The 70,460-nt window shown below is 46.8% G+C and overlaps 6 protein-coding genes across 12 annotated transcripts in view; all 6 read right to left on the bottom strand.

Moving 5' to 3' along the window:
- Window positions 1-4,029, bottom strand: part of LOC125303107 — a 4,907-nt gene extending 878 nt beyond the window's left edge. Inside the window, exons 1-4 of the mRNA XM_048256637.1 lie at window positions 3,408-4,029; window positions 2,745-2,886; window positions 579-745; window positions 1-374 (exon numbers count right to left, since the gene is read on the bottom strand). The exon at window positions 1-374 is cut by the window's left edge and continues 878 nt beyond it. Of these exons, the coding sequence (XP_048112594.1) occupies window positions 237-374; window positions 579-745; window positions 2,745-2,886; window positions 3,408-3,908 (948 nt within the window). The 5' untranslated portion in view covers window positions 3,909-4,029 and the 3' untranslated portion in view covers window positions 1-236. The remainder of the gene's footprint in view (window positions 375-578; window positions 746-2,744; window positions 2,887-3,407) is intronic.
- Window positions 3,980-7,827, bottom strand: syt18b (synaptotagmin XVIIIb). 3 transcript variants are annotated; one of them, XM_048256642.1, is made up of 3 exons: window positions 7,547-7,827; window positions 6,724-7,152; window positions 3,980-4,644 (listed from the first exon to the last, which is right to left on the bottom strand). In XM_048256642.1, exons 2-3 carry the CDS (start codon window positions 6,875-6,877, stop codon window positions 3,980-3,982), a joined length of 819 nt encoding a protein of 272 aa, XP_048112599.1. In that variant the 5' UTR covers window positions 6,878-7,152; window positions 7,547-7,827. The 3 variants fall into 3 exon arrangements, with proteins under 3 accessions (XP_048112599.1, XP_048112598.1, XP_048112600.1); XM_048256641.1 differs by having other exon boundaries at window positions 6,724-7,149; XM_048256643.1 differs by lacking the exon at window positions 6,724-7,152.
- Window positions 7,828-11,772: 3,945 nt separating this feature from the next.
- On the bottom strand, window positions 11,773-40,921 carry arid3b (AT rich interactive domain 3B (BRIGHT-like)). Of its 2 annotated transcripts, none has more exons than XM_048256586.1 (9): window positions 40,665-40,921; window positions 38,732-39,448; window positions 26,277-26,354; window positions 25,415-25,487; window positions 16,090-16,273; window positions 15,357-15,604; window positions 13,906-14,187; window positions 12,651-12,758; window positions 11,773-12,523 (listed from the first exon to the last, which is right to left on the bottom strand). In XM_048256586.1, the coding sequence occupies exons 1-9, from the start codon at window positions 40,698-40,700 to the stop codon at window positions 12,381-12,383; spliced, it is 1,869 nt and encodes a 622-aa protein (XP_048112543.1). In that variant the 5' UTR covers window positions 40,701-40,921; the 3' UTR covers window positions 11,773-12,380. The 2 variants fall into 2 exon arrangements, with proteins under 2 accessions (XP_048112543.1, XP_048112544.1); XM_048256587.1 differs by having other exon boundaries at window positions 12,651-12,755.
- Window positions 40,922-41,506: 585 nt separating this feature from the next.
- LOC125303115 (cytochrome c oxidase subunit 5A, mitochondrial) lies at window positions 41,507-47,968 on the bottom strand. The gene is made up of 5 exons (XM_048256650.1): window positions 47,815-47,968; window positions 46,083-46,199; window positions 43,419-43,540; window positions 42,923-43,052; window positions 41,507-41,665 (listed from the first exon to the last, which is right to left on the bottom strand). Exons 1-4 carry the CDS (start codon window positions 47,885-47,887, stop codon window positions 42,939-42,941), a joined length of 426 nt encoding a protein of 141 aa, XP_048112607.1. The 5' UTR covers window positions 47,888-47,968; the 3' UTR covers window positions 41,507-41,665; window positions 42,923-42,938.
- Window positions 47,969-49,350: 1,382 nt separating this feature from the next.
- On the bottom strand, window positions 49,351-52,154 carry LOC125303095. Its single transcript, XM_048256614.1, has one exon. The coding sequence runs from the start codon at window positions 51,501-51,503 to the stop codon at window positions 50,142-50,144; it is 1,362 nt and encodes a 453-aa protein (XP_048112571.1). The 5' UTR covers window positions 51,504-52,154; the 3' UTR covers window positions 49,351-50,141.
- A 5,300-nt stretch (window positions 52,155-57,454) lies between these two features.
- LOC125303075 (protein mono-ADP-ribosyltransferase PARP6-like) overlaps window positions 57,455-70,460 on the bottom strand; it is a 16,561-nt gene continuing 3,555 nt past the window's right edge. For 2 of the 4 annotated variants that reach the window (XM_048256580.1, XM_048256579.1), the window contains exons 3-23: window positions 70,444-70,460; window positions 69,825-69,919; window positions 69,586-69,646; window positions 69,209-69,299; window positions 68,282-68,348; window positions 67,636-67,785; window positions 66,367-66,517; window positions 65,654-65,785; window positions 65,326-65,421; window positions 65,098-65,190; window positions 64,622-64,747; window positions 64,027-64,092; window positions 63,874-63,959; window positions 63,215-63,263; window positions 62,851-62,963; window positions 62,618-62,690; window positions 61,589-61,658; window positions 59,867-59,946; window positions 59,623-59,686; window positions 59,396-59,480; window positions 57,455-58,460 (exon numbers count right to left, since the gene is read on the bottom strand). The exon at window positions 70,444-70,460 is cut by the window's right edge and continues 61 nt beyond it. In XM_048256580.1, the coding sequence (XP_048112537.1) occupies window positions 58,343-58,460; window positions 59,396-59,480; window positions 59,623-59,686; window positions 59,867-59,946; window positions 61,589-61,658; window positions 62,618-62,690; window positions 62,851-62,963; window positions 63,215-63,263; window positions 63,874-63,959; window positions 64,027-64,092; window positions 64,622-64,747; window positions 65,098-65,190; window positions 65,326-65,421; window positions 65,654-65,785; window positions 66,367-66,517; window positions 67,636-67,785; window positions 68,282-68,348; window positions 69,209-69,299; window positions 69,586-69,646; window positions 69,825-69,919; window positions 70,444-70,460 (1,883 nt within the window). In that variant the 3' untranslated portion in view covers window positions 57,455-58,342. The remainder of the gene's footprint in view (window positions 58,461-59,395; window positions 59,481-59,622; window positions 59,687-59,866; window positions 59,947-61,588; window positions 61,659-62,617; window positions 62,691-62,850; window positions 62,964-63,214; window positions 63,264-63,873; window positions 63,960-64,026; window positions 64,093-64,621; window positions 64,748-65,097; window positions 65,191-65,325; window positions 65,422-65,653; window positions 65,786-66,366; window positions 66,518-67,635; window positions 67,786-68,281; window positions 68,349-69,208; window positions 69,300-69,585; window positions 69,647-69,824; window positions 69,920-70,443) is intronic. The other 2 variants (XM_048256582.1, XM_048256581.1) reach the window with 2 other exon arrangements.

Below are 70,460 nucleotides of genomic sequence, written 5' to 3'. Positions count from 1 at the left end.
AAAATACTCCAGGTTCCACTGAACACAATTTTAGTTCTCTTCAGAAGGTGCTCCAGGTTCCACTGAACACAATTTTAGTTCTCTTCAGAAGGTGCGCCAGGTTCCACTGAACACAATTTTAGTTCTCTTTAGAAGATGCTCCAGGTTCCACTGAACACTCTCCATTATGGACTGCTACTTACAGTTTCATTCAGTTTCTTATTGGATGATTGATGAGATGCATCCTATAGCGCTTCTTATTGGATGACATGCCATCGGGCAACTTCCACTTGGCTCATGTTGCACATGTCTCTCCAGTGTGCTTGCCCCGCCTCCTCAGCCTCCTGGCCAATCACAATGCGTCCCACGATATTGCTCGTTGAATATAGGCAACCCTGCCCAGAAAAATAAAACAATTCAGTCGTTACATCTTTACTACAACTTCACAAATGGTTGTCTAAGATCAGCTTATCACCTTTATCTGACTGATTTTGAATGTGTTTACTCTGACTGTTTGACACTGACACCTTAAGCACTACAGGTGCTGAGACTGCGGTATATGAGAAATGTTGCCATAGAGACCGTAGTGAGATTCCGACCTTGATGAGAATGAACTCCAGGACCAGTGGCAGCTGCGCGACATCTCCGGGCGGCAGGTCGAACAGGAAGGTAGAGTTCCAGACAGTAGTCTGCCCAGCGGCCCCCTGGGTAGCTTGAGAAGACATCACCACTCCTGCGTGTCGCAGATTCACCACCACATGGTGGTCTGGACAGATGCAGAGGAGACACAGTCAGAGAGAGAGAGAGAGAGAGAGGTAGGGGAAGAGAGAGGGAGAGAGAGATAGGGGTAAAGAGAGAGAGAGAGAGGAAAAAGAGAGAGTGAGAGAGAAAGAGATAGATATGGTCAAAGGGAGAGACCAGTGAGAGACAGAGAAGGGTAAAGAGAGATGGAGAGAACAAAAAAAGAAAAGAGAGACAGAGAGGGATGGAGGACCAGAGGGAGAGAGGGATAGAATGCGAGATGAAGAGAGAGAGCAGGAGTGAAGTGAAACAGGCAGAGATGGAGATTAGACTCTTATCCTCATGAGCTAAAATCCTGTCTGGCTGTAGACATAACCTGCTGACCAAAGCCACAACCAAAATCACACAGCTGCCCTCAAGTAATCCGGCCGTTGATCTTTCCCGTTCTGCACACTGATCAAAGCCACAGACTTCATGGCTACAGGTCATTCATTCGGCGTGTGGTCTTAATTTATTAATTACATACATACATTTATTAATTTAGTTTTTTCCAAAGCGACTTACACATGTCAATTGTATTAGAGACATTGTTACATTGTCCCCAGAGCAACTCGGGGGTTAAGTGCCTTGCTCAAGGGCACATCAGTGGAAGCCGGGAATTGAACCCACAACTTTTCAGGTTACTGCATGCTAGCCCAGCTCCTTAACCACTACACTACCGCTGCCCCATTCACCAGTAGTGTGGATTGCCCTGGCAGAACCAGACCCGCAGGCTAGGGGTACCGGGGGCTCCGACTGCAGTGTAGTAAGACCAGCGCTCAGGCGCCGGGTGCGTCTGAAGGATTGCGAGGAGAGAAGAGAGAGATTAAACTACAATGTCATTAAAAACGGGATGATCTGCTGCGGACCTTGCGCATCCTGTAAGACAATCGTTTAATCCCCCACATTAAAAGCAAACATGAGGGCTTACTCCATCCAGCCCCTACCCGCCCCCACTGTCCCTGGGCAACAAATCACGGATCAGTCCAACCCCACTGGGGGCTTTTCACTCAAGAGTTCCTGGGCTCACAAGCTCACGTGGGTGTGTGTGTGTGCCCTGAATGTGTGTATATGTACAGTGCAACCGGAACATTTTGAGACCCTTTCAAGTTTTCCACATTTTGTTATGTTTCAGACTCATCTTAAAAAAAATTAATTCATTTTTTTTGTCTCATCAGTCTATACACAATACTCCACAAAAAGCAGGTGTTTTGTAAATGTATAATTCTGTAACTCTCCTTTATAGTGACCATTGGGGACCATTTGGACTCGTTTTAGTATCGGTCATTCCAAATAAATGGTTTCAGTATAGTATCCAAATAAATGGTTTTAGTATAGTATCAGTATCGGTCATTCCAAATAAAAAGACCTCTGAAGTTCGCCTACAAAAAAGCTTCCATCTTTAAGATCCGGTATCTTGCGGTTTTTCCTATGGGAAAAAAACATGGGGGTTTCGAATTATCACACCTGTTAAACTCTCGCCTGAAATGCAGACGTTTTGCTCAACACACTCTTGTCCTCTGCCTTCCAGTTGCTCCAGTGATCTTAGGTACGTTAAGACGGCAAACTTAGATTTTTGCTACCCCAGAGCTAACTTGCAATGCAACTTGCCATGGGTAGTTAGCTTCAATTAACACCCGGATCTACTTATATGGGCAAAGATGGGAGCTTTGGGATTTTTTTGTAGGTGAACTTCAGAGGTCTATTGTTTCAGTATAGTATCAGTATCGGTCATTCCAAATAAGATAATCTGTGTGTGCTGCATGACATGCCAAGGCTGAGGGATGCCGCCTCACATCCCAGAGGTGGATGATGGGGGACAGAGGCCTTTCGTACACCCAGAGGGAGAGAGGATGATGGGGGATAGAGCCGTTTCGTACACCCAGAGGGAGAGAGGATGACCGGTATGACGGGAGAGAGAATGAGAAAGGAAGAAGAAAAGAAGAGAGAAGGAAATGGACAGGCTTAGAACACCTTCCCTCTACCTTGTGTTCCTGTGCCGGTGGAGAGGTTCTCTGCCTTTAGAACCATGACTTTGAGGCAGTGAGGCAGAGACTGGTACTGCATGAGGATGAAGAGCTGAGGCAGGGTCTGCCCTCCCCCAACGGCATCATGGGAAAACCATCTCTGCAAGAGATGGAAAGAGGTCAAGGGTCAGGCTCAGGTTCAACTTTTCCATGGAGACGGGAAGTCAGGGATTACTGAATCAACCACAAAACAGCAGCAGATTCACACACACTCACACACTCACTGCTGTAATAGTCGTGTGTTGTTGTGATACCTGTGTGTTGCTATTACACCAGTGTGTTGTGGTGCACTACCTGTGTGTTGGTGTTACACCTTTGTGTTGTTACCTGTGTATACCTGTGTGTTGCTGTAATACTTTGTGTGTTGCTGTTATACCAGTATGTTGTTACCTGTGTACACCTGTGTGTTGCTGTAATACTTGTGTTGCTGTAATACTGGTGTGTTGCTTAGGTACCTATGTGTTGCTGTGGTACAGTACCTGTGTGTTGCTGTGTGTCGCTGAAGTACCTGTGTGTTGTTGCCTGAGTGTACCTGTGTACCTGTGTGTTGCTGTAATACCTGGGTGTTGCTGAGGTACCTGTGTATTGTTACCTGTGTGTACCTGTGTGTTGCTGTAATACCTGTGTGTTGCCTCTGAGGGGCCTAAGTTGTCTCGTGCAGGTAAGGGCCATCTCTGGCTCCCAGGCCAGTTCGCTGCAGGCCAGCTCCAGCTGCCCCAGCGGGGCGAGTGTGTGCGTGTGTGTGCGTGTCTGTGTGTGTGTATGTCCAGGCAGGTCCTGGGAGAAGACGTCCAGCCTGAGCACACTCGTGCGGAGCTCCTCCAGCGAGGAGACGGCCAGCTCCAGGTCGGGCCCGTGCAGCTCGGGGCTCAGGCTGCGGTGGCGCGCGCTCACCTCTGCCGGGAGTGGCCGCGCCGGGGGCAGCCGGGCCAGCACAGTCACCGTGCCCAGCCGGCAGGCGGCGCCACTGAGGCCCAGCAACGTGAGCGTGACGGTCCGCTGCGCCGCCGAGAAGCAGAGCGAGAACTGCAGTGACGGGGAGCACGGAGCGGAGGAGGGGCCTGTGGAGTGGGCGGGACTACAGACAGCTCCGGAGGCTCCACCCCTAGCCCCGCCCATCATACCACCGTCTCCACTGGGTCTAGGGACGGGATCTATGGAGGATGTGGATCTATATACATTATGGGTGGAGCTTATGGAAGAGGTGGGTCTGTGGGCGGGGGCTGCAGAGGAGGCGGTGCCATAATTGGGGAGGGACGACTGAGTCTGGAAGTGGCTGAGAGTAGGGGCGGAGCCTGGGAGGTAGGGGGCGGTGGAGGGGCAGGGCCGGTGAGGCGGCTGTGCTCGGTGTAGGGGTAGGCGTCGGCCGCCACGGTGCAGCGGCGCTCCAGAGCCCTCCGCGTGCGGGACAGGAAGCTGAGGCGGGGCAGGTGGGGCAGGCAGGGCAACGAGCCGCGAGGGCGGTCCATGGGCCGGTACAGAGGGGCCGACAGGGTCGGGGAGCTGAGGCGGCGCAGGGGGAAGTACGACTTGGGGGCGTCTGTTCGGGACCGCGTCGCTAACGGCAACATGTAGAAGTCATCATCAGAAGGGGTGGAGCTTCCAAATGCAGAGGGGTAATCAAGCCCCGCCTCCTCCTCCTCCTCCTCCGGCTCCTCATTCAGAACCCTCATGGGTGGAGAGTGGGAAGAGGAAGTGACATCAGCGGAGGGTGTGGTTGAGCAATCGGTGACGAGAGCTGGAGATTCTTTGTTCTCGGCAGGAAGTGACCTCATCTGCCATAAGCACAGGAAACAGCCCAGCAGCAGGGAGAGGCAGAACACAGCAAGCCCCGCCCCCAGGAGAACCTGCAGGTGAACTAGAGAGAGAAGAGAGAGAGAGAAATGGAGAGAGGGAGAGAGCAGAAAGAGATAGATGGAGAGCAGAGAGAGAGAGCAAAGAAAGAGATGGAGGGAGAGGGAGAGAGAAAAAGAGAGAGGGAGATGGGGAGAGGGACGGAGAGAGAGAAAGAGAGAGGGGGATGGAGAGAGAAAGAGAGAGGGAGATGGAGAGAGGGTGGACAGAAGGCTTAATCCACAGACCTGACCTGAGCCAAGGGTTCACAACCCGACAGCAGCAGCACCTGTTCAACTGTAATCTCTAAGAAACTAACACAATCCAGCACAGACACACTGGGTCTCATCTACAAGCACTGTTACATCAACCTCTAGCTCAGCTCTCCTACAGCACAATCCACTTCAGGTCAGTACCCAACATCCTACAGCACAATCCACTTCGGATCAGCACCCAACATCCAATTCCAGTTGCCTTAAAGTAAAACATGTACGTTTGACCATGGTTATCTGTCGGGTATTTATGGAAATAAACTCCATATATAACCATTAATTTGTAATGTTATGCTTCCTCCATGTTGTTTCCTATGGAGTTGATCGAGCTGATGTCTGAGTCTGTTGAGGCTGGACTGTCATTGGCTCATCTGCGTTCTAAGGGTGGCGCTTAGCGACAGGTCAGTTCCAGTTACCTTAAAAAACAACATGCACACTACTCTATCATGGCCTCTTCCCGATCTCTCTGCTCTGAGCGTTGGTTCGAATGGTCAGTAATGTGGAGGAAACATTTGGACATAAAGCCCACTCCATGGTAAACTGTTCCACCACTGAGTGACAATGGTGGTGTGCAGTTTTTAATTTTTTTAATTTTTAAAATTAAAAAACTGCACACCACCAAAATTTTATTTTTTTCTCTGCAGTTTTGCTATGGCGATAGTAGCAGCAGCACAGTAGTAGAGAGCAGGAGGGAGCACTAGATGAGCACTAGAGGAGTCAGATCTGGGAAGGAGGATTAGTGTAGAAGTGCAGGACAACTCAAGATGACCGAGATGACCAGGAGTGTGAGAACTTACTCTGTCAGGATGGGCCATGGCTCTACAAACCACCAATTTCTTAATATAGTTATATATATATATATATATATATATATATATATATATATATATATATATATATATATAGATAGATAGATAGATAGATATAGTTTTTTTCTATAGTTTTTTTTATATTACCTTGCCTACTCGCTGATATGTCCATATTTATTTTATGCTGGTCTCTAGACTTTATTCTTGCACTGTTGGACTTACTCATTTGCACCATCACCATGACACTCACTCACACAGAGCACCTTACCTTACCTTACTATGCACAGAGAATCACAGGCTCAGTCCCTGCCTCAGTCATTGCAAGTGCCTCTTGATTAATCACCCTCTATGTGGATACTGTTTTTTAGAATTTATTTAGATTAAGTGTTATTTAGTATAATTTCTATTTTAGCATATTTAGTATATTCTTTATCTTCTACTGTCCTTATTGCTTAGATGTGTTTTTTATATTATATACTTTTAATTACTTTTTTCTGCTGTTAGTGAATGTGTGTGTGATGTCTGTATGCTACTGAGACCTTGAATTTCCCCTGGGGATCAATAAAGTATCTATCTATCTATCTATCTATCTATCTATCTATCTATCTATCACAGCATGGGCGTCGGAGCCATTATATGGGTTCAGACATGCAGTATGAGCATGAGGACCACAGGGTTCAGATATGAGCACGAGGTGAAAGACAAACCCTTCAACGTACCAACCAGCAGTGAGAGGCATGGACATTGCACAGTCAAACACAACCACACCAGGGATCAGGATAACTCGCTCTTTCACACACTATACACACTCGCATACACACACGCACACACACACACACAAACCAGGATGCATGCAAGCGTTGCAGCAGAGATGGTAGTGCACAGTGAAGTATGACAGGGATCTGGCTCAATAGGACACCCAACTGCACCCGGACCGAGACTTACAGTAAGCAACTGCATCCAGACTTATAATAAGCAACAGGAACAGTGGACATAGGATAACCAAGCACAAACCACACTCACCTTCCAGCTCTTTGGTAAAGAGCACCTGTACAAGGAGCCAGAGGAAGAGCACCACGATGATGCCCTCGATTATGCCCTTGCAGCAGAACAGTGCCACCGACTGCCACATTGGCTGCTCGTCCTCCTCTTCCTCAGCAGGCATGACAGCGGACATCCACTCACCCGCAACCTGGATGCCAACCCTTCAGCTGGATGGCAACCCCTCGGCCTGGATGCCAATCCGTCCACTTGGGTACGTCAGACACCCCTGCCTTACGCCTTAATCCATCCTGCGACTGACGTGTGCATGTGGCCTATCATGGAGTTGAGTTGCTACCGCGTGAACGTGGTCTATCGTGGAGTTGAGTTGCCGCCGTTGACCGCATGCTGCTTCTGTCAGACGAGAAGGCTCCCACGCTGGTGGAGAAGAGTCCTCACTCCATATCTCTACTCCACACACACACACACACACACACACACACACACACACACACACACACACACACACACACACACACACACACACACACACACTCAGCTTCAAGCCTGCTAAGGTGGAGAGGGATGAGTGCAGGAGAAACTGTGTGAGCTGGGATCAGTGTGATCTCTGATCAGTGTGTGTGTGTCCTGTCATGTGTGTGGTGGGATTTGTATGTGCCGTGATGTGTGTGTGCTCTGATGTGTGTTTGGTGTAAGGATCTCATGCTGTTCGTAATTCTAACCTTCACAAATATCAAGGATCAACATGGCGAGGCTAAAACGCTTAATGTATGCGCACGATGGGACAATATTTACAGGAGGAAAATTAATCAACAGCTACATATTAATATGAATAAATACTTACTGCCATCCCGCTTATGATTATGATGATGTAAGATAAACATCCGTCTCTCGGAGCGTTGGCCCTTCCGTCCTGATAGTCCATCTGGTGGTCCGGACCGCAGTCTGCGGGTCAGAACTAGAACTGGGCAAGCAGTGTGTGTCTGTATGTGTGTGTGTGTGTGTCTGTGTGTGAGAGAGAGAGCGTGAGTGTGTGTGTGTGTGTGTAGTTCCTAGAGAGTAATCTCGAGTGTTGGCAGAGGGACAGCGTACAATGAAAGTGGCAGGGGAGGAGAAAGAAGACTGGATATGAGGCGTGTGTTTGTGTGTGTGTGTGTGTGTGTGGGCGGGGGGCTCGAGATAAGGGAGGGATCCAGAAGATCACATGGTCACTTCCTGCCCAGATGTTGGATGACATCTGCACCATCCCTCTACACACGCACACACACACACACAGCCATTACAATTCAACCCCAGATATAAGACTGCTCAGATAAGAACTGCCCCACAGACAGCTTATCTAGACACACACACACACAAACACACTAACAAACAGACACACATGCACAAACATATACACATGCATCTACACACACACTCACACACACACACAAACAAACGTATACACTGTATGCATGCATGTACACGCACACACACACACACAAACAAACGTATACACTGTATGCATGCATGTACACGCACACACACACACACACACACAAACGTATACACTGTATGCATGCATGTACACACACACACACACACACACACACACACAAACAAACGTATACACTGTATGCATGCATGTACACACACACACACACACACATACAAACGTATACACTGTATGCATGCATGTACACACACACACACACAAACAAACGTATACACTGTATGCATGCATGTACACGCACACACACACACACACACACAAACAAACGTATACACTGTATGCATGCATGTACACGCACACACACACACACACATTCTTATTATTACCGTATTATATACCGTATATTCAGTACACTGGACAACAGCAAAAAGATAAAAGGTGTGTTTTTGTTAGATTATTGGTGGTTATTCTTGACATACTCCTGCCATTTCTCCCAGTGCTGGAAATTAATCCTGTTTGGTAACAGACCAGGACCTTTCAGCAGACGTTCTGAGGACTACTAGAGTTCAGGGTAATACTGCCCCCTACAGCTGGGTTCCCCTTAGTGCAGTACATGAGAGCACAACAACAGAGTGAGCACTGATCCAGCATTGCAATCACACATAGGTTGAACTACTCATCAATAATGGCATAATATTAAGTATTGAATATGTAAATGTATGTAAATCAATTTCAACCTGATACATTGAAATTTACCAACTTTATGCTTGTGATGGGGTCACGGGATAGATAGTCTCAAACTACATTCACAAAAACCTCTGCAAAACTGGACAATGGCCTCAAAACAGTTGTACCTGTGCTCAAAACTAAACACTGTCTTCACAAAGCAGTCAAAATGAACACATTGCTGAGCAGTCATAAAAAAATGGAAAACGCAGTGTTCAGGGCAGCTCATAGTTCCAGGAGACATTATTGTTTAGAATACAGTAATTGCGTTATGCATCTAAAAAGAAAAACAAAGCAAAAAGATTCCATAACTCAGTGGATTCGATATTTAGCCTACTGTAAATCCAGTAAAAATTAAGCATTGAGAATAGGGGTTTGTGTTTACAGTTTTAAGAAAAGGATGGAAGGTTAGCAATTGTGAAAAACTGTATACTGGAGAAGACATTTCAGTACTGTAAATGAGAAGTACATTGCAGTCTACAATGTACTCTGAATGCCTCACTTATAGTTTGTCCATTTTGAATATGAACCTGCACTGTTCAGCAACCTGCTCACACTCTGAACTAGCTTATGTTGTATATTATGTCATCATTCGAAACAAGTGTGATCAGTTTTGAGTCGCTGTGTTTAACATGGCATCATTTGTGTTTTTACGTTTTGCTCAGTGGTGGTTACCATTATGCATCACAAGTGAATTTCAGTGCAAAATGTTGAGCTGTCCACTGTTCTCCTGTTCCTCCCTCCCTCCCGTTCTATTATCTTATGCTGCTCTCCTGCTGTGCCTGGCCAGATTAGCCTGCAGACACACTCCCGGCCACAGGGACCAAAGGCGCAGACTCTCATTAAGCTCACTGGACTCTACCATGAGACACATGGGCACAGTGGCATAACCAACTGCAAATCCAAAAAGTAGTAGAAACATTTTGTCCTTTTGTCGAGTTTTTTCCTGATATTAGCCGACTGCTGAATAATAGGCACAGCAGGAGAGCATCTTGAATCTCCTTGTGGCTGTTGTAGTGTAGAAGTTATTAACTGCATGTTACACAGTAGTAGACCACTATGGTGGCACTCATATTAGTGCAGATATAGTCTAGATCTGATTGGTCCTTCGTCTCATGACCAGATCATTTACATTCAAGACTTAACCAACATCAGCATACTAATGCAACTTTACTCTCTCACCTTGACCTTAAGAGAAAAGGAAAGCACAATATTGGAACTTTACTCTCGTTTTGCTCCAGTGTTGTCTTTTCTCTTCAGTTGTTTTTGTGAAATAGCTGCACCTGCAGTAGAATCTATCAAGGTGTGCAGGTTGCTCTCCCATTCTATCAAGGTGTGCAGGTTGCCTTCCATTGTCTTTCACCTGATAGAAGTGCTCTCTACAACGTGTGTGTGTCATAAGCAGAGTGTGAAAATAAAGATGACTCACAGACACATTGTTTAATAACACGTCAGACTTTAATTCCACTGGTAAAGTTCCACTTTGTAAATACAGTGTGCTAAACACCAGAGAGGGACCAGCGGTCCTGAGCCAGTCTTTGGTTTGCAGCTGTGCCGTCATTTCTGACGCCCACCCCACGCCTCCTACGCAGATCCCAGAGAATGTCGCACAAGGTTCCTCTGGGGCTGAAGTCTGAGGTTTTTCCGGAAGGTTTCTCGTTTCCTTTCGTTTCATGTCTTCGTGTCCGCTAGGAGCCCCTAGTCCTTCTCGATCGGAGCTCCAGCTGAGGTGTGAGATACACACAGTACTATGGCTAAGTCTCGCCAACGCCTCCTAGTCATGTCTGAGGTATTTCTGGTACAAACTCACAATACTGACTTAAGAAAGACGACCTGTTCGGTTTGAGGCCAACGGTTTTTATGATGAGGTAGCATTGTCAAGTTTGAGGTTTGTTCCATTTCCACATGAGGTTTCAAGGTTTTTTTTTTGCAATACATCTGTAAAATATCCATTTGAACTTCCTGAGACAAACTTTCCAATATGGAAAGGAAAATGAGGTCTGAAATTTAACAACACAGTTTTACAAAAAAGAAGGAAAACATAACGTGGTACTTTATGTTCGGTATTAAAATAATAATAATAATATTTATATTGCTGTTGAAAGTGTGACTCCATTTAAAGGGCCACTCAGTCTTCACACAGAGTACAACTTTAATGATGTCCACAGCCTATGAATGATAGTCTCACGCCTTCTCTATGATTAACAGATGAAGAACCCGATGAAAAGCAACGTTCACTTGAACAGGCATGTCTCAAGCGTAATAGCTACACAAATATCTTCAGGTCAACTAAAGAGACAACCAATCAGATCCCATCAACAATCATATGGACCAATCAATTGCCTTGAGAAAAAAAGGCCTAAATACTGGTAAAATAAAATACAAAACTGCTTATACCGAACTCAAAATTATAGTTCTGGATTTTATCAAGCTAGAAAGATCAAGCAAAATTAAAAGAAAACAAAAACATAAGGATAAAAGGGAGATGCCACGCACGACTTCACGGCTTACACACACACACACACACGCCACATTCCCGGGGTCAAAGTTCATTGATTGTAACATGCAGCTGCAGTGGGTTGTGGGAGAGAAGAGTGAGGACCTCTCCGCTCACAGAGCACAGCGCCCTCTGGTGGGCAGCTGAGATAAGCGCAGTGCAACATAACCCAACGCAACACAACACAGCGTGAGGTGAGGTCAGGTGAGCTGAGTCATGTGCTGAGATTTCTCCCAGAGTTCGTCTGCAGTTCCTGAGGACAACCTGAGAAGTGGATACAGACTCTATGAGCTGAGGTAAGGTGTGTGTGTGTGTGTGTGTGTGTGTGTGTGCAGACTATGAGGTGAGGTGAGGTGTGTGTGTGCAGACTCTATGAGGTAAGGTGTGTGTGTGTATGTGCATGGAGGATCCATGAGGTAAGGTGTGCGTGCATGCGCGCAGACTCCTTGAGGTAGATGTGTGTGCATCTGTAGACTCCTCCATATAAAGTGGGTATGTGTATGTGTGTGTGTGTGTGTGGACTCCTCCAGGTGAGGTATGTTTGAGGTGTGTGACACACTTAAACTTCAACACACACTACAGTAGTTTGGCAGAGCAATCTACTCTACTACTATAATTGCATTGCTTGTGTATGTAAATGTGTGAATGTGTGAGTGTGTGTGTGTGTGTATATTTATTCATGTGTGACTGCTTATGTGTATTACGACATCCACACGTTAGTAAAGTAACACATTCTTCTCCTTGAACAGTATGAGGGCTAAAAATATGAGGTAATCGTGTTGCAGTTTGTTTTCCATTTTTAAAAAGTTCAGTACATTCACTTTGAGACTCCTTCCTGAGGCGACGTGTGTGTGTGTGTGTGTTTGTCATAGGCGTCTGGATTTGGTTGGGTAGGGGTCATAGGGTGCTGCTGAGAGCCTGTTGGGTGGGGTGGGGGTGTCATCTCACCCCTCCAGAGACTGGAGATGCAAAATGTGTGTGTGTGTGTGTGTGTGTGTGTGTGGGGGTTGGGGTATGGGGAGGTTATGGGGAGGTGCAGCTGGGGGGGTCAGCTGAGCTGGGGCCTTTGGATGAGGAGGACACATTAGGACTTCCACTCTGGCCAGCAGGGGTCGCTGTGGAGCAGGTGGGCACCCCGCCAGAGACCTTCTGGGCATACAGCGTCCCTGCAGAGGGGAAGAGAGGGAGAGGACAGGTTACATCACACACACACACACACACACACACACAGGGTAATAAACTCCAACACGCCATGGTTTGCAGCATTTTTTTTTTTTTCACACACACACACACCTGTGTAGACAGTTCCGTTGACTTCCACAGACACAGTGATGCTGGTGGATCCATTGGAGGAGATGCTGAGAGACATGTCCTGCTTCTGTTTGTCTTGCTTGTCCTCTGCTGGGAGGCAAAAAGATCCTTTTAGTTTAGCGTGACCAAACATCACCCCAACTCCACATCACCATAATATTCTCATTTAGCAACATTAGCTTCTTTAAGCCAGATCAAACTCCACCCAAACTCAACCATATCACCAAAGTATCCGCATTTAGTTTGGCCCTTTGGCTACATTAGCATCCTTTAGAAACATTAACACCCTTACTGTACATACACACCACCGCCGACTTGAGCTTGCAAAGATTCAGGAAGTCATTTTCAATGGAAGCCGGCTTCTCTCAGCTGCCAGAAGCGGCAAATCCGCTGGCGTTGCATTTTGGGCGTCTTGAGCGACTTGAGCATCAAGCAGAAAGTCAACTTTATGGTAATGAGCTATGACGCGGTTCAGCGACCAACAACCAACCGAATAGAATAAAGTACTAAGATAGAACATGATTGAACGTAAAATGAGTCCTTGACAGGGGCGGCGGTGTGTGTACAGTTAGGCTACATTAGCCTCCTTTAGAAACATTATGCTGCATTCCATTTGTCCTCCCAAGTCGGTTACTGAGTTTTATTCTCAAGCTACTTACTCACAGGAATTGGCAGGAAGTTATATCCCGACTAGTTCAGCTTGTTCGAACCCAGAGTACCCGGAGTTTGAAATACCAAGATGGCTGCACCCATCGGATGTGACATCATTCCCAAACATGAGTCGTTTTACGAGAAAACTGGAACGTGGCATTAATATGCAACTTCTAAAACGGATAGTTCCGGTCCTTGATTATGATTGGCTGAATCGCATTTGATGCCGCTGTACCGCATTTCGTTTTATATCACTGTACTGCCACATCTCGATACAAAAATTAGAGTAGCTGTGTCTCGAAGTTGCTTGGCAACTATTCTGATAGAGAAAATATATTTCTTGGTGGAAGAATGATTATCTATGAATACATTGTTACATTTCTCGTTGCTGTGCCTTTATTTTATGAAATCTTGCCAGATATATGTAGTAACCGTTTTAGAAAAGCAATACGCCACTTGAGTCCGTAGGTTACACTGATTTTAGAACAGCTAAGGGGGGTTTTAGGCACTCCGCTTGTGCGTCATGCTTAACAACACCATGTGTGTGTATGTGAATGTGTATGTATGTGCGTGCGTCTCTCGGTACCTTTTGGTGCTCCAAGGTGCAGCCCGGCAGGGTTGACCTGCGAGGCCATGGCCAGCAGGTTGTGCTGGAAGGCTTGCTGCAGGAGTCGGTGCTGCTCCTCGGCCAGCCGTGCCATGCTGCGGTCCTGTCCATCCAGCGCGCCCGCCCCCATGCCCATGCCTGTCTCAAGACGCTCACGCAGCTGCTCCAGGGTCGCCGCACGCGCCAGCTGCTGCTGGTGACCAAGCGCCAACGCCAGGGGCAGTCGCCCCGGCAACATGGACGCAGGACCCTCCTCCGGCACTGAGAAAGAGAAAGACAGAGAGAGAGAGGGGGAGAGAGAGAGAGAGAATGAGAAAGCGAGGTTAGAGAAAGATAATTTGAACACAAGATAGACACCAGAGAGTTTCCAGTATCAAAAAGGAACAAAGAATCCTATAGATAACTCTACTCTATGCGGCATACCAAGCTCTGGTCAACACGGTCACAAGCTGATCTCGTTTAAAACCCCTGAACATGACAATCATCCAGGACATAATCTGACAGGAGGGGGCACCAGAGAGCACAACTGTACATACTGTACCATTTCCACATACTCTACACCAGTGGTCCCCAAACTTTTTCTTCCGAGGGCCACTTCACTATGCCTGGCTCTAAGAGAGGGCCAGAGACTCAGAGAGTAGATCAGTCCATAAATAGCTTAGTGCTGTGAACAACAGTCTACCTTAGTTGAATATTCCATTACATTTAATCATTGGCTACTGCATTGCAGTAGCCAATGATTAAATGTAATGGACTGTTGTAATACCATTGTTAGCTGTGTTTATATTGCCATCATGCCATGTAAAATGTAGCTCAAATGATAATAATACTAGTCCCAATAGTCCCAAAGAGAGTCCCAAAAGTATATTTTATTTACAATGTGTGAACTCTGAACTCTGTCTTTGCATACACAGCTCAAGTTGTGAACAAGCAATATCCTACAAATAATTTAAAGTTCTCAAACTAGGAGAGTTTTATGAAGTGAACTTCATAAACAAAAACATCTGAAATGACCACCATTCTAACTTTCACTCACTTGATGAGAACTTTGTGAATTTGTATGAACATTTGATTAAATAAAAAAATAGAAATAATCCCAGAATTATATAGTGTAAAATACCGAACTTGTCCTTTAAAACATTTTTAAGCCCCTCCCACCCACCATCAAAATCCACCATCCAAACATGACACTGTATGACATACACCATCAAATCCACCATCCAAATATGACGCCGTATGATCTAGTATTTGTTTCCTATTCATCCCTACCTTTTGTCTCAGGTGTGTTCTACCTGTTCCCATCATCACGAACCCTGCACTAGCAATAATGCCTGTACCCGTCGTATCTGTGCCAGTCATCCCTGCCCTCTGTCTCAGGTGTGTCATACCTGTGCCCATCACCCCTACCATCTGTCTCAGGTGTGTCGTACCTGTGCCCTTCTTGAGGGCAGGGCTGCCGCTCTCCTGCAGGCCGTTGTGGGCGGAGGAGGGCAGGTGGACCTTGGGCGGGGTGAGGATGTGGGAGGTTCCGCTGGGGGACGGCGAGAAGCGGTACAGGCTGTTGCTGTAACTGGGACGGCGGCCCTCACGCCGGTTACTGTCGATGGCCGCCTGGAGCTCACCTGGAGAACTCAGACCCTTCTTCTCACACTCGTAAGGGTACAGGTACTTCATATACCTGAGAGACAGTGAGAGAAAGAAAGAAAGAAAGAAAGAAAGAAAGAAAGAAAGAAAGAAAGAAAGAAAGAAAGGTTTAACACTCGCAAGGTACCGTACAGCACTTCATATACCTGAAAGAGAGCACGAGCGACAGAGAAGTTTAACACTTGTTTATTAAAGTATTTACAGTAATTTCCTGTGTATAAGCCGCAGGACAGTGTTTTAAAGTTAAAAGAAACAAAACCACATTAATACCATATTAACTGCCCCTGTGTGTATTAACATCCTAGCTGAAGAAATTGTGCAAAATCAATGTATAAGCCGCGGCTAATAGTTGGGAAATTACAGTAGATAAACAATATCCACAAGTACTTCAGCCTCAACGTGAAAACATGCATACAGATGCATACCACTATGTCATATTTAGAGAACTACTAACCAATCCTCCCCACTCTCAAAGACTGTGTGTGTGTGTGTGTGTGTGTGTGTGTGTGTGTCTCTTACTGTGTGCGGAGCGTAAAGGCAGCACTGGTGATGGAGGTAGGTAGGTTGAGGCCTTTGGTGATCTCTCTCCAGATCTTCTTATTGATGACCTCAACCAGGCCTCCCTTCTCAGTGACCAACTTGAAGAGCTTGTAGAGGTCCAGCACTTGCTTTGCCATGATAGGGATGCGGTTCACTGGGGTCCCTGAGGAGGACACACAAACATGTTTTATATTTTCATCATTTTTACAAATCAAGTTTCATTAGGAATCTAATTTTCTGATATCCAAAGCAGTTCAACAGGCTATTATGAGTTTTACAGTTCCAAGGATACATGAAACACTCACATTCACGCACGCACACACACACACCATTGGGTATATTTTTTCTTACCGGTTTCACACCTTTAATGACACTGGTTTAAAAAAAAAAAAAAAAAAAAAAAAAAAAAAAAAAAAAGGTCACGTCCACACAAAGAGGTGAAACCAACAGAAAGCGCTGTAGTGCATATGCCAGGCCAGTTGATGGCGCCGTGACTGTGCAGAGGCTTCACAATAATTTGCGACAAAGAGACAAACATTCCAAAAGCTGTCGCATGAGATAAGCAGACTACGGGAAATGTTTTTACGTTTTGCATTAGGTCTGGTATAGGGCAAGTTACAATGGAGAAATTAACATGTGTTAGTCAGAGTATGTAGTAAGCTGATGGTGTGCTTCTAACTTAGCCACAAAAGGCTGATACCGCGTGCACAGAAATCATGATGGGGGGAAAAGTATTACTTTTTAATATGCCAAACAAATGGCTTGATTTATTCTGACAAGCAGAGTGTCAAGTCGAGTGTGGTGGCTGGGTGCAGGCGTGGGGCTGTGTTGAGATTAAAAAAAAACAAAACAAACACACCACTTTGGAACCCTGTTTAAAAGATCGGGTACAGCCTCCTAAAATGCCAGGGTCGTGTGGACATAAGGCCTAACCGCTAAAAAAAAAAAAAAAAAAAAAAAAAGAGGTTTAAAAAAAACCAGCGTCGTTTGGACAGGCCCTAAAGGGTTTCTGTGTCTCGGTAGTGGCCCCATCTGCCCTTCCCAGTCCCAACACAGGATACCCTGCCCCCCACAGGATACCCTGCCCCCCACAGGACTCCATGTCCCCCACAGGATACCCTGCCCCCCACAGGACTCCATGTCCCCCACAGGATACCCTGCCCCCCACAGGATACCCTGCCCCCCACAGGACTCCATGTCCCCCACAGGATACCCTGCCCCCCACAGGACTCCATGTCCCCACAGGACTCCATGTCCCCCACAGGACTCCATGTCCCCCACAGGATACCCTGCCCCCCACAGGACTCCATGTCCCCATGTAGTGGCCAGTGGGGGGATTATTAATGACCACGTGTGGGCTCATTAATAAGGGCAACGAGCTGTGGCCCTCTGCTACCCCTCCCCCACCCCGCTACTGCCCCGGGGGCAGTGCATGACTCTTAATCTGGGACGGCCCTCAGCAGGGGGCGCGTGGATACACAGCCACACACCCCAACCTAATGAAGCTCATTTGGAGGGATTGGGTCCACTTAATACAAACACACACACACACGTTAACTACTCCGCTGAAGGAGTAAAGACACATTGTAACATACACTCACACACATATCACAACAACACATATCACAACAACACATATCACAACAACAACACACTCTCTCACACACACAGACCTGACTCTACTCATGAAGGGAGGGGGAAGGGAGGGACCCTTTGAGCAAACATAATGCCTGCTCAATCCCTACACTCACACATTGAATTAGTCTTAGAATAAAACCAATTAATCACTGTGTGTGTGTGTGTGTGTGTGTGTGTGTGTGTGTGTGTGTGTGTGTGGTTAGGGGGGATTGGCTCAGAGTTGAGATTATGTCTTAAATTAGCCAGTGCGCATACTGCACTTCCCAACGCCCACCTGCATCACACATATGGACACGTAAACATATTGCACCTCACATATGTGTGCTGCAGGTGTTGGTGGTCCTCTCCCCACCAAACACACACATCATAATGAGACAAGATGTGGGATACGACTGTGGTGGTCTTATGGAGAGTTCATTGCATGGCCAAAACTGTTTCAAACTAAAAATACACTCAAACACACATACACTTGCAATGTTTCTATAGTTTCCACAGGACGTGTTGCCACATATAAAATGCAGAAGGTGGCTATGTCTGGGTCAGAAACACATTTTTAGCACCAGGACACAGACACACACACACACACACACACCTGTGACCCATAGGTGTGTGTTTGAGTCATGGACCCTGCAGCATGACTGTCAGGCGTGGCCACTCTCCTGAGGTCATGCAGATCAGCACAGGCTCCAACCACAGAGCAGCGCAAACGCTAAAGGAGTCACATTGCTAAAGTAGTCATAAAGCTTCAATGGGCGATTCTGTAGGCTTCAGGTGGTCTAGAACGTAGCCACACAGGACTCTTCCACTGACTTGAATTGTGTTTAATAACAGCGGCCCCACGTAGTACAACATGGTATTACTAGAGGCTGCTCAGCGCCAGCTGGTTAGCATGCTAACTTGGTGGATATCTGGACAACACAAGAGCACAAGAGGTGCTCTGGACATCCAAACAGTTATTCCTTCACATTCTGTTGCTATTTCTAAATCATTGTAAGCTAAAAACCTCCCCATACCATCAGTGGCGCAAAAAGGGAGGGACAGCACAGCAAAGGGGCACTACGCCATGGGGGGGTGCCAAAGCGATGGGGCGTTCAGGTAACGTTCAAGTTTATCTAGCTCTAACGCTATCTTAGCAGCCCCGGATCTCACACTCAACGCAAACAACTCAGAATATATTTTTCACAAACTATAGTTTTTATTCTGATTGAGCATTAAAACCTTTGAAAATGAGCTATTGATCAAACATGCAAGGATGATACTTTTTGGGTCTTCTCAATTTCCATGCAGCTCTACCTTGAACGTTACTACACACTATAACGCATCTTGAGTATGCAAAAGTAGATAAGAGGCACTAGCTGGCTTGTCATTGTTGCCATCTCCTATTAAATAAGACACTTTTAAAAGGAAATTATGAATTCAACAAAGGGAGGCCAGAAGAAGTGTCAATTTCTTCAGTTTTCAATTTCCCAGTGCCTCATCATAAGCTCAGGTTGGTGAGAGAGCTCTTTAACATTGGCTGTAGCTTACTCACTGACTTGTAACATGTATATAAAGATGACTTCTTTGCCTCTGAAGAATTGAGTTGGTGAGTCTTCAATAATGTTTTCATTCAGCTAAGCATTTCCATGAAGCACATGATATGCCGATTGAAACATAACATATTCCATTCAGATAGCTAGGTGGCTATCAGGCTCATGATGCACTTTTCCAAACGGAAATGTCAATATTGTTGTTGCACACCCCTTTGAGCAGCCGTGGCCCACTGGTTAGCACTCTGGACTTGTAACCTGAGGGTTGCCGGATCGAGCCCCGACCAGTGGGCTGCGGCTGAAGTGCCCTTAAGCAAGGCACCTAACCCCTCACTGCTCCCCGAGCGCCGCTGTTGTAGCAGGCAGCTCACTGCGCCGGGATTAGTGTGTGCTTCACCTCACTGTGTGTACACTGTGTGCTGTTTGTGTTTCACTAATTCACCGATTGGGTTAAATGCAGAGACCAAATTTCCCTCATGGGATCAAAAAAGTATATATACTTATACAAAAAATGGGTAGTTGTTCCCCTACATACCATCTTTAAGTAGTCATGTAAGTAAAGTGATCATATCAGTCACACAGCCAAAGTCATAAAGCTAAAGCAGTCACATGGCTAAAGTGACCACACAGCTTATCCATCTATAACTGATATCCCATAGCAGTACAGTCTGTTGGTCAGCTGTCAGTGGGGGGCGGAGGCAATCTGTGTTAATGGCATTAATGACCTTTACTAACACAGGAGGTCAGCCCCCCCCGCCACAAAAAAAATAGATCTATATTTACATCGACTACATCAGGCTTGGAATAAATGTAAAAAAGAAAACAAACATTGGCCTTCCCAGAGCGCTCACGTAAGTGTACTGTTTACTGTAACACACACACACACCGCTCGAGTGAGTGTTCAGCGCCATACTGTTTGCGAAATCAAACACAGCAGAAACAAGCCCGCAGAGGCATCGAGGGTAAATGACTTCAGAGAACTTTTCAAAAGATCAGACACACTCCACATAGCACATAGCCTACATCCCTAAATGAGACATCAGATGCATCAGAGAAATGACAGATGATACGACTGCCTGTTCCTCGTGTCCATTTCATGCGCCACAGCTAACATGCGATTAACAGCGTAATGACGGTCATTTATTTTTAATAAGTGGCTTCACTCAACCCCTCTCCAGTCAAAAGGAGGTCGCTGGATGTGGCCCCTGGACTATATATAGACACACACACACACACACACACACCCCAACACGCTGGATGTGGCCCCTGGACTATATATAGACACACACACACACACACACACACACACACACACACACACACACACACACACGCTAACACTAGCCATAGCGCTTCTGGCAGTCCCCACTCAACAGCACGTTCAGTCCCTATTCTTCCATCATCTGCTGGAGTGTGCAGAACAGACCAGAGGGGGCAGACCAAAACAGACCAGAGGGGCCAGACCAGAGGGGGCAGACCAGAGGGGGCAGACCAGAACGACAGATCAGAGGGGGCAGATCAGAAGGGACAGATCAGAACGACAGACCAGAGGGGCAGATCTACCAGGACGGGGTACTCAGGAACAATGGCTATTGTTGGCCAGTAGCAGTTAAAGGAATGCTGCGCTACGCTATAAACACACACCCCAGCAGGGCGGTTGAGCTTAACCTTAGTCTTCTGTGAGCTCTTCTCTCTCTGTGTGTGTCTCTTGTACACACACAGCGTTGAGTTCCTTTCAGCCCTGAGCACAAAAATAGTTTTATAAGTGCATAGCAGAGTGGGGAGAGCTCACAGAAGACGAAGGTTAAGCTGAGAGAGAGAGAGAGAGAGAGAGAGAGAGAGAGAGAGAGAGAGAGAGAGAGAGAGAGAGAGAGAGAGAGAGAGAGAGAGAGAGAGAGAGAGAGAGAGAGAGAGAGAGAGAGAGAGAGAGAGAGAGAGAGAGAGAGACAGACAGACAGAGACAGAGACAGAGAGACAGACACACACAACAGAGTGAGAGACCTAGGGAGCGCTACGTACATACACACACACACACACACACACAGGGAGCGCCACGTACACACACACATCGCCACAGACACCACATACACAGGGGGCACACGACTCAGACACCACATCTCAGCATTAAATAGGCCAGCCGATGCCCTGGCGCACGCACACACACACACACACACACACACACACAGTGGAATTCCACCCTCCTTGCAACAACCTCACAACTTCCTGTTTCCGTGAGCCTGCCTGGACGAGGGACGTCTCATTTCTGAAAGTGTAACAGCAGAATCCAAACAAGCCGTCCACATCACACACACCTCTGAGCAACATGGAAACACACAGTCCAGAGTAACATTGGGGCCGCCATTCTAACTGCACACACACACACACACTTCTAACTGCGCTTTTTCTCCCACGCTTCAGCCTGTCCAGTGTGCGACCACAGACACTGCAATCTTGGCCTGGGGTGGGGGTAGGTGTTCTACTAGTAGACACAGCTCTGTGTGTGTGTGTGTGTGTGTGTGTGTGTGTGTGTGTGTGTGTGTGTGTCTCTGAGTGTGTGTGTCTGTCTGTCTCTACTACTTGAGGCAGCTGCTTGAGTAAGCCTCGTCAGCCAACACTACACCTCAGAAACTCATTTTTATTGCCTGCAGCACTGAAACTGCTGGCGCACACACACGCACATGCTTCAAACACAAACACACATCCACAATGCCTAGCCTGTATTTACACACACACACTAACCAGATGCATCACACTACAGACTACAACTACAGACTCTTGAGCCCCAGCACCTCACACACACACACACACACACACTTCCACATTCCACTCTTGAACTGGGTCACCCAAAATCAATCATAACGGAGAAAAACAATACAAGTACTGTTAGAGGCTTGAGAATTCTCGCTCCTCCCTACTCTCTCTCTCTCTCTCGCTCACACACACACACCAGGGTAGGCGCCCAAAGACACCCACAACCATGGAAGCCCACACCAGCACCTAATCTTAAATCTGAAGACCACCTCCACACACACACACACACACACACACCTCCAAATGCAAGAGGAGTGGGCAGTCTTTAGAAGCGCGCGCGCACACACACACACAAATGCAAGAGGAGTGGGTAGTGTTTAGAAGCATGTGACCCAGTTTCAACTCAACTCTGATTAAAAGTACTAAAGTCTGATCAGCTGATTAAAGTACTAAAGTCTGATCAGCTGGTCTGGAACAAACAAAAACATCAAGCATGAAACTAACATGTCAACGGACAGGGGCACCAGAGAAACCTTATCTAGCTCATTCAAACATAATGACCAGAATGCAGCACACGCACACACACACACACACACACACACACACACACACACACACAAAACTGCGCAGATCGCTAGTGGTGATTGTGTGATCAAGTCCATTGTAGGAGCTTAAGGAAGCCAAATCCCTCAGCATTCTGTTGATAATTAAGGAGGAAGAGAGAGCGCTTAACACTGGAAGGGGGTAGTGTGTGTGTGTGTGGGGCAGAAGGAAAGACAGAGAAAAGAGGGAGATTTGCGGAGTGTGTGTGTGTGCTGTGACCAAGTTTGGTCTGCTTTTCTCATCTCTTATTTATGATTGTCTCTCTGAGTGTTATGTCTTGATGGTCTTCCACTATCACACCTACACACTCTCTAACAGATGGTTTTCCCCCCTCTACTCCACTGGAACCCCCCCCCCCCCACACACCTCTCTCGATGTTCACCTCTTACACCATCAGTGGCCATAGATCACTCATCAATCTCGCATCTCTTCCTCAGTTCTGTCCACCACACACACACACACAGGACCCTGTCCTGCTGCGCTCTCGGTTCCTGCACTGTCCATCAGATTACCAATATCAAAGGTGGGGTGGGGGCCCCAAACTTTTAGAGCCTCATTAATCATCCGCTGTGGGACAGGGGGCCCCTTAATCCAGTGACCACCACCCCAACCCCCAACACACACACACACTCTCCAGCTCTTCTTTACACAGGCATACTTCTTTACAGTCTCATCAGGTTTCAAAGATTCAGTCTGAAGAACAATACCTTTGGCACAGCACTGGCACATGCTGCAGACACTCTGTGTGTGTGTGTGTGCGCGTGTGCAAGTTGCGTGTACGAGGCCTGCAGATTTGTGGACTACATAAGAACAAGGCCAATAAACTGATAAGATTATAATAAAGATATTGCTCTGTATCAGCAGACACACACACACTTTATAACCAGCGCTACAATAATCAACTCCACACACACCCACACATTATAACCAGCGCTACAATGAGCAGCTCCACACGCACACACACACTTTATAACCAGCACTACAATGAGCAGCTCCACACACACTTTATAACCAGCGCTACAATTAACAGCTTCAGCTTCACACATACATTTTATAACCAGTGCTACAAATCAATTAGCTTCACACACACACACACACACACACACACACACACACACACACACACACACACACACACACACACACACACACACACACACACACACACACAACCAGTGCTACAATGAGCAGTTTCACACACACACAGACAAGACACAGTACAACGCAGTTGGCTGCATGTGAGGGGTCCCCTGCTGCAGGACGTGTCTGCACTCGCCGCTTCACTCTCTGCCTGTGCATCAGGGTCCTAACACAAAGGCCCGCAACTCCTCAGTGAGACAGGAGAGCTCAGGCGGGTTCCAACGCCAGACAGGAAGCACACCACTAACCCACATGAGAAAGCACCTTCACCCTACTCCAGTTTCAACCACACACACATCATTAATCATCCTCAATGGAGCCAACTGACATACAAACTAAGACTGGACTGTTCATGTACACACACACACACACACACACACACACAATCCTTAAATCATAAGACTGAAACAGTATAATGTGTGTGTGTGTGGAGGGGGTGCGCACGCATGCATGCACACACACACACAGCACTATCCTCAGACAAGGAGAGGTAAGTAACTTATTATGTTATTATTAACATGTTGGGAGGGGGCAGGCGCACACACACACACACACTCTATACACACTGATGATGAATACATGACATAAGTGTGTGTGTGTGTGTGTGTGTCAGCTCACCATGGGAACATGTGACACTCATTTCACAGGGGCGGGGCTAAGAATGAGTTTGGATTACTGCATGAGATCTTGACTGTGTGTGTGTGTGTGCCCCATCTGGTTGAGTTTAAACTCCAAAGCTGTGGGGTCAACAGCCCCGTCAAGCCAAGTCACTGACAGCTTGGCCTGTCAGATGATGATGTCCGTTACATCTCACCATGACAACAGCTCACCATGGGAACATGTGACACTCATTTCACAGGGGGCGGGGCTAAGAATGAGTTTGGATTACTGCATGAGATCTTGACTGTGTGTGTGTGTGTGCCCCATCTGGTTGAGTTTAAACTCCAAAGCTGTGGGGTCAACAGCCCCGTCAAGCCAAGTCACTGACAGCTTGGCCTGTCAGATGATGATGTCCGTTACATCTCACCATGACAACAGCTCACCATGGGAACATGTGACACTCATTTCACAGGGGCAGGGGCTAAGAATGAGTTTGGATTACTGCATAGATTGCCCCATCTGGTTGAGTTTAAACTCCAAAGCTGTGGGGTCAACAGCCCCGTCAAGCCAAGTCACTGACAGCTTGGCCTGTCAGATGATGATGTCCGTTACATCTCACCATGACAACAGCTCACCATGGGAACATGTGACACTCATTTCACAGGGGGCGGGGCTAAGAATGAGTTTGGATTACTGCATGAGATCTTTGGACTGTGTGTGTGTGTGTGTGTGTGCGTGCGTATTACCGCATGACGTCTCAGAGGGTCAATGCACTGCAACTGCCGTTTAACACCATGCTGTTAACCCTCTGATGTGACCCAAAAAGACGCCTTTAAGATGTCACAGAGAGCCACACACTCCTCCTGTCCCCACACACTCCAGTGAGCCACACACACACTCCAGTGAGCCACACACACACTCCAGTTCCCCTCAGTGACACAGTCAGGAAGAGGGGCCAAAGAGGAGAGACACAGGAGAGGAGACCGGGCAGAGCCCACACTGGACTTCTGGGCAGCCTACAATAGAGTTACAGGGCAGCCTACCTCTCTTCTGCATGAAGGTGAAAAGGTCGTCCAGGAACTCCTTCCTGTTGGGGTCACTGTCCAGCTCATAAAGCTGAGGGGGGAAGAAAAGGACACTTTAGAGGATGCTCACAGACACCGGACATCTCACTTACACACATCACCACAACACGATCTCCCAACAACTCACTAACACACATCATAACACGATCTCCCAACAACTCACTAACACACATCATAACACGATCACCCAACAACTCACTAACACACATCATAACACAATCTCCCAACAACTCACTAACACACATCATAACACGATCACCCAACAACTCACTAACACACATCATAACACGATCACCCAACAACTCACTAACACACATCATAACACAATCTCCCAACAACTCACTAACACACATCATAACACGATCACCCAACAACTCACTAACACACATCATAACACGATCACCCACCAACTCACATCATAACACGATCTCCCAACAACTCACTAACATACATCACAATCAGCTATATTGTGGCAAGGCTGAAGCTAATGCTATATTGTGGTGAGGTCGTCCTGTGGTGACACTGAAACTAATGCTATATTGTGGTGAGGCTGAAGCTAATGCCAGCTGATTGTGAGGTTGTCCTGTGGTTCCAGTTGAAGGGAAATCTATGTTGTGGCCAGTCTCTAAATGAAGTGCATGATGTGGTTCAAGGTAATGGTGTGGTGTGATGTGTTTTGTAATGTGTACTGTGCTGGGGTTCCTGTTGATTAGGTAAGGTGTGTGTTGTGTGGTTCCTGTTGATTAGGTAAGGTGTGTGTTGTGTGGTTCCTGTTGATTAGGTAAGGTGTGTGTTGTGTGGCTCCTGTTGGTATGGTTACCTTGGCAAAGTCTCTGGATGCTTCTCCTTTGGCTCCTCTTCCTCCATCGCCCTCTTCACTCCAGCCGGCGCTGCCATTCTGCAGACATGACAAGGACACGGTCACATTAATGGATCTAGAAGCCACACTCAGCCACAACCACGCACAGCAGTCGCTCACAGCACAGCAACACTCAGCCATAACCACGCATAGCATTCACTCACAGCACAGCAAATTCAGCCACAACCACGCACAGCAGTCACTCACAGCACAGCAACGCTCAGCCACAACCACGCACAGCACAGCAACGCTTAGCCACAACCATGCATTTTTCCTATGGGGAGATAACATGGGGATTTTGAATTATCACACGTGTTAAACTCACGGGGACAAAAAAAGTCTGAAATGCAGACGTTTTCCTGAACACACTTTTGTCCTCTGCCTTCGGTACATGAGGGTGGCACACTTTGAATTTAGCTACCCCAGAACTAATTTAATGGCAAGTTGCATTGCAAGTTAGCTCTGGGGTAGCAAAAATTCAAGTGTGCCGCCTTCACATACCGGAGATCACAGTATCAACTCGAAGGCAGAGGACAAAAGTGTGTAGCGCAAAATGTTTGCATTTCGGATTTCGTCGTCCCTGCGAGAGTTTAACTTCAGAGGTCCATTTACAGGACAAGGAGAAAGAGACAGCGTGTGTGTGTGTGTTTGTGTTTGTTTTGGGGGGGTGGGGGTGGGAAAAATAAACAGGAGAAGAAAGGATAGAAACCAAGTGTCGGATCTCTTTCTCTGTGATTCTGACCTTTGACCCCACAGGACATCCCTGAGCTACTGACGTGCCACCCAGAGGTTACGGAGGTCAGACACATCAGCCTGTCTGATCAACAGCAGACCCCGAATGAACAGCTCCACCAATCAGGAGGGAGGAGGCTCAAGCAGGTGATACAACCTGCATGCAAACACATACAGCCCTGACCGCTGCAAACACACACAGCCACCCTGGCCGCTGCAAACACACACAGCCCTGACCGCTGCAAACACACACAGCCCTGACCGCTGCTCTAGACGCACCGACCACGAGGACACAGCGGAGTAAAAACCAAGAGGAGAGAGATGCACTCAGTTCAGCTCAGTCGTCCACTGCGCCGGGAATCCAACGCCGCCATTCCGCTCCTCTTCACTTCCGCTGTCCAGGCAGTGAGTACGAGTTTTAGCCTCATTAAATACAAAGCCATGAAAGGCAGCAGGACAACAGGCCAACAGGCCGGACGCCACTCTCCTCTGGAGGGGCAGGAAGAGAAAGGCCCGCGGGGGCCGTAAAGGAGTTTTATTTGGGCCGCAGCCCGACCCCCCCTTTAATGTGCAAAGTGATTCCCAGCTGGGAGGGGGCTGTGTGTTTACAACAAACACACACACCAGCTGTGAGCAGCAGAGAGGAACACCATGGGGAGGGGAGGCCTGCAACTGGGCAGGAAGACATACTGTGTGCCATTGTCTCCGCGTCTCTCTCTGTGTGTGTGTGTGTGTGTGTGTGTGTGTGTGTGTGTGTGTGTGTGTGTGTGGGGGAGAGTGTGAATTCAGCTTGAATGTAAACATTCTGTAGGGATCACAGTTAAAGCAGCGCTAAAGAAGATTTGCTCTCGGGGTCCCCCTACAGTGAAGCGCAATAATAAACATACTGATATAATATAGAGGGAATGCACAGACAGCAGTCTGTAGAAAGACATCTCCGAATTCTACCGGGAGGCGCTAAGACAATGGCAGAAGTGCCGTTTGTCATGTTATGTATAAGGTACATGGCATCAAAATGACTTTGAAAACGTTAGGTCAAAAACTCTTAAAAGGTGCCTTTAACAGTCACTATATTTTGCCAAACAGACGGCCTTTCACCTCCTCTGTATGTCCAACCCACACACCAGAGTTATGATCCACATGTGTGGCATATGTGCAGTGACACACACACACACACACAGACCCCAAACAAACAAACAGCAGTGCGGCAACAGGCCCGGCCGGCTGTCCGTCAGGAGCCCTGATCTGAGGACAGCTGCTCTCAGACCTCCAGGCCAGACCAGGCTACAACTAATCACATTAGGCTGGGAGGGCCGTTTGTTTCTGTGTGTGTGTGTGTGTGTGTGTGGTGGGGGGCAGAAGGAAGGAGAGGGACATCTGTGTCACTGGGTCTCCTGTAGAAAGCGCACAGTGGACACACACACACACACACACACACACACACACACACCCCTCCCCCAAATTAATCAGATAAAGAAGCTGCATAGCAAATAATCACTTTAGCAAACAGATTCTCCAGCCACCAGCCCGTCAACCCTCTCCTCTTCTCTCACTGGGGGGAGAGTAACACACACACACACACAGAGACTGACACCATTACCGAGATGGAAATAGCCCCTTTTAATGCTTCACTTAAGACACATCTCCACAAATTCCACCGCAGTGAAACAGCATCGGTGTTTTTTCTCTCTTCTCTAAGACACACACAGACACACACACACACACACACACACACACACTCATCCTGTGGCTGAGGAAAGCAAGAAAGCCTTGCTGTCCAGTGACACCTTTGGGATGCTCTGTCCAGACCGAAGACCTCCTCCTGTGTCAGGCTCAGAGTGTGGGAGGGCAATGTGTGTGTGTGTGTGCGCGTTTGTGTGTGCGCGTTTGTGTGTTTGTGTGTAAAACCAGGCCTGTTTTTGTGGATGAGGACACAGAAATGTCTTGTGCAGGCATAGAGGGGGGAACTTCCTCTTTGAGGCCGTGTCCAACCCAAGGCCTCCTCAAGAACACCATTCATCACCTTCCCTGAGCTGAAATGCATGGAGCTGCAACATGCTGTGTGTCTGCATGTGTGTGTCCGTGCATGTGCATCTGTGCAGTGGCAGCAGCACTGGGCCTTCATCTGGAAACCACACGTTCTAGACACACATACTCTATGCACTGTCCACAGCAACACACACTATCCGCAGGAGCTCTCACACGCACACACAATATCCAAAACACACACACACACTATCCACAGGCACTGACACACACACTACACAGGTACTCATACCTAGGCAGACATCCACATACACCACTATCCACACACAAGCCCTTTCCTGTGCAGCGCCGTCGGTGTGCTGGACGAGGGTGCGAGGGCTCCGCGCGGGCGCTCTCCTCTGCAAGATTAGCGTGGTCGTGGTGGGAGGCCAAGTGGCCATCAGATTCCTTACAGCGTGGCAGCTGCTGGCCCCAGGCGGCCGGGAGAAAGCGAGCTCACAGGCCGCCTTTCACTGGCCCCGCAGGGGTGCAGCTCAATGTTTAATCCAAATCGAATAATTGGGCCATCAGGGCCCCCCGCCTCGCCCAGAGGCGGCATATCATTTATTCGGCTCCTTGCTGTGCCAGGGGGCAGAGAAGAGCAGTGGAGGGGTCAGGGGGATATTTATCCTCCTGGGGCTGTAAGGGATCTCATAGCGGGGCAGCCCGGCACAGAGCAGCCCCAGCCCGCCGCTCCGCACAGTACAGGACACCCCGCCTGGAACATGGAGCCGGGGGCATGGCAGGACATACAGGGATGATGCATGGGGGGGGCTGAGGAGTGAGTAGAGAGCAGGTGTCTTTTACGACTGAGCCGGGTCAAGTGGATGTCTGGAGGCTCAGGGTGGGTCTGCATGTGCCGAGGGAAACAGGAGGCCAGTTCTAGACTTGGTTCTAGATCCTTTTCAGGACCCACCACCAGTTGTAGACCCTTTTCTAGACCCTGTTTTAGTACATCAGTGGCCTTAAGCCCCAGATACACTCGACGTGTTGGGTCACAGCGCGCACCAGTTGTGATGTCACAGGAGTGGCAAAACCATTTATATTCGCATGTGGTGGTCGCAACACTAGTTGCAGTCTTCTCCTGAACAGAGGTGTCGCTGCTGTGGAAAGGTTATCTAGCTATCGACTTTACACCGTAGAAGAAGAAAAGCAGAGCTGTCAGTAGCATTGGCGTCCATGGCAGTAGCAACGGAGATAATAAAACTAAAGTAGCCGATACTTTAGACTTTGGTTGCTGCAATTCACAAACTCGGGGACACAACCGCCTCTCACATATTTCTGAGGTGTGTGCAGCTATCTGGCTGACGCTGAGAGATGAGTTTGTCATTTCCTGAAGGAGAAAGTTTTTTTTTCCAGGTCTTAGCAGTAAAGCTATACTCTGGCTGCAAATAAATCTCATTACCCTTTGCTGGGATATTGCTATGTCCCTGGGTCCTAGTTCCTCAACTCTCTCTGGTAACTTTGTTAACTTCTCCAGCTGACTATAACAATTCACGACCGTAACAAATCAGTCATCCAAACTGCAACTGTCGCGGGGAACTTCCCCATCTTCTCAAACAGACTATTTAAACTTCATGACTACAGTTCACAAAACAGCTCCAATTCAACCACAAACCGCTTAGGCGATATGATTCCTTTATTATTTTATTAGCCCTACTTTCATTCACATTACGAGTTAAAAGCAAGTTTATTTAAGATGTGGGCTATATGAAATATACAACAGCACGGAGAACAAAACATCAAATGGCAGAAAAGAGAAACACGTTTCGGGCAAGGAACAGTCCCTCAGAAACACACCGTACTCTTCACCAAACACACACATACACACACACACACACTCTTGCTCTGACGAATCCCTCTTTACTGCAGCATTACATTCCTCTTCCAGAGGGGCCTCCCTTCCCCCCTTCTGCATACACTTCAATGCAAACAGCGTATACACACACACACACACACACACACACACACACATTAATGCCCCACAGCAGGAGCTTCCAGTGGAGCCAGAGGGATACTTCTAACCAAACCCTGCTACACACACACACACACACACACACACACACACACACACACACACATACATTAATGCCCCACAGCAGGAGCTTCTAGTGGAGCCAAAGAGGGATACTTCTAACCAAACCCTGCTACACACACACACACACACACACACACGTATGAGGAGGACACTTTGACACATCAGGAAGAGGGGTACAAGACCTCACGCTCACAGCCATCACTCTGCCCACATACACACTCTCCCTTGGCCAGTCCTACAGAATGCAGGCCATGTGTATATGGAGGCAGTCGATTCCCTCTGTGTGGTGAGACTCATGACTGGACTTCCAGAGCGCTGCTCTGACCCAGAGTGCTGCCTCGCCACCACACATGCTCAGTGGGCCTCTAAACACCACACCTCCTCCTTAGGGACACGTCTGCGTCCAGCTCCATCACCTCCATCAGGCTCTCGGTCGGAGGCCTCCTTCTACCACCCAGCCGCACCGCACCCCACCGCAGCAACATGACCTGTAAGCTGCTTCCAGCTCCATACGAGTCAGCCCAAGCCCAGACCTCCAGAGGTCCAAACCTGGTCCTGCCCAAACAGCCCTGTGGTGCTCGCCAGATTCTACTAGGTGGTGGTGGAGAGGAAATGCTGCCTCCACCCCCTCCATTACAGCCCCTGTGTGTCCAGTGAAATGGTCTCCAAAAGGTAGGGCTGGGCGATATAAAAGATATATATATCGATATAATTCAAATTTGCGCCGTGATCCTTGCTCCACGCAAGCCGCTGACCGGAGCTCTCTGCACTGCTGTGAAACTGCACGCTACTTTTCTCATATAAATATATTTATTTCAGAAAAAGATTGGCCTATTTTATAGGCTATTTTTATTTAAGATATTTGTTTTATTTAAATGTGCACCTTACGGAGCTTTGATTTCAAAAAAGGCAATTCAGTTTTATGTTTGCATTTTATTGTTATTGGAGTAGTGAGTTTCAATAAAACTACTCATATTTGACTGAACATTTCATTTTACAGCTCTAACTTTGCGGAAAAAATATCGGGATATATATCGTATATCGATATTCAACCTAAATATATTGGGATATGACTTTTGGTCCATATCGCCCAGCCCTATCCAAAGGTCACAAATCACAAGCGGGGCAGTCTTCCCCTTCGAAACCCCCTATTCTCAACACAGACAGTCCCGCCCCCCCACCCCCAGGCCCATCCCCTCCCCGAGGGCAAGAACTCCAATTCCACTGGGAATGTTTCCTTTGGGGCACTGCCATCAATCAGCTTTTCCCATCACACATATACACACACACACACACACACACCAGAGGATCTGTCCTTCTGCACAGATACAACATTCATAGCTGATGATATCCAATCACCCACTTGCCCATTTACTTCTGGCAGCAGATCATGGCGTCCAACGGGCCCTTTTTACCGTGAACACACACTCAGTACCTGCAGTAAGGCAGGGAGGAGCTGCCGCAGCAGACTGTGTCGCAGAGTAGCCTTTTACAGTCAACAATAACAATAACACACAACAGCACTCGGCTCCATGCTGACAGGAGAGGCCATCTTCACAGGCCCCCAGAGGGGAGGCCAGTGAGAGTGCCTGAGTGTAATTGCATCATCATGACAGACACACAGGAAACAGGAAATGGCCATGAGATGATATGGAAGTAATGTGGTGAAAACTGACCAACATTATAGAAGGGGTAGGCTGCTGAAATGGTGAATGTCTCAACGTTTAATAAGGTTTCTGTGCATCTACTGCGTTTAGGCTCTTTGAACCAAGTTGTTTTTTTATTATTCCTTAATTTCCATGGGAATAAAACCTCTAAACCATGATAGAAACTAATAAAAGAGCTCCGTCACTTTCCACAAAACATGCCGCATCACTCTGCATTTCCTGTGATGCACACCGCACATGCTCAGCTATCAAGGCGGAACAGCCTCTGCCTGACCCGCAGCGATGATGAAAGCCAATGCAAATGCTTATGCAATACCAATTGATTGCTTGCTGCTGCATAATGTCTTAGGTACTGATAAATTATGCAAGGGCTAAATTATGCAACAGCATTCACCAGAGATCTGGCTGTTACACACACACACACACACACACACACACACACACACCTTTTCTGTGGCCATATTGCCAAGCAACCTGGTCTAGAAAGGTAAACAGAACCCTCAGGCCAAGTCTACGTGAAAACAACAGCCATATTTTTTTCTTACCGTTTTCACACCTTTAACGACACCGGCGAAAAAAATCTTGCATTCTCATGAAGAGGTGAAGACGCTGTAGTATATGCCAGGCAAGTAGATGTCACCGTGGCAGTGCAGATGCTTCACGATTCACTATTTAATAGAATATAGAATTCTCTATTTTTTACAGTCTATGCATTCTACAAAGCAGTCGCGTGAGTAACGCATTCCTGAGTACAACTAATAAAGTTCATTTTTACAGTTTGTGAAGGGTGCAGTCCAGTCCTTTATTTGGTGAACACAGGTGCAAATAATCTCCTTTACTTTCTTTGGTTATAGTCCGCGATTTTACATTAGTTGTTGGCCATCACCGCAAGTTTATAGGCTACAAAACGTAATGGATGCAAAAACAGCCTACAATTAATGTCTATGGCGGGATGTATTCGCATGGCTAGGCCGATGCCTGAGGCACCACAACGAAACACTGTGTTGGTAGCATTGGCTAACTAGCGCCAGATTTCTGAGTGCAGGGGACAAGCCGAGGTGAGCTATGAGACATACGTTCACACTCGGTATCATGTTACAACACACTTTAGGTCAATATCACACCGGAATTCTCCTTTAATTAATAGTCATTTTCGTTGGATAGCCTATTGCGTAATACAACCTGTCCAAATATAGCATTTAGGGATCCTTATGTGTAGCCCAACATGAGTAAATATTGATTGCATTGTTTATGATCACATTATGAACATCACATTAAATAACCCAGGACTTCAGAGACAGGGCAAACCTCTACGACCATTCCCAAAATGTTATCCCAACCAATTAAATACATTTGTGCTTATAACGAAGTGAAGCGCGTTCCCGAACAACTTCTTTTCCTCTGAGGGAATATCAATCTTCATCAACAACATACCGCTGTACCTTACGTTGTCTCTGTCTGTAACGTGGAATCTAATAGGCTAATTCTAGCTGGTGCCGGAAATGAACACCCATGAAACGCCATTTTTGTAAAGATGGCTGCGGTCAATTTCAAACTTTTTTGGCTGAAGTAGCTAGCCTAGCATGGGCCATTGAAATGAATGGGGGCAGGACTTACTCACTCTCTCCAGTTATATATATAATACCGCCAAGGTTCTAACAGGCATGGTTAAAGACACACACACACACACACACACACACACACACACACACACACACACACACACACACACACACTGAGGAGGCATAGGAAGGCGAGGGAAGCAGGAGCATCCACTGGGCTAGGCCTGAGGGTGTGTGTGTGTGTGTGTGTGTGTGTGTGTGTGTGAGAGACGCAGAGGGCCGGGCAGCTGTGTGGAGCTTTGAAGTGACCTCCATAAAGACAAATGGAGAGTGAGCTCAGCCAAAACACCTTGGAGGCCAAATATCAGTTACTCATGAGGACAAAGAGACCACAAACACAATCAACCAATGTGAGTTTGAAACGCAGCAGCGGCCACACTCACTCTCTCTCTCTGGCTCCACACACACACACACACACACACACACACACACACACCTACTGTGTCAGAGCCACTCACACCACAGAGGCCACACAAAGGCTGCTAGTGGAGCAGTACAGGCTGGGGGGCAATTACAGTGGAGGGGTGGGGGGGTACCTAACTACAGTGGAGGGAGGTAACTACAGTGGGGGGGCTACAGTGGGTCGTCGCTGTGTGGCTATAAGTGCTGCTGCCTAGCGCTGCCCAGACAAAGGGCCGTGTGTGTGGGGGGCATTCTCTCCCCTCATTTAATGTCCCGGTCATGACAGAGCACTGATGGGCCCAACCCCCACTCTCTCTGGCCAGCCAACCCCCTCTTTTTCTGGCCAGCCAAGAGGGCTGATAACAATCTACATTCAACTCTGGACATCAGGGAGGGAGGCCTCAACCAACCACACGATTGCAACAACACACCAACATGCCAAAAAAAAAAAAAGTCGTACTTGTCTGACTGCATTGTGCCAAGTGTAAGGTTTGGTGGAGGGATTATGGTGTGGGGCTGGAGCTGGGCTTGGCCCCTTCCAGTGAAAGGAACTCTGAATGCTTCAGCCTCAACCAAGAGATCTTGGACAATTTCATGCTCCCAACTTTGTGGGAACAGTTTGGGGATGGCCCCTTCCTGTTCCAACATGACTGTGCACCAGTGCACAAAGCAAGGTCCATAAAAACATGGATGGCAGAGTTTGGTGTGCCTGCGCAGAGTCTTGACCTCAACCCGATAGAACACCTTTGGGATGAATTAGAGTGGAGACTGAGAGCTTCTGGAAGAATGGTCAAAAATTCCCATAAACACAACGTTAAACCTTGTGGAAAGCCTCCCGGGAATGGTTGAAGCTGGTATAGCTGCAAAGGTTGGACCGACGTCATATTAAACCCTATGGATTAAGAATGGGATGTCACTTAAGTTCATATGCGAGTGACCCAATACTTTTGCCAATATAGTGTATTACGATATTACAAGTTATTTATTCAATTTATATTTAAGTAAGTAAGTATATACTCTTTTGATCCCGTGAGGGACATTTGGTCTCTGCATTTATCCCAATCCGTGAATTAGTGAAACACACTCAGCACACAGTGAGGTGAAGCACACACTAATCCCGGCGCAGTGAGCTGCCTGCAACAACAGCGGCGCTCGGGGAGCAGTGAGGGGTTAGGTGCCTTGCTCAAGGGCACTTCAGCCGTGCCTACTGGTAGGGGTTCGAACCGGCATCCCTCCGGTTACAAGTCCGAAGCGCTAACCAGTAGGCCATGGCTGCCCAATTTGACAAATTCATCCCAAAAGATGAATGAAATTGAACTCATGATTAAAAACAACAGCCTATAAATAAATGTATCCAATGTGTCATCGCCAGCATGTGTGTGTTTAGATATGGTCCCCTACTGGTCTTCTCTGTGTGGCCTCTCTGTGTGCCCAGGCAGGATGTTTACTATCCAGCAGCACCTCCTCAGAGGGCAGCACCTCCTCACTGTGCGTCTGTCTGCGGTGTCTCCGCTCCTCCGCTCATCTTTAAGAGTCGTCCTCCCCTTCTGTAGAGGACTCATCTGCTGTCACCTCACCAATCAATGCAGCCCTACCAGGATTGCTGTGCTTACTTCAGCACAGCACACACACACAGCTAACAAAGACCCGTATCAAATCAATGCAAGCGGAATCACGTCAATCACACCACTGTGTGCCAGCTGCTGGTGCAGAACCAGTTTAGCCGGACACACACCAGAGAGGAGAGGACCAGCAGGCTGGCCGACGAGTTTAAGGCCTCCATGTAAAGCTCCTGGAGTGGCCTTCTTCAGGTGGCAGCCTCACTTCCATATCTCTGGCTGACCACAGCCCTGATCCCTACAGCAAACATTACCACGTCCACTAGGCCAGAGCTGTCGCGCCTGCTGGCTGACTAGCTCGCCATCACGTTAAGTGTGAAAACCCTTAAAGAGCCCCCCCACCCACCCTCATTTGGAAATGCCATTTGGAGCATCTGTTGTCTTTTGTGTAGCTGGTGCCATCAGATCACCCCTCCAGCCAAAACACACACACACACACACAGCACCTCTATCAATGCAACCTGATCCCTCTGCCACTAACCAGCATCATCACATGCTAAAGAGCAGCAGGCAGAAACACAGCACAGCCCAGATGAAAAGGGGCCCTAGACAAAAAGAGAGAGGGAGACACACTGAAACTCTTACTCCACAATAAACGCCCCACTCCACATCCAGCAGGCAGCCCCTCGGCCAATAAAAGCTCAGCTCACAGGAGTGTGTGTGTGTGTCACAGTGTGCCTGAAACAGAATCCCTTCCATAGTCTGGTTTCTTCTTCTGTTAACACATTCCCTGGATCAGGTTAATCACCAATTTACAGAGCAGCTCTGGGAAGGTCACAAGCACAGCCTGTGGCGTCAGAGTTACACAAGCACCACATCCATTACCCGCTCAGACCTCCATGGGCTTGAGTTAGTTCACCCGGCGTCTTAACAGCCACGTGGTCGTTCAGTCGGAGGTTTATCTGTGCTGCTGCCATACAGGGCAACAGGCCAGCCGTCAGCTGAGACGCCTTTTATCGCCCACACACAACTATATTTGCTATGGAGTGGCAGCGTAGCGTCCAGAGCGGCTCAGCCCTGGAGACAGAGGCCGACATGGGCGTGACGACAACCTGGAGCTGATTCCTGTCAACATATCCTGTCTCCACGGCGGCGAAGCCTCGTCTGCTGCCAGGGTTAAAATAAAACTACAGAACAACAAAAGCCTGGGGTCACCGCGCAGAGATTTATGAGCCTCACGACGGCTTTGAGTTTCACATCAAAATGGCACACCATGACTGGCCATGTCATAGAGCCCATGTCTAATGTTGGCTACAATCTGACCGGTAACAGCACACACACACACACACACACACACACACACACACACAATAGAGAGAACAGCAGCAATTTCAGAAACCTTCTGGGAAAAGAAAATCTCCCCCTAGGTACTGCAAACGAGTAAAAGCTGAACAAAATCAATCCCTAATGCCGAATGCATATCAATCTCTCTGGCCTTACATTAGAGAGGGGCTTTCGGTCGGTCAATCCTATTTAGACGTGCTAATGGAGTGAACAAACAGACCGTATAGAACGTGAAGGGCTAGCACGCTACACCACAGAGCAGCATAAAATCCAATGAGACTCGACAGAGCCATGAATCCACCAACATTCGGCAGAACCAGCAGCAAATAGAAAGCACTAAATTCCTTTATCACAACACACACCGATAAGGGCGGTAATCTCAAGAGTTGAGGAAAGAGTTTCAGTTAAAACAGTTTCTTTCCTCTCAATAATAAGATATAGATGTCAATACAATGTTTAAAGTGCTGTGCTGTTCTATACAGTCTGTGTACTGCTCAGGTGCTCTACGCTAGCCGGCACCCTGCGCACACACACACACACACACACACACACACCCCCTTCTCACACGCCTCTCTCTGCCCTCGGACAGCGTTAATCTGACAGCACGCCTGTTTGGACCGGCGCCAAGAGCGCTCGGCTCACTACTGAGCGCGCTCCAAGGCACACCGCAGCGCCGCAGGAGAGGAGAGGGGGAGAGGGAAAGATCAGGAGGGAGGGAAAGAGTGGAGGAAGGAATGGAAGGAAGAATGAAAGAATGACAGCACACATATTTCACACGTGCTCAGTGTGGGCAGTCCCTCTCAGGTTGTTGTTCTGCTCCTAGTTTCTTAAAATGAACTAGCAAACATTGGCAACAATACAACAACTTGCATTTAAAAAACGCTTTAACCAGCCACCCAAAAGCCCTTTACAGTGAAGGGGGACCCTCACCTGGGTGGTGCACGGCAGCCTTTATGCACCACACACTTTTCGGACTGCCATTTTCCTAGTGTTTAACAGCAGGTAGAAGGGAGGAGAGCCCACTGACCTGTTTGAAGGACTCGTCAAAGCCCCAGTCGGCCATGCCGTTGGGTGTGGAGAAGGAGTGCGGTCCGGCAGGGGACAGGCTCTTGTCCTCGGGCTCGTCCTTCACCTTGGCGCTAGGGGAGCGGGGCCTCTTCTTGGCGGCAGATGGCGAGGCCGAGGCGGAGTAGACAGGGAAGGGAAACGGGGTCACGCCGGACGCCGCCTGCTGCAGCGCCAGACTCTGCTGTCGCAGGAACTCCAGGCCCTCTCCCTCGTCCTCCTCGCTGCCTTCCTCGCCCTCCACCATCTCCTCATCCTCGTCTTCCTCACCCTCAGAGCCTCTGCGCCGCTCCATGTCGTCTTCCTCATCATCATCATCATCTTCATCCTCCTCGTCCTCACGCATGGAGTCCACACTGCTCTGTGTGGCCACTCTGTTGGCCTGGTGCCCCGTGCCCACCTTCAGTGCCCGGTCCCTGGAGTTCTTGCCATAGAACTCTGGTGGTAGGGGGCCGCCTTGGGCGCGGGCGTTGGCCAGGATGGCCTGTTGTGCGGCCACCTGCTGGGCGTAGAGGATCTGGGCCTCCCTCAGGTGTCTCTCCTTGCGCTCCATCTCCAGCTTGGCCTGCTGCTGCTTCTGCAGCTGCTCCATGACCGCTTCCAGCTTCACGCCTGCAGCACTAGCCAGGCCTGCCTGGGAAAACCCGCCACTCAGACTGCCCTCCTGAGATAAACTTGTCTGGGGGGGGGGGGCGGAGAAAGTTACCACAAAAACAAAGAGATTTCAGTGTTAGCTTTTAATCTCCGTTTTGTCCAACAGAAGATTTATTAAATGCACGAGGTAAGTCGCTACATTACTAAATACAAATGTTGTAGGCCTAATGCTTCATTTTAAGCCATTCTGTGTTATCGTTGTTAACAGGAAAGCCTTGTGTCAGACAAAATCGATACAAAAACAGATATATAGTCACAAGCGGTAAAAAAAAAAAAAAAAAGTTAGTGTATCTGTATTTGTATATCCATGTGTCAAACAGCACACCGTGCGTTTGAGACAAAAACGGATACAAACACAGATGCATTGTAACATGGTTGGGTCAGGAAGTGGCCTTTTGAATGGCCACTGAAAGACAACAATGTTACGCCTATATCCCTCAGCTAAAGACAAAGAGTTATAAAACAAGGAATGCGCTCCTTAATTAGCAATAGAAAAGTAGGCTACATACCTTACCACATTCAGGGCCAAAACTCATGGAACACACGGAATGACCCAAAACTAAGAGGACTAATTTTGAAAGCGAATTTGTCTGCTCATCTAACTTACATTAAATAGCGGCGACTGTGAAGCAATTTCCGGTCGGGCAATTTAATAGTGCCTTGTTGAAATTATTTATAACTCTTGGAAGATCGCATGTCAGCGTTGTTGAGCAGAAGCGGAGCTGCATCCGTGGCATATGTAATTACAGGCAAAAATGATACGAGCCTTTCAACATGGACTCGCATGTAAATGGCGCACTCCCGAGGAAAACAAATCAAGTTTCGTTGCTTTTACTTACGAATATTAACCGCGTCCACAAGGCAAGCAATTAGCCTATCTTCAGTGTGTGACAATTCCAAACTAGTTCAATCCTACATAGGCCTAGGACTATGGGTAGAAAAAAAGAAACCTAATGAAATAATTTATCAATCGATACGAATCGGACGAGGCGCCCCCGGATTGCTAAGTATGCATGCATTCGTGACGTGTACAACATGGATTTAAACAAGCCAAAAACTTGTTTATGGTTAAGTTTGAACAGTAACTTCAGTACAACACTGACTAATTGTAACTACAAGAGATATAATGCTTTAACTTGATTCTTTTGAGAGTTATGCTCCGGCGTGACACTTCCAAACCCAGCAAATTATCGTGTGAATCATTCACCATCATGGCTGAGTGCCAACACGACGAAACTTACCATTTGCGCCTTGCTGCTACTGGAGTTGTCGACCATACCGTCCACTTAGATTAACCTTTTCTTTACTCTCGATACGACAGCCTGGGGGAGAGCAGTGCACCCGGAATTTGCGCATCCACGCTAGCCCTTAATGTGAACTTCGACAGCACGGCTGCAACCCTTCACCCTTCCCACTGCAGAAAAACGTTGTCAGGATTAAAAAGAGGCCAGACGAAGGGAAATGACCAAGATCACCTCCCGATCTGCCGCGCATGGCACACCCCTCCCTTTCCTCCCCTCCTCCCCCATACACCCCCCACCTAAACTCATTCCACGCAAGGTCCGCCCCGCGATAGCAACACGTTCAGATCTGCCCTCGCCACCAGTTGAATAATTATAGCGCAATGCAACACAAGCGGCCATCACTCCAACCTCTGACGGTCGCCACTTTATCTGCTTATGAAATGAAAAATGCAACGCAAGACTTGGTAGGAGGCATCCATCTTACTTGTTTGGTTTCTACTGTATAACTTCTTTTATCTGGTCGTAGGCCAATTAGTAGGGTTCATGTACGCTACTAATAAACAACATTGTATTATAAAACTAAAATTAAAATGGCATATTGGCCCAAAATCCGTTGCGTTATAAATGAATTTACTGCGTCTTGAGGAGTTCATATCGTACAGTTATTACAGACTGGGGAATTGTATTCACGTTCATTTGGAGGATTCTTATCACAGAAAGAACAGTGTTGGTTTCAGTCTGCCCTCTAGTGGATATCCAGAGACGTTTCTCTTTTAACCTCTTAACTACATTCATGTTCACAGAACAGACAAAACCAGTAACCACTCAATCACAGAATGTCAAAGATATATCTCCCTTTATTAGGTCCATCATTATTTTACAAGCAAAAGAACATAATAAAGGTCAATTAAATATAACATGTATCATAACACCGGGCAAAGACTTCAAGTACAGACGGCCGCAGAGTCCAGTAACGACGACAGCAGTCCATTGGAAGACTGGGGGAAACAGAAAGACAGGTGAGACACAGAGAGTAGCAAAATAATGACACAATGCAGAGGTGACTCTTAAAGATTATATCAGCGATTTCAGGCCCAAACATAAATGTTCATCTAATCTTTCCTAACGATCCGCTAGCTGTTTGCCCCATAAGCAGGCCATCAAAAAACGCGTCTCTGTAGGCAGCCTAGGCTCCGAGACCTGTACACAAAAATAATTGCTACCAACAAGGGTTGGCAACCCACACAAAGGCAAAATAAAGTGTTCCAACCAATAACCACCGAGATGTGCGTTTAGGAGAGTTTTAATAGCACGGGAGGGAGGGAGGGAGGGAGAAGGAGTAGCGAGCTAGCTCTGTTTTGTTTGAACATCAACAGAAGTGATGTATCCCCGCTATTGCTGATACAACCTTTAAGCTATCTGGTTGTTAAGTCACGTAATGGGTCCAACATCTTTTTTGTCAAAAAACGTTTACTAGCGCAGCCAGGTGGTTTTTCGTAACTTGTAAACCTTGTCACCATCACCTCCGTTTTAGTGAGGGTAAGACAAAATCGCTTAACTTTAACAAAGTAATTACTGTAGCTGTGCAGCTGAATGATATAATCAACGTCCAACCCACCACAAAAAATAATTTTGTTGGGAGCAAGTGAGTAATATAATGACAATTATCGGGTACTCTGAATAGCAGAAAAAAATGTTTTCGTTTTGAAAAAATTCCCTTTACTGTTTATGGGAAAAAACGAGCGACTCTGGGACCAGTTGGACCCGAAGAAAGAATTATTGCATCACAACTTAATAACAACCGGATTAGCAGCCCAAATTGTCTCCTTCATTTCGAATACATGAACTGGCACATCATTTACAATCATAAACATTCTACAATGTATTGTCTGCAACAGTTTGCAGACTATGCTTCACCAGTAGGCCAATCTGTGGCAAAGCATCTGAAATGAAAGGAAATGAAGTCACAGGCAGGCTTCATGAGGCACGTCATTGTAGCGCTCTGTCCGCAGAGCATAATATGCCGCACCAATTAGCTTCCACTGTAAACAATGGAACTGGCTACTCTAGACGTGAGAGTAGCGCGTACATTCGAAAAACAATTAGACCAGTCTTTTAAAACTGCTCTTACACTCTGCGCATGCAATGATTCAGTTAGACCAGTCTTCTAAAACTGTTCTTAGGCTTCAGTTACGTGCCTGGTGTAGGCTGCCTGTACAAGTCTCTTCATAACACCAGGGTCTTCCTGTACTCACCCAGACATGAAAACATCTATACTTTGTCGATGCCAAGCTCCTCAGGTGTGGCGATACCCAGTTCGTCCAGGGTTGGCCGGAGCTCTTGAATTAAGTAGGGGTAGATTTCTTTGTGGGGGCCAGATTTGTCCTTTACAGAAGCAACAACAAAACAGACGTTAGAGAACTAGACCCACTGCTTCTGTCTGAGCAGATGAGGTGTCCCATTAGATGCTCTACTGATATGGCAGGAATAAACCAGTTATTGAGGCAACATCTGGCCAATTCATGTTCAGGGTCTAATTTTATACACATCCTATATATGATTTACTCTTACATTTTCCTTAGTTAAGGTATCTGTGACTTAATAATAATAATAATAATAATAATAATAATAATAATAATAATAATAGCAATAGTTAAAAGTGTATTTCTGCAACACTTAAGTAGAGGAATATGCTCCAACAGTGCGTTTGTGCGAACAGGCTGGTTTGTGTTGGCATGTTGGTGCAGTTACCTTGACAGCCTCCAGGATGCGGATGGCACTGGCGAGGTCATTGAGCCTCCGGCAAGCTCTCAGGGCTGCTTCTAAAATCTTGGGTTCCGGAACCAGGTCATACCCAATCAGGGTGTTCATACCTGCAACACAGGAAAGCCATCGTTGGTAAAGACAGTAGCAATTGCTACTACGGTTACTTTCTCATACCACTATACTGTAGCCATTTCATTTGACATTTTTAGCTTTGGACATAGTTGAGTGTGGGGTGTTGAATGAGCCAAGATCCCAGTGGCCTGTTCACCACTCACTGTTGTATAAAGGACCATTGAATGCTGATGTTGATTTATAACACAGCAGGCATGTTTAACAAAGGAATAGTAATCTATTACTCTGGTTTCTGATGAGAGTCTCCCTCTATTGTTTCAAGCCATTTTTATAACAATAAATGATTGACTAGGTTTCTCTTACAGCCACATTCACACACCTACTTCCTGTTAAGGAGTAACACTTGTAAAAACAGCGTTGTGGCAGAAAGGTATTGCGGCAGGTGTCAGACACATGCATACACCCATCTGACCGCAGGCTAACACCTCTCTCATTTGCACTTTCAGGTCAGGTACACCCCCACCTAACAACTAGGGTTCTCTTCTCTCACACATCTCCACCAGATATACCACAACCTGACAAGCAGGACTATCCTCACCAAGTCAGGTAATTGCACACCTGATAGCCAGGACAGGGAAAAGTTAAGACGATTTAACAGTAACAGGGGGCCCTAATAGAACATAATAGACAAGACATTGTATTCGGTCATAGGGCCCAACATTTCTAGCGGCACCTGAGCCAGGATGCTCTGCCTTCAGTCCGGCTTAAAGGCCTATTCACACCAAGAATGATAACGATAACTATAACTAGTGTTGTCACGATACCAAAATTATGACTTCGATACGATACCTGCCATAAATATCACGATGCTCGATACTAAAACGATACTACGGCGAAATCCTAAGATAACTGGAGAAGAAAGGACTCATACCTCCTCCAAGTGTATTGAGTCATTTGTGTTGAATTTGGTGCACTTTTGTAGTGTGTAGGTCAATTCTGGGTTCTAAACTTCTAAACTTCCTACATAATTATTATTTTTTTATAGTCAGTAAAATAGTAGGCCTACTTTCTGTGATTAAGTCCTTTATTGTTTGTTATAGTTAATTTACATTGTGTTGTGTTTTGGCAATAAAGTAGCTTTAAATAGCCAAACTAGACTAGATCAAGGTCAGTGTTAAAATTACTGCATGCAAATCACTGAATGCTATGCAGAGGGGCCTAATCTTTACGCCATCTGATGTACAGTATAGGCTACCCTAGGCCTTCCCGTGTTCATGGGATTTCTTTGACAGTTGCAAAGGGGAAAATGTGAGGATAGTTCAGGTCTTCATCAGATAGGCCTACACCATTACCTGTTGCAATATATCTGTGTGCATTCCTACATTACGTCTATTTCTTTGATAACATGATTTGCTAGCACGTACTGTAACAATACACCGCTATAATTATTAGGAATCAACACGCTTTGGTGGTATTATGCTGTGGGCTTTAATTAGCGCATTTCAGGTAGCCTATCCTACATCTGGGCAATAATTATTGAACAAATTGCAGTCTACATGCCATGACAAATATTACCAGTAGTAGGCTACTGACCGAACATGAAATAGATTGTTTACAAGTTATGATAATGTTATTCTGGCGTGAACATTGCGCTTTCATCACGTTAGTGCTAACCCTATGATTACAGCTCGTTATGTCTCGTCAAAATGATTACAGCTCGTTATGTCTCGTCAAAATTCATTGATGAAGGAAGGTTCGCTTTATCCCAGAGAACCATACTTGTTTCACTTAGGCTAGACTAAAACATAAGAGAAGAACTTGACACTAACCATGTAGTCGTGTTTTCTATAGCATATTCGTTAACCTGTCGTTCTTTGAACTCTTTAAAAATGTTGGGATATGTCTACGAGGTGTTTAGCCAAGTTCCATGCGTAGCCTACTGCTTTTAAATGACTGTGTACCTGATGGCTTGCCTTAATTCGCGTGGTATCCGAAATAGTTGCAGATTTCACTGCACCTTTTGTTTTGTCCACAAGGCCTAGAACAACTGTCGGCAAAGAACTATGTTGACGTTAGCTGCGCACTCACTCACTCAGAGCTGCCTGCTTGACACGCCCACTTGCCTAGATGCGTGCAAGGAGCAGTGAGAGCAGCAGTTCACAGACACAGAACGTAATTATTTTAATAAAGTATCGATTCTAAAAACGTCTGAAATCGTACCGTTTTTTGCGTGAAGGCATCGCGATACCTTTTTAGTATCGATACACCGTGCAACACTAACTATAACCATAACGATAAAAGCTTCCACACTGAACAATGATAAATAAAGTCTCTCCTTGTGTTAATGAATGTGACGGTTAAAATTCGATGGGTTCTGATTGGCTATTAGCTTTTTATCGTTCTGAAATTTGCTCTCATTGGATCCCCAACGATATCGTTCTATATGTCGTTATCGTTATAGTTTATGTGTGAACGTAGTCATTCATATTAACGAGAACAATATTTATTTATAGTTATCGTTCTTGGTGTGAATGGGCCTTAAGGGCCCTCAGTCCGGCTTTAGTGTCCTCAGCTCACCTTTCCTCAGCTCCCATGCGTCGATGTCTGGCTTGTTGAAGTAGGTGACCCAGCGGGCGTCAAACTCTTCGTCTGTCTCCTGTTTGCCATGTGAGTAGCCACGGGCAGCCAAGGGGGCTAGAAAACAAAACAATGTCTGTTAGGTTTGCTCTGCCGGTTCTCTGATAGTGTTATATGGAAGTTACCAGGGCCAGGAAACTCGTCATGCCAGCACAGCAATGTTTTGTGTTGGCTAGGCCTGAAAAAGTTCAAAGTCCATAGGCCTAAACGTTGTTTTTTGTATTAAACTATTGGAATATGAGCTGCTAGAGTGTGCGGTCTCCTTCTGTTCATTAGGCTAAGCCTGATACCAAAGTTATCACAGAACTAAGCCTGGATGTGTTTGACACTAGGTCAGCGCAATGCAAGTGAAAGGTGGGGACTCTACACTGCTCTCGGAGTCCACTGGCCGTGATATGGTTTCAGCTGGACCTCTGCCAGTGTTCTTGCCCGACCTCTTCTTACCACCCGCAGAGCACGTAGCTTCCTCACTACACACAAACCGGTTCAAGAGCACATGCAGAGCATGTAGCTTCCTCACTACACACAAGCTGGTTCAAGAGCACATGGAGATTTTCTATGCAAAAGTCTGAGTCTACTTCGGAAAACATACCTGGCAACATCAAAAACAACTCACAATTCGCGTATTATATGTAGTCAAATCACGCGCAGAGGTCACAGAGCTGTGAGGTCAATAACCATGTCACGAGTTTTGCTAGTACCTTTTCATTTTTAGAATAACAATAAGGTCACTTGCTAAACGACATGTTGCAGAACAAAGATAGCAGCTAAACGTTAACTACACTAACTTGACGTTAACTTATGCTGTTGGGTTATATTCGGCCTATTTACTACTGCTAACCCCTCCCAAACCGCCCATGAGCGCCTTATAAGCTAGTCAACGTTAGTCATTCAGGTAAGCAGGCAAAAGCATTCAGCTTACTGCTATTTTTTAGTCTGTCTTAACTTGTTATGGTAACTCACTAAGTAGCATTAGCAACTGTAAACAACTGAAATGTTAGGCTAACGTTAGAGGCTAACATATGATTAGGAGGTGGGAAACATACAGCTAAGAAATAGTTAATGTTATGTTAATATTGACGTTACTCTACAAATAACGTTACCTTGTTACCCAACCCTTCTCACGTTAAACAACTTCTGGCAAAGTCGGATCAACGTTATCTAAATGTCTTACTTAACACTAGCTAGCGGTTAATGTTTCTTGAGAGAAACACTTGGTTATCGTTGCCTCCAACGTTAAAAGAAAGCATAACATCAAGCTAACAGGCTAGTAGAGGAGGGCCCCAAGCCTCACTTTAGTGGGTCATTGCAAGGACACAGTCCAAAGTAAGGTGGTTATCTAAGGGTTTTCAGAAAATATCAAATCTTTACCAGACACGGGACACGATTCTCTGTCTTGTAAAAATATTTAGCTGTACTCCCACTGGTAATACGACTAGACAAGAACCTACAAGGCTCCAACACAGTCTCCGTTATTTCAAACTAGCTGGCTAGCCGGAAGGAAGCCGAGGTTATTCGCTTGCTTTTGCTAGTAGTGCTAGCTAGTGGCTAAAGGCTAACGTCACTGTCCGCGAATTCGTTGGTGAGACCCAAAGGTTAACTTCTAAAACAAGCCTACAGACACTGCCACACGACTCTATAGTAGCCTATGGACGTATGAACCTGCGATTACCTGTGAATTGAGGTCTTGTTCGTGTTAAACTCCGGACACCGGAGCATGTCAGTCGCACGGCAGATCTAAACATGATGCAGGACAGCCAGTGGAAGGCAGCAGCACAACGGAAACTGAGCTCTCTCTGATTGCGGCTGAAACGATGGCAACCCCTTTTCGCGCTTGCGCAATGCTTAACAAGTCATCTTGCGATAGCCTACCAGTGAAGGTGAATTTCATGGTAAGTAATCGTTTCATTCGAATTTCTCAACAGAATTTACAGGGTTACAGTCTAATTCTAGATTATTCAAAGTACAACCTGATAGTTATCCAGTGAAGAGGGTTCATCCATCTGAATAATCAGAATTTACTGAGACTACATTGTTTAAGCATTAAAACCTTAATCATGTATTAATTCACAACATAAATATGCATTTTTGTTGCAGACAACCTAGCACTTTTTTTCTACTTTTAAGTCAGTTCTTGTTCTTCAACCCTTCACCATCAACATGTTGGCAAAGCTCAGATTATTGCCAAGTTTAGTAAGCCTTTTAAAAAGACATTAGGCCTATCATTGTTGGATTCTTTCTCACCTTAATGAGGAAGAAGTTTCTATAGGCCTAGGCCTAGCCTACTTCTAGACAGTTGTCCAACAACATTCCCTCTTGATCCCATTCCATTCACTGCTCTGTAATCCATCACACCCACAATTTCGCTGGCGGCCACACATGTCAATTCCTATATAAATAAAACCTTTTTGTCAAAGGTTCTTGAGAAAGTGCCATTCAGGGAAGTTCAATACATTTTCATCAAAGCCAATACGCACCCCTCTGTCCACATGTTGACCTGTTTATAGAGGCAGACTTAAATTCGGGACCATCGGGAAAATTAGCTGGACCATAACCTTCTGGACCTTTTGTCCTTGTCTCCGATATTCCATCCTGTTTTAAATATGATTTAATTGTCTACCAGTCTCAAGACCTCACCATAGGTCTGCCCCAGGTCTGCAAGCGTCTGGTATGTCAGCTTTCCTTGAACACTAAGAGATCACAATCAAGACTCGTTGGTGGAATGATTTACCTAATGTTTTTCATTCTGTGATTTTGGGATCAGCAAAAAGACTCATCTGTTTGTATTTAACAAATTAATTCTTAGTTGCAGTTTGTATTTATTGTTATTATACGGTTAAATATAGGCTACACACCCTCCTCCCCTCCCCCACTTCCCCCAACATTTTAAATTAATTACATAGCATAATATATACACCATTTGAAAAGTGTGGACTCTTGGGAGTCAATGTCATGTCAACCTTCCCATGGAAAATATGTATGTGCTTTACATGATCATTTTTATCTTACTCTTTCAATTCAAAACGTCCACAATAACTTTCAGAGTGTCACTTTTCATTTGAGACCAGGATTATGCTTCTACCCAAAGGGGGTTCAGATAAAGTAATCCTTTTATTTTCAGTATGCATTTTGGGTAACCAAAGGTCCTTTGAAGTCTCCATTAGGACAACAAAACATATGGGCATACAGTACCATTACAAAAAATGCGTAAAATATGTGATTCTTTATTGATCTGCTTTTACACACAGCTTCACAAGACCTGGTGCTAGGGCAGAGTCATATTTCTAAGGGATACTAAGTGACTTAGAGGGCTAAAATGTGGTTCAGAGATTTTTTGCAACCCGGCAGAAAGAAGAAGAAGGGGAAAAATATATATTAGCCTCTGCAACTCTGTGTCAGTACTCAACATAGTTATTCTGATTCTATCCTGTTTCATAAAAAACACGGAATATAGGGGGCAACAGCCCTCTGAAGTAGGTGCAGAGCAATTTTGAGCAAAAGCCTAGAAACTGGTTCATGAACTATGTGGCTAGCCTGCATGATAACTTAACCAGGACCACTTACCCAGCTGTATAAGCAAAGATAGTCTAATGAAATGTTATTGAACAAACAGATGCAACACATGACAGTGTAGGAATTTAGCCTGCATAAAAAATGTGTCCAACAACCTTTCCCTCATTTGTAGATACTCCACATGATGCTTTCATAAAGCATGTGGTTTTCTTCCCTGATGCTCCGGTTAGCAGCCCCTCAGTCCACACCAGTGCACCTGCGGAGCCTGAGCCCTGCTGTCCAGTGGGATATATTGTGTAACTTTCACCTGATTTTCCACCTGAGCCACATGCAGGACACAAACATGCTAACAAACAATAAATAAAACAGGACAAATGGTAGACAAAACTAAATTAATGTTTCACTACTACTATATATATATATATATTTTAATTCACCCTGATATAGATAAGCTATTATGCAACAAATGACATGTTGAAAATAAAGTTACACATTCCCGTCCTCATACAGAGCAGCTTTGTCTTGTGGCTCGCAGGAGGGGGAGCAGGGACTGAGAGGTCTCTTCCTGGATGCCCGGCAGAGGGTCTTCCTCTCCTCAGCACGGACGCAAAGCCCTTCTCCTGCCTGGTGGGGGTGAAGCAGAGGCCAGGGCTCTGCTGAGGTTTGGTATCCCAGCTTACTGCGCTGAGACACAGAGTCAAGGTCTCCTGAATGCAGGTGTCCTGGTTGGCTGCGTGCAGAGAGGGGGTAGAGTGGCTCTGCTTGCGTCTGGGGGTGAGATGGAGTGTAAGGGTCAACTGGAGGAAGATATCCCAGCATGCTGTAGTGGTCAGGCGGAGAGTTGAGGTGCTCGCCTGGCTTCCTGCTCTCAGGTGCAGCTTGCAGCACTGGAGATTGGTATCTCATCTCACAAGGTTCTAGTTCCACTGGAGGTTGGTATCTCATCACACGGGGTTCTAGTTCCACTAGATGCTGGTATCTCATCTCACTGGGTTCTAGTTCCACTGGAGGTTGGTATCTCATCACACGGGGTTCTAGTTCCACTGGAGGTTGGCATCTCATCTCACAGGGTTCTAGTTCCACTAGATGCTGGTATCTCATCTCACTGGGTTCTAGTTCCACTGGAGGTTGGTATCTCATCTCACGGGGTTCTAGTTCCACTGGAGGTTGGCATCTCATCTCACAGGGTTCTAGTTCCACTGGAGGTTGGCATCTCATCTCACCGGGTTCTACTTCCACTAGATGTTGGTATCCCAGTTCACAGGGTTTTAGTTCCACTAGATGTTGGTATCCCGGCCCATTCGGATTGAGAAGGTCCTCAGGAGGTTGGTATCCTGGCTCATGGGTGTCCAGAGGCTCCTTGGACAGCAGGATGTAGATGGCCGGCAGCATCCTGTGAATGGTCATCCTGGAGCAGGCGCTGTCCCTGCCCTCCCACTGCTCCTGGACCGTTCGGTACTGGAGCTTGGACAGTTGGTGCAGCCCGCGAATCTGCCTCTTCATGATCTCGGCACAGGTGATGGTTTTGGTGATGGCCCGGCCTGACCCGGTGAAGAGAATCTGTCTGAGCGGCGTCCGCCCGCCGTGTTGCAGCCCACCCTGCATGCGGGCCATGGCGAAGCCCAGAAGGTTCCGGATCTTACTGCCCTCCTTCACCCTCATCTCCAGAACGCCCTCCGGCAGGCCCGGGATGGGGCACGAGTCCGCTTCTCCGGCGCTGCTCACTTTCCGGAACCCACTCCGCGCCGGCTTCAGGGATGAGCAGGGGGGCAGTGTGGTCCAGGCGGGTGGGGGGCCACCCCGACCTGACGCCATGACACAAGCCCTCTGTGCCGTTAATGACATCATGCGCTCCCCAAATTCTGAAATAACGGAAGTCCACACAAGAGAGAAATCTCTCTCTCGCCCTCTCGCTAACTGGTGTTGCTCTTCGATGGCTTTGTTCGCTCTCCTCTTGGAGGTGGCGTGCTGGTCCTGTCAGACTCGGTCCCAGCTCTCCGTGTCGTCTGGTTGGCTGTCAGTCAACCCAGGGCTGCGTTTGCATGAGGATCAAACGAGGGGTGGGATGGAGGCGCGGCGAGTGGAAATGACTTGAGTCCACATGAGAAACGAGGCTCTGACAGGAACAAATTCAACAAAGGCAAAATGTGCTGAGGATCAGCGGTTTGTCAGCGCCGCTGCCTTTGAAGGATATTTCAATTTCCATTTGGAGTGAGCAGCCGTCTCACACACACACACACAGACACACACACACACACACACACACAAAGCAGGCAGAGGAAAAACTCTGATAGATGAATCTCGCAGAACTGTCCCAGTTTATCTCACTTTCCAAGCGTCTTCAACTTATTTTTTTTATTCACTTTCAATCGCAGATGTATTAAATACTCTTAATGCAAAATGCCCTCTTCCATGCAAACACATACAGGTGTTTAAAGAGAATAAGCACCACTTGCTCTTCTGTGACTCTCCGTTCACACTGGTGGACTGTAGTTTGCAGTTGTCTCAAAGTTTTAGAAAACTGTTATAATAGATACTCTCAGCAGTTCCTCTTAAGTTACTCTGAGTTCCCAGCGGTGCCCCTGCCTGGATATAGTCTCTGGTCCTTACGTTACTCTGATGGTCGAACTGGCTCCTGGATATAGTCTCCGGTCCTTACATTACTCTGATGGTCGTATACTGGCTCCTGGATATGGTGTCCGGTCCTTACATTACTCTGATGGTCGTATACTGGCTCCTGGATATGGTCTCTGGTCCTTACGTTTACTCTGATGGTCGTATACTGGCTCCTGGATATGGTCTCTGGTCCTTACGTTTACTCTGATGGTCGTATACTGGCTCCTGGATATAGTCTCTGGTCCTTACATTTCTCACTCCTAATGGTCCTAGTGGTGCTCAGTCCTGGACACTGCAGGGCTCAATTCCTACTTCTTGGGTGTTTCATTCCTGAGAAGTTCTCTCAGCACTGTGATGACAGATACTGCCATCTCCAACACACACTAGACTAAAGTGACTGAACATACAGCAGAGGAGAGGGGGGAGAGAGCGGAGAGAGAGTGAGGGGGAGGAGGGGGCAGCCTCTTAAAGACACAGGCATCACAATAACTTTAGTCATTAACAGCTTTACATACCTGGGTGACAGTGGGCACTTTAAATGCAATTTAAATGTGTGTATTTTTGACTGAATGAGGGCTTGCTTGATTTACCTCAGAGGGTCAAATGTACTGTCATCAAGGCATTAGTGCAAACAATCAAACTATAGTCATCTCATCTAAAGACTAAATGGACATAATAAAAGTAAAGCCAGGGAATCCATTATCCTATAGTTTAACCTCTAATGTGGGGTCTATGTGTGTAGATCAACACTGAAGGCGTTCCACACACAGCCTGTCCCTTCTGTTTCCCGAGCGCCGCGTTGTGTTTTTCTCTGCTGGAGCAGTTTGGTCTCAGAGAACAATGAAGCCCGAGGCAGTCATTTCACCGCGAGAGAGCAGGAACACACTGATCCGCGGTTCTGCTCCACAAACCTCACAGCTTGTCTCCCGGAAATAACAGCACATCCAGGAAGAAGCTCGACAGAAGGCTCGCCATTTGGAGAGGAACAGCAACATTAAAAGACATCATTTAACAGTGTCACGGTAATTGATTACACAAAAGTTTGCGCAGGCTTTCTCCACACACTCCTGATGGGGAGCTCGGTTTGTTTGGCTGTGTGGAATATGGTCCATGCTCTCCATAAGGAACTCTTATGTTCTCTTATCATGTGCAACAGACAACACATACACACGTGGTTTGCAGTGCTATCTGCTGCCTCCCAGCAGCTCAGGGCCCGGCCGCCAGTGAGGGCTCTCTACAGAAGTTGTGTTTGCTTAATTAAACGCAAATGAAGTCTCGCTGCATGGCCACAGGGAAATTAAGTAAGGAGGACATGGTGGCGGAGCAGGACCAAGGCATCAGCGTCTTCGCAGAGGACAGAGACCCACTTAGGGGGAAATAAAACACACACGCGACACACTTCACTTCCTTTTTGTCCTGGAAGTGTTTGATTTAACCTTCTCATCCAGTTTAGAAGAAGACAGTCTTGTCAGTCTCTACTCTAAAGTATTCATTGAGGTCAACTGTTTAATGACCACAGCATGTCATGGAAAAATACCTATGCATTGCATTGCACTAGGCCATGGTGCAGGTAGACTGCATGTGTTCAATATATCCCAGTTTTACGGTGATAGGGCTTCTCGTTGGCTTGTTAAAGCGCTGTGCAGAGATGTGTGGGCTGTGGTGCAGAGCAGTGCTGTGTGGTGGTGCTGTGGTCTGCATTGGCCTTGGTAAAGCATCTGTCAGGACAGAACGCTCTCAGGAGGAACTCTTTTTACACGAGGTGATCATTGTGCTGAAAATACTCCTCCAGGACAGGAGCATGCTGGGATTGCCGAGGGCTGTGGAGAGACTTCATATTAACTGAGCAAGGACAGAAATTCATTAATCAGCATCGCCAGCGCGTCTCTCCTCCCCTCAGACCAGCACTTGACGGGGGCAGGTCAAAACAATGCATGCATTATCACCCGAAAAACACATCCTGTCAGCACAATTTCACCCTGCCGCACGCAGCCCCTTTGAAAGCAGCTAATTTCACAGCGATTTCAGACAAAGGCAGAGAGAGGAAGTGTGTCTGAGGAGACCGTGAAATGGGCTCTCACACACTCACTCAGCCAACGTGTCGCGCTTGATGTTCTGACCCTCATATCTGTGTGTGTGTGTGTGTGTGTTTCTGTCATATGGATTCTCCATCATGATGTGGGATGAGGAGTATTAGACAACACTAAGAGACAGAGAATGAGCAGGAGAGAGAAACACAGCGAGAGAGAGAGAGAGTGAGAGAAAAGAAAAGAGAAAGTAAGAAACACAACAAGAAAGAGAGAAAAGAAATGGAAGGGGGGAAAAAACAGCGAGAACAGACAGAAGCATCACTTGGACAGAGACAGAACAATGACACGCGCAGCTCAAGATGAAGAGGTAAAGAGTTCGAGAAACATTGAAGGGGGCAGAGAGATAGAGAGAAGGGTAGAGAGAAAAGGAGAGAGGGAAAGAGAAAGGGGGGGATGAGAGACAGAAAGAGAAAACAGGGGGAGGAGAGGGATGCAGGGCTGTGCTGTGCGTGTGGGTGCAGCTGTGGACCTCAGATGGAGGTAGTGCACTGTTATAATATGCTGTTTCTCGCCCCAGAAGACAGCAAGGCTGGAGGGATGCCATTCTCTCTGTAAAACACAGCAGTGTTACAGTGTTCATGTGTCCCATAGACACACACATACACACCAGACACACACACCCACACACACACACACACACACACACACACACATACACACTGCTCTAGTACGGAGCATATGACCCAGAATAGTGTAGGGCAAGAGCAGTATTATCATAGAGTATGTGGTGCTATTACTGTGTGTGTGTGGGTGTGTGTGTGAGTATATGTATGTGTATGTAGAATAGAATACAGTAGATCTTTATTGTCATTATCACAGGTACAACGATATTCAAAGTGCTCTCCAGTCAGTGCATCTTTCATTGACTCTACAATGTATAAAAATATAATTTAAGTGCTAGTTTTACTTAAAAAAGAATAAATAGAAACATAACAGCATTAGCAGCATACATAAACACACACAGTCATACACACCCAGCCATTGCATAAAAAACAGTGAACATACATCTACAGACATGCATACTTTCTTTCATTGCATTGATCCATTTCACATCAGATTCCATATTGCACGTTAATTTTTTTCAGCATTGAGGGTGGTTATCGCAGTTGGATAAAAACTGTGTTCGAGTATATTTGTCCTTTCGTTAATTGATCTGTACTGTCTGCCTCAGGCAACAGTTCAAACAGGCAGTGACCGGGATGGTGGGTGTCCTTTATAATGTTCTGAGCTTTTTGAGACGGGAACTGTGTAGTTCTTCCAGTGTGGGAAGATGGCAGCCGACGATCTTTTGAGCGGTGTTGATGACCCCCTGGAGTGCTTTCCTCTGAGCCGATGTGCAGCTGGTGTACCATACGCAGTATATTAGTATGCTCTCAATGAAGGCTTGGTAAAAGGACACCAGCAGTCTTTGTGTGATGTTATTCCTCCTGCGTATTCTCAGGAAGTACAGTCTCTGCTCCAGTATTCACGCTCCAGGATAGGCTCTCCTCGAAGTGGACTCCCAGGAAGTACAGTCTCTGCTCCAGTATTCACGCTCCAGGATAGGCTCTCCTCGAAGTGGACTCCCAGGAAGTACAGTCACTGCTCCAGTATTCACGCTCCAGGATAGGCTCTCCTCGATGTGGACTCCCAGGAAGTACAGTCTCTGCTCCAGTATTCACGCTCCAGGATAGGCTCTCCTCGATGTGGACTCCCAGGAAATGGAAGTCTGCCACCCTTTCCACGTAGTCCCCGCTGATGACAAGTGGTGGGATCTCTGTTTTCTTGTTTCCTTTAGTCTATGATGAGTTCTTTGGTCTTTGAGGTGTTGAGGAGCAGGTTCAGCACCCCCCCACCCCCACCCCACCCCAGCCCCGCTGTGGTGTCATCCGCAAACTTAGTGTTGCTGTGATGGAAAGGGGAGCAGTCGTGTGTGTAGAGGGAGTAGAGCAAGGGATTCAGCACACAGCCCTGGGGAGAGCCGGTACTGAGGCTTAGGGCCGTGGATGTGTGGTGGCCCACTCTGACCCTCTGTCTGCGGACCAGTTTTTTTTAAAGCACTTCATCACCACTGGGGTGAGTGCCACTGGTCGGTGGTCATTGAGGCTAGAGATGTGAGGTTTCTTGGACACGGGGGACTATAGTTGAGGATTTCAGGCAGGGTGGGACAGTGCACTGTGCCAGGGACTGGTTGAAGATCTTTGTGAAGATTCCAGCCAGCTGATCTGCACAGTCCTTCAGCACGCGTCCCGGGACGCCATCAGGACCCCATGCTCTTCAACTGTGAGATTTACGCTGCTGTGGGCCGCGTGGTGTAGTGGTGCCGTCTCTGGTGCTGTGAGCTCGAAGCGGGCAAAGAAGATGCTCAGCTCCTCTGCTCCGCAGCTCCGAGGTTAGTCCTGTAGTTGGTCAGATGCTGAACTCCCTGCCACACTTGCCTGCTGTTGTTAGTGCTCAGCGGCTCTATCCTCCTCCTGTAGTCTGCCTTGGCCTCTCTGATGCCCCTCTTCAGGTTGGCTCGGGCTGTGTTGTAGAGGTCTTCCTTGCCGGAACTCCAGGCGGTGTTCCTCTCTTTTAGCAGCTGCTGGACCCCCTCCCGTGTCATCCAGGGCTTCTGGTTGAGGTAGACCCAGATGCGTTTGTCCACTGTGACAAGTGTCTATGCAGTAACGTGTGTGTGTGAGAGGTTTTTTTTTTGCCCCAGTGCAGGGCAGTGCTGGGTTGCTGTGTGACTTTAGAGCTGCAGTGGGCCGTGTGTGTCCTGTGGGAAAGACCTCCCTCTCTGGGCCCACAGCGCTCCAGGATACCAAAGAGTACTCACACATGTATAATCACACATACACACACACACACACACACACACAGCATACACACACACACACATACACACACACACAAACATACACACACACATAGCATACACACAGACACACACACACACAAATAAAGGCATGACTTTACATAACATTACATGCACATTCACCTTGGTGAGACCTACAGTAAGTAGAATACACCTCAATCAGACATCATAAATCAATGGTAAAACTAAATCATAAATCAATTGATCACAAACACCCTTAATCAATTTCACCAGCACAAAAAAGAGATGCAAAACAGTGTTGCAAATTTATTATATTTTTTATAAACTGACAGGTTCATACAAATGTCGGCTATGTGTAACCATAACCCCCTCCGTGGACACACACTGGTGATCACCAGGACATTAATACCCCCATCTTTGCACACATACACACACACACACACACACACACACACAAACATACAGAAGGCAAGTGAACACAGACCTGCCCACCCTATACATACACACACACACACACACACGCACACACATACACACACACATACACGCACACACACAACCCCAGCAGGCCTTGCAGGGAGCATAACTCTCATCCTCTGCTTGTGATTTCGTTGGAGCGCCCCCTGGCTGTGAGATCTCACTAGAGCGCCCCCTGGCTGTGCTGGGGTTGGGCTGCAGCTGCCCAGAGAGCAGATGCCAACTAAAATAGCAACACCTGACCTGACGTGAGCCTGGATGATGAACACACACTGGATTATTCTGGATTATTCTAGAAGGCGCAGACTGACTGTTGAACAGGGATACTGAGGAGACTGGGGTTCACATAAGACTAAGAGTTTATCATAGAGCACACTGACAGCTTGAGAGAAAAAGATCAATGAGTCCATTAGTGAGAAGAAGTGAAAATAGTCCACATACATGCTTCCTGTTTCTACAGCGCACACAGGACTGCAGGACAGACTTCCTCGGGGTGGCACAACGCGCCACATCACGGCACAGCACGGCAGGGCAGACGTCACAGCCTTGCTGTGTCTCCTCTGGCGTGCTAAACAGTGCCCTCTAGTGGTGCACATAGTCCACTACTCTAACAGTGAGACCCAACACAACACAGACATTACGGAGTAAGATAGTCAGAAACACGCCAGTCTTTTTTCCCCCTGGGGAGGGACAGTCCTGGAGTCTCAGAGTCCGTCGGAATGTCGAGAGCTCGGATGCGTTCCAATCACACTCATGATCTCTCGCTGGATGTGTGCATCCTGGGAGTTGATGTTGGCATCTCCCACCTGGCCATCCTCATACCTGCAGCAGGGTCACACCACAAACCATAAGGTCAAAGGTCAGGAGGGGACAAGACAGAAAATCACCACACCTGAACCCGGTGCCTCAAGCTTCAGACAATTCAGCAGGCTGTGGGAGGGCTGTGTTTTATTCAGATTAACATTGTGTTCTATTCAGAATAATATTGTGTTCTATTCAGATTAACATTGTGTTCTATTCAGGTTAATATAGTGTTCTAGTCAGATTAATATCGTGTTCTATTCAGATTAACATTGTGTGCTATTCAGATTAACATGGTGTGCTATTCATATTAATATTGTGTGCTATTCAGATTTAACCTGACTCTCGCCAGATGAATTTCGTTCCGCCTAGCTCTGCCTAGCTCCACTCACATCCACCTGGGATCGCTTCCGTTGAGAGTGATTTTGGCACCAGATTTTATGGTAGAGCCAATCAGGACGCAGGGCGGGAGTTTCATAGATGTGATGTAGCGTAGAAGCGACTGTGAGACTGTTCTCAGCGTCACGGGTTGGCTTCGATGTGAGTGGTTGAAGTAGCAATAGATGACGGACAAGTGGCTTATCCAATCATATGCAAGGATTTTTGATAAGGCCCAGCCTTCTGAAGCACCACTCCAATGGATCGATCCCAGATGGATGAGTGGAGCTAGGCGTAACAAAATTCATCTGACGAGAGTCAGGTTAATTCAGATTAACATTGTGTTCTATTCAGATTAATATTGTGTGCTATTCAGATTAATATTGGCCATTTAACATTATTCACCTAACAGACACTTTCATCCAAAACAATTTACAGTACAGATATAGTCTCATGTGTCTGTTCCCTGGAGATCAAAGTGTGTTGTGTGTGTTGGTGTTGTGTGGATGTCCTAGTGATTCCAGCCTGGTCCCAATAGCGACCTCGAGCTGACGCTGGCGTGGATGGAGGATACTCACACGAAGAAGAAGCGCGTGCACACGTGGTCGGACACCGGACAAACCCAGATGTTCCCGTGCTTCTGCAGCTCCTTGGATGTGATAACTGGGAGGAGACACACACACGCACACACACGCACACACACATATTGTTGTGTACTCTACAGATGTGCTTGTTGTGTACTCTACAGTTGTACTTTGTATATGTTTTACTTTACTTTATGCGATGCACCTTTCCTTGCTCTTACCTTCACAGAGAGCGATGCAGTTTAAATTCCGACTCTGCAGGAATCGGGATTGCACTGATCGAGTCTAAAAGGAAACGGACATGACAGTTACAGCAGACACCTCACACACGCACATAATATAAAACACTCATCCTCAAGAAGCTGTGTGTCAAGTGTAATGTGGGTGGTGTAGTGTGTTTAGTGTGTGTGTGTGTAGTGTGTGTGTGTGTAGTGTGTGTGTTTAACGTTGTGCGTTGTGCTGCACCTGTGCCATGGTATTCATGCGGTTGTAGCGCTGCACCAGCTCTTCTTTAGAGGGCATGTGGTGCTGTCCTTTCCCCATGCCTGCACACACACACACACACACACACACACACACACACATGCACACACACATGCACACACACACACACATACACATGCATACACACACACACACACACATGCACACACACACACACACACACACGCAGACATGCACACACACATACACATGCATACACACACACACACACACATGCACACACACATGCACACACACACACACACACACACACACGAGACATGCACACACACACACACACAGAGACAGAGACATATATAACATGAATTAAGTTTGGTCAGAAAACTCTAGCTGCCACTGCTAATGGTTTCTCTGGTGTTTGAGCCAATAAGCTTCTTACACCTCTGATGCAACTCTGTTTGAATTCCATAAGGTGACGCCATGAGTGTTTTTCTGTGCCTCCACAGATACAGCATGACAGAGGTCATGAGCCATACACATAGCACACTACTGCTTTTCCACAAAACAATATATTTGTAGTGCTAATATAATCAACAAGCAGGACAGAGTGTGAACACTGAACCAGAGAAGATGTAGAGAGGGAGGTGGAGAGAGAGAGAGGGGAGATGGAGAGAAAGGGAGATGGAGAGAGAGAGGGAGATGGAGAGAGGGGGAGTTGGAGAGAGAGAGGGAGGTGGACAGAGAGAGAGGAAGGTGGAAAGAGAGAGGGAGATTGAGAGAAAGAGAGGGGGAGAGGGAGGTGGAGAGAGAGAGATGCAGCAGAGGATAAATTGTCTTCCTATAGGCATGCGCATGGGTCTGTGCATCACAGCGACACAGCTCTGGTCCACAGGGAGGGAGAGAGAGAAGAGAGATAGAGAGTGTGGAGAAGAGAGAGAGATATAGGAGACTTATTAGGAGAGTACCCAACCTTATTACCACTAGCGGCACGATATTTCACAGAATGCCATAAAGCACGAGACAGCCACTAGGCAAGCCAATATGTATATTTATCTTTCCTTTCTTTCCTTTGTTTTTTTTTTTCTCCATTGTGTGTTAGTGTGTGTATGTTGTGGGAGGGGGTGGAGTGTGCGGCACGGGTGGGTGTGTGTATATGTGAGTGAGTGTGTGTGTGTGCTCTAATGTTCTATTATTTTTATTATTCTCCATAGTCGATGTCAATTGTTATTATTATTACTATGAATTGCTCATTCTTTTGATGTAACTACTGCTTTGGCAACATTGTAACACTTACAGTCATGCCAATAAAGCTCATTGAATTGAATTGAATTGAATTGAATTGAAAATTGAGAGAGTTAGAGAGTGGATAAGAGAGGGAGAGAGTGGGGGAGAGAGGGACAGAGAGAGAGTAGAGAGAGAGGGGGTAAGAGAGGGGGAGAAAGAGAGTGGGTAAGAGAGAGAGAGTGGGGGAGAGAGGGACAGATAGTAGAGATAGAGAGGGTAATAGAGGGAGAGAAAGAGAGTGGGTATTAGAGGGAGAGATTGGGGGAGAGAGGGACAGAGAGAGAGTAGAGAGAGAGAGGGTAAGAGAGGGAGAGACAGTGTGGGGAAGACAGGGAGATAAAGAGAGAGAGAGGAACAGAGGGAAAGAGAGAAAAAGCTGTCAGACAGAAGGTGGAGGGTGGCTCTGGGTCAAGAGAATTAATTATGGTGATGGACACACACACACACACACACACATACCTGAGTACCCAAAGGAGATGCTTGAGATTGGGCTGAGGTAGATACCCTTCCCATAGGCGGCCCCATGCAGCTGGAGAGAGAAAGAGAGAGAGTCACTATGCTGTGCCAACTACAGTGTAGACAGTCTGCCCTCTCTTGACTACACGTATTCATGGCATGGACCAAAGACAAATCTGTGAACTGGAAAAACGAAAAGGCCTGCAAAGGTTCTCCCAACATCCTGTACCTATGCTGCATTTCGGGGTGGGTGAACCACCACCTCCTAGAAATACAGGTCCTGCCAGTCCAGAGAGAACACTGCATTGCTTACCTGTCCTGCTTATCTGTCCTGAACGCTGCATTGCTTTTTATTGCCACTTGAAGAGCAAAGTGTTTCAGCAGGACACCCACACTACCACTGTGTGCAGAGTAGCAGTGGCAGAGAGCAGCGTGGCGATGCCTCAATACACAGCCCCTATAATGCCTCTCTCAATGCACAGCCCCAACATATAATGCCTCCATCAATACACAGCTCCTATAATGCCTCTCTCAATGCACAGCCCCTACATATAATGCCTCTCTCAATGCACAGCCCCCATAATGCCTCTCAATGCACAGCCCCCATAATGCCTCTCTCAATGCACAGCCCCCATAATGCCTCTCAATGCACAGCCCCCATAATGCCTCTCAATTCTCTCTCAATGCACAGCCCCTAGAATGGACAGCAGCTATATCATGTTAGCGCTGTGTGTGCGGTTTTTACCTGGAACTTGGTGTTGAAGTAAAGGTGTGTGTAGTAGCTACTTGGAGCTTGGTGTTGGAGTACAGGTGTGTGCGGTAGCTACCTGGAGCTTGGTGTTGGAGTACAGGTGTGTGCAGTAGCTACCTAGAGTTTGGTGTTGGAGTACAGGTGTGTGCGGTAGCTACCTGGAGCTTGGTGTTGGAGTACAGGTGTGTGCGGTAGCTACCTGGAGCTTGGTGTTGGAGTACAGGTGTGTGTGGTAGCTACCTGGAGCTTGGTGTTGGAGTACAGGTGTGTGTGGTAGCTACCTGGAGCTTGGTGTATGAGGCATTAACGAGTCCATTCCTCAGGATGGAGTGCCAGTTCTCTATGTGGGATCCACTGAAACAGCAAACAGGCAGAGAGAGAAATGGCAGTCAGAAGAAAATTAGTAAGAGACTGTGTGTGTGTGTGTGTGTGTGTGTGCGTGCGTGCGTGCGTGCGTGCGTGTGTGTGTGCGTGCGTGCGTGCGTGCGTGTGTGTGTGTGTCTGTGTCCCTCACTGGAAGGCAAAGGTGCTGCCGTAGAGTTTCCTGGCGGTGCGGAAGCGAGCCTCTTTGGCAGGTGGGCTGCTGAGGAGCAGGAACTGGTGGGGGGTGTGCATAAATTTGAGCTGCTGTAGGGGACACACACCACACCACACAAACACACATAGACACACACATACGTACATACATAAACACACACACACACACACACACACACATTTCAAACACGGTCAGGCTTAAATAATCAATCATCAGTCAATTCCCCTCTATTTAGTTCTTTAGGTCTCTAATTTCACCATGGTCGTATCTGGCTCTGAATTTCACATCAGGCTGTGTGGGAAATGTGAAATGCTACACTAAATTAAGCTCTGGGCCTTACCCTGCTTGGAGGCAACTTGACAATATGGGATCTGTTGCTGGATATGATCCTGTGAAAGAATGACAACAAAAACACAATTATAGAAACCACACTTATAAACCACGTAATATTGATTAGAGAGCCTTTAACACACCCATTATAACTGATCGTATAAACCATAGACAATGCCTCAACAACTGTTAAATAATGGAAATATTACTTCATTAACAAATTACTAATTCTTTACAAATGCTTAATGAATGATGAATTATGTGTAGTTATTATAAAGTGTTACCGAAAATGACAATACAGATAGTAAAGATAACAGTGTTTTGTATAAAGCACATCAGTGTGTTGCTGCTGATTTGAATAATTCAAATGGTCCATGTTTGTATCATTTTGTTGCAAGAATTACATTTGAGAAAGGATTGTTAAGTTTTGATTGCAGTGTTTCATTTTGGCATAGATGTGAGTTGTTTGTCTCTAAGTGTCTTATTTGCTTGTGAGTAGAGTTTTGACATAATGAGCCAAATTCTGCAAAAGGTGTGTAAGCAATAGGTAAAAACTGTAAAACCTTCAAACCAAAGATTCTAGAACAGAGCTCTGTTCTAGAATCTTTGCTTCAAACAGAACTATTCAAGGCAACATGAGGAGGAAAACAAGTTGCATTATTCCCTCACCATTGCAGAAGGGGGTGGGCTAAGGGATCGATCTTGTCCATCTGTCTCTTGATCTCCAGATACGAGCCCTGCAAAGACACCACAATCTACGCAGTTTGAAACGATTAAAAATGTCTGGCTCCGTCATTACGCTTAGTCTTCCATCCTACTCACTTGCGTCATCTCCCGTATGGACATGACACTGTCCAGGGCTTTCTGCAGCCGGTCATAGCTCCTCTTCTGTAAACACAGAGGGAGTAGAAAGTGAGAGAAGGACAGAGAGAGCGAGGGAGAGAAATGCAGGAAGCAAAGAAAAGAGAGAAAGAGAGAGGAGACAGAAAGAGAAAGACAGACAGAGGAAAGGGATATTGGGTTGGTTACACTTTACTTGACAGTGTCGACATAAGAGTGACATGACACTGTCATGAACGTGTCATAAACAAGTCATAAACGTTTATGACATAACGCTTCTGTTATTAAGTGACATTCGGTTTTTGTCATAACAAGTTAGGGTTAGGATAAGGGTTAGGTTTAGAGTTAGGGTTAGGTTTCATGTGTCATGACAGTGTCATATGTTAATGACAGTGTCATGTCACTCTTATGTAAATACTGTCAAGTAAAGTGTTACACCACTCTTTCAGTGTGTTTTTGTATGTGTGTGTGTATGTGATCCAGTTTGTGTGTGTGTGTGTGTGTGTGTGTGTGTGTGTGCGTCTGTGTGCATGTGACCTGATTCATGGTATACTGGTTTGTGATGGTGTGGCAGTACCTTGGGGTTAAAGGCCAGGCTCTTGGGGTCACTGGGGTCAACCACGGAGGGGTAGGGGTCAAAGATGATGCTCTTCCGTGCCGACTCCAGTGCAGCTCTGCACATGGCCACCAGCAGGTCCACCACCTAAACACCAAACGAGACCAGACAAACCCAGATCAGACCAGATCAGACCAGACCAGACCAAACGAAACCAGACAAAAAAACAGATCAGACTAGACGAGATCAGATGTCTATGTGTGCAAGCATGTGACTTTATTTATGTGTGGTAATTTGTGTGTTTTAGTGTATATGTAATGTGTGTGTGTGTGTGTGTGTGTGTGTGTGTGTGTGTGTGTGTTAATTTGTGTGTTTTAGTGTATATATAATGTGTGTGTGTGTGTGTGTGTGTGTGTGTGTGTGTGTGTGTGTGTGTGTGTGTGTGTGTTAATTTGTGTGTGTTAGTGTACAATATATGTAATGTATGTGTATGTTACCTCAGCCCCTGTGGCCACTTCCTCCACAGCTCCGGACATCACACCCAGAGTGTAAAAGGAGAAAACGCACAGCTCTCTGGTGCACACGGCAGGCTGCACGCACACACACACACACACACACACACACACACACACACACACACACACACACACACACAGACACATGCATGAATATCAGTGTAATTTCACAGCTCATGGGCTATGACAGACTAAGAGCGATGGGCTAACCTTGAGCATGGAGCCATTCTGAAAGACGTGCTGCTCGTCACACACCACACAGTACTCATTTAGAGTAGGAATCCTCTGCTCCGAGTACTTCATAATCTAGTGCAGGGAGAGGGGGGTGTGAAAGGGAAGAGAGAGGGATCAAGAGAGAAAGGGAGTGAGAGAGAAGATGAACAGAGTTGGAAGAGAGAGAGATAGAGAGCAAGGGGGAGATAGAGAGAGTAGAATGAGAATAAACAGGTGAATAATGTTGTTAATGGAGTACGGGCGACACACTAGCTTGTGTTTTTGATTTTGTCCCATGATGCAGCAGTGATGGGCGGGGCCGTACCTGCACCAGGAAGCCGTACTCCAGCGTGGGGATACTCTTGCAGTGGATGAGGGCTTGTGAGGAGAAGAAGAGCTCGATCAGCTGTTTGGTGGTGATCTGCACCGTGGGTCTGGCGCCCGGTACCGCCACACTCTGATGGGGAGGGACACACACACACACACACACATTATAGTCTACAGTTCGTTGGTCAAAGCTCAAAGTGTAGTTTCAGTGACCAACAAGACCACTCTTAGAACTATAAAATGATGTTTTTATGAAAAGATATTCTTTAGTTTTATGAAAAGATATTCTTTGAATTGGGAAAACTTTCTGAGGTTGATGTGGTGAAACAGCAGGGGTAATTTTAGCTAAACATAAGTAGGCTTGGCGCCAGGAATATACCTCCACTAGCATATAGGAACTGGTCATCGAAAGCATTTGGTCAGTGGGGTCAGAGGTCATTAGAAGGAAAATACCTAGGCACATATGTATTGCCTAATGTGGCAAAGACACAGAAGATGTTTTCTATTCTGAGTTCACACAAACAAGTGACGACATGAGAAGAAAGGGTATAAGACCCATGCACAAAATGTCAGAAGCAGCTTGCTTCATGAACCAATGCTCTTGAATGAATTAAAGCTACACATCTTAAAGTAAGAGTTTGAATCAGTTAATCACAATTCGACACCACAAATTCTAGATTTAAGATGGCAGGTGAAGAGCTGGCCACCCACCTCTCCGTTGGCCGCGTAGGTGAAGAGTTCTCCCTTGGGTCCCTTCATGGTGCAGGGGCCGGAGCGGTTGATGAGGCGCGTGACTCTGAGCTCCGAGGTCCGTAGAGGGCCCTTCACCACCGGGCCCTGGATCAGAGGCACACACGGAGACCTGCCAGCAGGGGGCAGCAAAGAGGCAGCACTCAGGAACACTGCTGAGGGGGCAGGCATTCAGCACCAGACTACAGCATTCAGCACCAGACTACAGCATCCAGCACCAGACTACAGCATCCAGCACCAGACTACAGCATTCAGCACCAGACTACAGCATCCAGCACCAGACTACAGCATCCAGCACCAGACTACAGCATCCAGCACCAGACTACAGCATTCAGCACCAGACTACAGCATCCAGCACCAGACTACAGCATCCAGCACCAGACTACAGCATTCAGCACAAGACTACAGCATCCAGCACCAGACTACAGCATTCAGCACAAGACTACAGCATCCAGCACCAGACTACAGCATCCAGCACCAGACTACAGCATTCAGCACAAGACTACAGCATCCAGCACCAGTCTCTATTCTTACCATTCTACAGAAACATCTTTATGTTCCTGTTCTCACCAGTCTACGACATAATCATTATGTTCCTATCTCACCAGTCTACGACGTCATCATTATGTTCCTATTCTCACCTCACTACGACATCATCATTATGTTCCTGTTCTCACCAGTCTACAACATCATCATTATGTTCCTGTTCTCACCAGTCTACGACATCATCATTATGTTCCTATTCTCACCTCACTACGACATCATCATTATGTTCCCATCCTCACCAGTTTACAGCATCATCATTACGTTCCTGTTCTCAAGCTACATGGATCTCCCAGGAGCTTATGGCAACTTCTCAGAACCTTCTCAGAACCTGAACTGAACCATCTTTACTTGAAACATATCTACTACAGTGTCCCTATGTGAACACTTTAGTGTAAATATTACTGATTTAAATGTGATTTAGAAATGTTTTTTATTTGACATGAACATGTTTGTCATGAATCAATATAAATACATTAACATGTAGTCATTAAGCAGATAGAAGTAGATCAATGTGCAGATATGCAGTCTTATCGGAGCATGTCCTCCCTGTATGTTGAGCTCAATGTGCCATTAGTGTGACTAATCCAGGTTATGTAGCGCACAGGTGATCTCTGCGATGTGTGTGTGCGTGCATTGGTGATCCCTGCAGTGTGTGTGTGTGTGTGTGTGTGAGGGCATCAGTACTTGGCCACAGGGGAGAAGATGCTGAGTCCGGCGCGGAACTTCTTGATGGTCCCCCCAGCCTTGAACCAGCTGTGGCGTTTCTTCTGCTGCGTTCGGATCAGGTCATTACTCAGGAGCTTCCACTGCTGGGACACAAAGGTGCGCAGGATCCTGTGGTGACAGAGTGCGCGCGTACACACACACACACACACACACAGAGCATGCATGATACATTTAACACACACATACACTAACACACCTTAGGATCAGTCACTATTCATAATGCCATGTTTGGTGTAATGTTTTCATTCATATATCATAGTGGCATTTCTTTTAATATCTAGTGGCCGATTTCATGTGATGCCATAACACAGTAGAGGAGCTCTGAGTGCCTCCATGGCCTTTAGTCATGTAGAGAAGCTGACCACTTGACCACGTAGCTCAGTGTTTAAAAACACATGACATCATATAGGTCTGGCTGGGTAAGTAGGTTAAGTCAGCACCCTTCCACCAAAGACCAGGACAGGTCCGCTACGGGAAGCTAATCCCCTGATCTCAGTCCTCTGTGCCAGATGGCCTCCTGTCAGGTCCACCACAGGGGTCATGGCACAGTCACTAAGTAGCAGTGTCCATTCAGAAAGAACAAGGCCAGAGGATGCACACTCACTTCTTTAGCTGGACGCCAAGGCCGAAGCCATCTTTACTGGATGGCTGGAACACCTCCACCGTGGGTTCTGTCAGGAGGGAACACCAGGGGTGTGTTAAACATGGTGGAACATCCAGACAGATCTGTTCTGGATCTGGACTCAATCTGCTCTGTCTGTTTTAAATCACACCCACAGCCATGACAAAGACCCACCATGACACAGGTGGCAATAGTCTAGAATCAGTAGTTTAACACTCTGGAATCACTAGTCTGGTTGGAACAGTGGTTTAAGACTCTAGAATCAGCAGTCTGGTTGGAACAGTGGGTTAAGTAAGAGATAATATAATTGAACGCCGGTCATTTTCGGAAAATAAGTCCCGACAGGGCCAACAGGGGTCTTGCTTCGTCCTGAAGGGACTTATTTTCTGATAATGACCGGCGTTCTATACATTACACAGCTACTTGCCAAAACTAAAAAAATAAACTCCACATGATATGACTCTTTACATTTATTTGTTTCAGTTTCATCGTGGCTTTTGCTAAGAAACAAATAGTTTGCAACACACGCTGAACTTGAATCAAACAAACTCTGTAGAACACAGCTGATCAATTGTCTGCTTTCACTTTTGAATGAAGTTCCATTACAAGAAATCACCGGAATACTTGCGGAGTTATATGAAAGATGTGAATAAGCACAAAACCCATTTTCCTTGATAGCGGTCTGTTATTCAGAAATATCAGACCTCCGAACATTGGGAAAGCCCATTCAAGTGAATGGAGCATTCTGCAGCATTATGAAGAGCCGTGTAATACTATAAGACTAATACAGTAAGTAAGACTATATAGTCACTAGTCTGGTTCCAGCCAGAGCTGGTTGGAACGATACAGCTCTGGTTGGAACAGTGGATTAAGACTCCAGAATTTCCAGTTATTCTGGTTGTTCTGTACCTGGGCCATCCAGATACTGTGAGAGGGAAAACCGAAGGCGTAGGATGATTGGTTCCGTTCGGACGACCTTCCAGGCATTGGCAACCTCCTCCTGGCATCAAAGATACACACACACACACACACACACACACACACACACACACACACACACACACACACACACACACATACACATATACAAACACAGACATACACACACACACACACAGACACACACACACACACACACAACACACACACACACACACACACACACACCACCACCACCATGTATGCACTGACTTTAACACATTTTTAAACATATGGCAGTTTTTTTCAAATTCAAGGTAAAAGCCTTCAATCTGTTATGAGCACAGAGCCAGTCAAGCATAACTCACATCCAGGAAGCCGATATTGATCTGCAAGTCAACGTCCACATCATCAATTGGTCCATACTCCCTGTCACAGAGAGAACGGCCACAAGCCTGATGTTAATCACCATCACAGGATCTATCAGGGCCTACAGAGAAGCAACGCCATTACTGTCCCCCTCAATTTCCCCCTCAATGTCCTGCCACTGTCTCTGGCATGTGTGTGTGTGTGTGTGTGTGTGTGTGTGTGTGTGTGTGTGTGTTACCTGACAGACACAGCTCTCTCAGTATAGATGTCCCTCACAGCCCCGATGTCAGCATCCAGCTGAGGATGGCGGTACAGGTCGGAGGCAAAGTGCCCCTGCAGATAAGAAATGCACAGGAAGAGGGACAGTCACAGACCAGCTACAGACCAGTCACAGATCAGCAGCACACCAGCTACAGGCTGATTTCAGACCAGCTACAGACCAGTTAAAGGCCGATTATAGACCAGCTACAGACCAGCTACAGATCAGTTACAGGCCGATTACAGACCAGCTACATACCAATTACAGGCCAATTACAGACCAACTATAGGAGGATCACTGACCAGCTACAGACCATCTACAAACCAGTTACAGACCGATTACAAACCAGCTATAGACCAGTTACAGGCCGATTACAGACCAGCTACAGATCAGTTACAGGCCGATTACAGATCAGTTACAGACCGATTACAGACCAGCTACATACCAACTACAGGCCAATTACAGACCAACTATAGGATGATCACTGACCAGCTACAGACCATCTACAAACCAGTTACAGGCCCAGGTCTGTCTGCGTCTGTCTCTCTCACCTGTAAACCCCTGTCAACCCCTGTCTGTCTGCGACTGTCTCTCTCACCTGTATTCCGTACATGA

The sequence above is a fragment of the Alosa alosa genome, chromosome 11 (genome assembly GCF_017589495.1).
Source record: "Alosa alosa isolate M-15738 ecotype Scorff River chromosome 11, AALO_Geno_1.1, whole genome shotgun sequence".
Classification (NCBI taxonomy): domain Eukaryota; kingdom Metazoa; phylum Chordata; class Actinopteri; order Clupeiformes; family Clupeidae; genus Alosa; species Alosa alosa.
Note: the sequence above shows the minus strand (reverse complement) of the source record. Positions and strands in the feature narration are given on the sequence as shown.

Bases quoted from the DNA above. Each gene is read 5' to 3' on its own strand.
- LOC125303095 (XM_048256614.1), bottom strand. From the start codon at position 51,503: ATGATGTCATTAACGGCACAGAGGGCTTGTGTCATGGCGTCAGGTCGG.
- syt18b (XM_048256642.1), bottom strand. From the start codon at position 6,877: ATGTCCGCTGTCATGCCTGCTGAGGAAGAGGAGGACGAGCAGCCAATG. The intron at 4,645-6,723 runs GTGAGTGTGGTT...TTCTCTCTCTAG, and splicing joins CTTTACCAAAGAGCTGGAAG to TTCACCTGCAGGTTCTCCTG.
- LOC125303115 (XM_048256650.1), bottom strand. From the start codon at position 47,887: ATGTTTAGATCTGCCGTGCGACTGACATGCTCCGGTGTCCGGAGTTTA. The intron at 43,541-46,082 runs GTGAGCTGAGGA...CCTGTGTTGCAG, and splicing joins CGCATGGGAGCTGAGGAAAG to GTATGAACACCCTGATTGGG. The intron at 43,053-43,418 runs GTAACTGCACCA...GCTTCTGTAAAG, and splicing joins GCATCCTGGAGGCTGTCAAG to GACAAATCTGGCCCCCACAA.
- arid3b (XM_048256586.1), bottom strand. From the start codon at position 40,700: ATGGTCGACAACTCCAGTAGCAGCAAGGCGCAAATG. The intron at 16,274-25,414 runs GTAGGCTGCCCT...TGTCCTCCTCAG, and splicing joins CACCTTCATGCAGAAGAGAG to GGACCCCAGTGAACCGCATC. The intron at 15,605-16,089 runs GTAAGAGACACA...ACTGTCTCTCAG, and splicing joins GCCTTTACGCTCCGCACACA to GTATATGAAGTACCTGTACC.